Genomic DNA, 69,828 nt, shown 5'->3' on the forward strand with positions numbered 1-69,828 from the left:
CAGGAGTTGAATAGACACAAGACTCAGGAGTTCTAAGTTTCTATTTCCAAAGAAGTGCTTCCTTGTTGCTATGGAAATATACTCTCCATGAGCAGTGTGAAACTGAATCAGAGGGGCTCCCCCAACCCAAGCCAGCACCCCTCATAACCGCAAGGTTCCACCCTCTCCAATGCAATATGTACCACGGCCCTACAACAACTGTGATCCAACAAAGCACAAACAAGAGTTTATGGGTCATTTTTCATTTTATTACACTATTAATTAGCTTGATCAGACGTCTGTTTCTCAGATTGCTTGCACATAGTACAGTAATTACACAACAACTCGAGACAATTAGTCAAATGAGTCAAGATCTGAATGAAACTGATCAGCTCTCTCAAAGATGCTACCAAAACCATCCGATCAGCATAGTCACACTAATGGTCGTTTAAATCAGTTTTCTTTTAATCATTTTTGTTCCATTTGGTTGTAGTTGTGCTTGGTGCTACGTTAGGGATCAATTCGTACAGTATAGGTCGATTCCTTTTGACTATCACTGAACTCATCACTGGATTCTATGTGTGGACAAGCTAGAATTCCTAAATTTTCATACAGTAAATAAGCAAGACCCTCTCTATCCAATCAATTATTACTTATAAAAAAAAATACATATAATTACATCCAAAACACAGCATTGTAAAAGGCAATAATGCAGCAATTAAAATCTCCATGATCATCGTTTACATTATCATTGGGAGAGAAGGGAAGGGAGGCCAACATAGACGTTTTCTTTCCCGAGAGAAGACATACAAATGTGAGGTGGGTAACTACAGTACACACTAGTCTAATTCTGCTAAATGCTGGTAGGACACCTTGAGAGGTTGGGGAAACATAGGCAAGCTTAATCTCGTCTATGACCTCGGTATCAATACAAGGTCAACAGATTTCAACTGTGAATATACCACGTTTTCATTTACTAACAGAGCTGTACAAATTATACAAGGACTCACTCTTTACCTATCGTGATGCAACCGCAATCTAGGATTCCTACAGTCAAAAGCAACACAGGAAATGGAATATGAACTTCCCCCTTGTACTCAACGAAGTGTTCAGGATATAACGTGGTTATGGATTTGAGTGGTGCGCTTCATCCCTTTCCTGATGTTATCACTGCAGATTTTCTACAGCATGTAGAAAGCAGCAGAAATCCAGCCATTGGTCTAAATAAAAGGTGAAGATTCCAGGATTCGTTAGTATTTATATATCTTTTTAAAAAGAGCTATTTCCAGGATTCCAGGATCCATTGAGAGAGAATGGGGAGGGGGGGGGGGGTTTGGTATGTGTCGTTGGTACAGCAGATTCACAGCGCTCGTAGTGAGGAGAGGGACAATAAGGGAAGGCTCCTCTTGGCCGCACTGTATGACGTGAACATTAGCCTCTCAGTTAGCTCAGCTGCTAGCATGGGGGTTGACTCAAACCCACCCAACAGGTCAACAATCTAGAAGAAGGCGATCCCTCCCGTCTGCAATGTAAATATACACAGTGAACAATATTGATCGTAGTCTGACTAATGTGATTGCGGCGGTGAGATGCGATCTATCAGTGACGAAGAGTTGAACTGAAAACGCCATCATCAGAAGGTTAACATTCAACATTGTTGGGGCTAAGATGTCAGGCTGGCATGAACACAGACGTGTCATATGCCGGAGAAACGCAAAGAGGGCGTTCACCTTTGAACTCAAACCGACATTGTACATGTCCCCGCTCAAAGGAAAACTACGACCAATTATCTGAACGTCACCATCAACGCCTAATTGGTTCCTGTTAACGCTCTGAAACGATGAAGTCAACTATGAACCCACGACAACACCTAAACTCAGCCTGCAGGATGGGAAGGAGAGTAGGACCAGACAGCTACATGGACCTGATGAGAGGAACAGGCGAGAAGCTCGTCTACAACACATGGGTGGACTTCCTCAGGGTCCCACTAGGGTGGCAGATGCACTACCAAGAGTAAAGATGGAGCTTCAGCTTCTACCTAAAATACATTCAGTCAGAAGTTACTGTGTCGTTGACTTGTGCTGGTTTTTACAACAGTCCGTTTTCAATCAGCCATGTTAGGAAAATGTTCTCTCTCTGAACAGCACTAAGTTCTCTATTTTATATAACTCCATGACACCAATGCAAATTAATCTTGGAAATGTCGGTTTTTAAGTAAGGTTCTTTTCTCCTAGACTTAGAGTATGTACACTGACTCCATTGCGACATTTCCATCTTATCAAAAGCAAAACAGTAACACAAATACAGTAGCATCATACACCAAATTTGCATGCTTTCAATAAAGTAATGGACTTCTGATTACGTTGTTACAATTCTTTAGGTAGCAGTACAAGAAAAAATTAAAATCTATCATTCACTTTACTCATTAAATAAAATCAATGGCACATTTGATACACTGATCAAATGAGTAGCTTCCGTCACATGAAGTAGGCTCTTAGGGTCGATTGTGTACAATTCTTCAGATTGAAGGGGGATGGATTTGAGTTGAGAAAGCAGACCATCTCTCCACAAGGGTTTAGGATGGACAGATTTATGTTTTTGTTTTGGGTGTGAAGTAACTACGGTCAATCAAGCTAAAAATACATCACATGCTTACCAAGCCTCCACAACAGCCCTGACAGACAGATTTGTGATGATGATGATGGTGATGATTACTGGGTCTTAGTGATGGTAAGTCCACCATTGGCTTGTGGAGGTGTGGTTAGTGAGGGAGGTCATCTTTTCTACACAGGAAGTGTCCACAAAAACATGGATTGGACTGGTAGTTGCCGAAGCATGACTGAAAAGGTTCCTCATAAAGAGTTTTTACTTTAATGTCCTTATGTTAATCAATTGCAATGACACTACAATTAGCTTAAATGAACTCATATTATACTGATCCAAACTTGTTACAATCACAACACTGGCGAAGAATGGGGCTGGCTCTGACAGATGACCACTTCTGCAAGAATAAGGGGGCCAAACTCAGACCAGTGGAAAGCTGTGGGTCTCTTGAATGAAGGTGGAAATACTGTGGCCAGAACACCTTTTAACCCTGAACCAAACAACTAGGAGGATGGGTGAGTTGGTAATGTGTCTTTGATACTGGGTCTCAACATGGAATTGTTCTCCTCCTAGAAGGATGCAGGGACATGGTTGGTCATATACAGTATGAAAGGGGCGTATCTCCTGCTATCTTGTCAATTACTTTTAGGTTGTAATACATCTTAATTACGTCATTGGAGGAGTGAGTGGGACCGCCCCTAGAGGGAAACAAAGAATGTGATTGGACATGACCGGCAGGCCACACCCACCGCCTCAGTTCATTTGCTCGAAGAATTTGTAGGTGGGGTTTTCATAGCCGTGGTTCTGCATCTTGTTGAGCTGTCTCTCCTCGGGGGTCAGCATGGGGTCAACCTGCTGCAGACAGGCACAGTTCAAACCACGCTGTTCACTAAACTACCCTTCACATTTTCCTCTCAGAGTGGGTTTTTTGTTGTTGTAAATAGTCAAAAAGTTGCATTTAATTTGTTTTACTCGACCGAGGCTGAATACAAGGACGTGTGTCCGTGGGCTGGCTCTCACCTCTACGATGCCATGGCTGATGGTCCCATACGGTCTCCTGCGCACCAGCAACAGGCTGATCACCATCACCATGGCGATCGCCACGGCCACCACCAGCAACCCCACCATGGCCCCGCGGTTGAATGTCTCCAGGGCGTCAGGTTGCTAAGGAGGGAGTAAGGAAAATGCAAAGAAGAGAGAGAGGAGAAGCAGAGGCATTGTTAGACATAAAACTCTACTGGGCCACGGCCCTTATTCATATCCCATTTTTTTTTTCTTTCATGCTTGATTGGGATACTGCGTTTATTTTTTTCCGGGATTATCAATCTAAATGAATGCACTGACTAATAAAGTATTAAGTATTAATTGTTCAGACTCAAACCTTTGAGATTTTTCTAGATTTTACTGGGGCACAGCAGATTTATACTGGGGCACGTGCCCCAGTAAAAAGGGTCTAACGACGCCCATGGAAAGGAGGAGAATGTTAACTTTGAAGAAAAAGACTTACGAACGGAGAAAAAAGAAAAAGAGGGCCGGTGCAGAAAGCTGTGTGATGTGTGGAAACATCCTTACCAACTCATCTCGCTCAATCCCCGGGGACTTGTAGACCACCTGCTTGAGCTCCACAGAGGTGTTTATCTAGAGAAAGCATGATGGAGAGAGAGAGGGTGAAGAGAGCAAGGGAGAGAGAAAGACAATTTAATAGGCCATTACAGAAGAGTGTCTTTGCCTCCAGCTGAGTGGAAATTGCAGCACACAAGGGAGCAAACCCACCTCAATTCATCAGACCCTAAACATGCTCCAGAGTGGAGAGAATCCCTCACCTTCTCCTCGTATTCATCCGCAGGGCCTTTCTCGGACGTGCCATAGTCGTACTCGTCCGCCGTAGGGGCTGGGAGCACAGACAGACACGCCACATTAAAATACAGTGCGGAACACTCTGGAACATTTGAACTGTGAATCATAGATATTTATGCCCCCGCCCCCAGGCTCTCATTCACCTTTCTTACTGCTGGGCTGAGGATCTGGGGACAAAAGACAAACAGGAGAGGGTTAACACGTCGGCCATCTTGTGTTCTGAGGGTAAACGTGTTCAATCGGTCTGTGATTAAATGGTTTTCCTCAAAGGATCTGTACGTGAGTGAGTTGTGTGTTATTTAGTAAAAAAACATGCATCCGTTAAGTGGTTGTGTATTTCTGTGCAAGTATATTTCGAGGACGAAATGTTCAAACGTTTTTTCTGTGGTGGCAAACATCTCCAGTACCGATGTGGGGTGGGTAGGGCCTGTTCTGGAAGTTTCTCTCCTCCTCCTCCTCATCGTCCTTCTCTTCCTGGCTCTCTGCCGGCAGGAGCTCCTCGGTGGTGCGCGTCTCGGAGAAGGAAGTGGTCATCAGCTCGCTGATGTCACCGCGTTCCGCCTTCACCAGCTCCTCTGCACGGACACGGAGGGAAGAAGCGGGAAATGTAAAACGCAAAGAGGGACAGTTTCAAGTTTGTTTGCCATTTTGTACCAAGTACTAAGTCATGTAGGTCATTGGTACATTGAAATTCTTGGTACTGCTTCTCTTAACTGTTTTGACTGCAACACTCATGGCGCATAAATCACACATCGTCCACAAAGGCTGATTCTAGATTTAGACATTCAAGCGTGATAAAAGAAGCTGTTTGTTTTTATAAACACTTTTTTTTTTCTTCACAATGTCAATGTTTGGCCCTGAAACCTAACAGCTCTGAGAGGAGAGACTAGCTTACGGATATCATCGTGCAGCTCCTCGGCTAAGACTGGGATTTTGTAGAGAAGAGCCAAGCTCTGATTCATCCTCTCCTCAATGACATGGAGGTGGGTGTACACCTGGGAAGCAAAACATCACTCTGCTTTAGGCTTCTCCTCTGATTGTCAGGCACAGCCTCACCAAGACGGAATTGTAAAAAGAAAAGACAAACATATAATTGAAGAGGCATTAAAGACTAACACATCTGCCTCCCACTCCTCCACACACACGCACACACGTATTTGCCTACACTGGTGAGGAACTACAGCAACAACCTTATGTCGTTTCGAAATCGTGTTAAGCCTAACACTAACGTTAAAGTCATTTTAATCCTAATACTCTAAACACAAATAATAATAATAATATTCTAAGCATAACACCCCAAACACCCTCTAGCAATAACACTTGCAGTTGTCAGGACCAGAAATATTTATTCACAACTTCAATTTTCCCTTTGTTTACTTGGGGAGACTTCTGGTTGTCACAAGAGTAATAAAACCTGTAGACACACACACACACCTGGAATTTCATCTGCTCAGCCTTCTGTGGGTCGACTGCCTCAATGTGCTGGTAGTGTCTGAGGGTGTGTCTGCGGTCCTTCTGCTCTGCTGCCATGTAGCGCTTCAGCGCCTGCAGCACCCGCTCAGGCTGCGAGGGGAGGAGGGGAGAGGAGCAGAGAGGAGAGAGGAGCAGGGGGGAGAGGAGAGGAAGAGGGGAGGAGCAGGGGGGAGAGGAGCAGGGGGGAGAGAGGAGAGGGGAGAGGAAGAGGGGAGGAGAGGAGCAGGGGGGAGAAGACGAGGGGAGGAGAGGAGCAGGGGGGAGAGAGGAGAGGAAGGGGGGAGGAGAGGAGCAGGGGGAGAGAGGAGAGGAAGAGGGGAGGAGAGGAGCAGGGGGGAGAGGAGGAGAGGAAGGCAGGGGAGAAAGAGGAAGAAAGGGAGTCGGGCAACGATCCTTTCCGAACGAACATCCCAACAAAGCACGGCAAGCGGACGAGGTCCTCATCATGTCGTACGATTGAACCCTCTCTCGCCATAACCCCCACAGAGGGGTCTCTCCCTCACACGTGCCCTTTGAGACCTCCGGCCTCCGGCCTCACCCCAAACCCACACCCCCTCACCTGTGGGGGCTCGCTCTGCACGGCTGTCAGGTAGCTCTCCAGGGCCAGCCGGCGGTTGTTGTTGAGGGTGGCCACCACCCGGGCCAGGTGGGTCTCCACCAGCCTCTGCCTGGCCTCGGTCACCTGCTCCTCCAGAGTCTGCAGCACTGTCTGGAAGTGCTGCCAGGAGAGAGGAGAGGACCATGGGTCAGGGGGTCAGAAGAGACACCTCGGCGGCCTCCGGGGGATCTGTCGCTAGACTGGACTTTGGATATCTGTGCTTCTCTTTGGGATCGATCAGACTTTGGATATCTGTGCTTCTCTTTGGGATCGATCAGACTTTGGATATCTGTGCTTCTCTTTGGGATCGATCAGACTTTGGATATCTTTTGGGGCCGACTGCACTTTCTTTGTACTGTGTTTGGATTGGCTGGATATGTTTGGGACTGCTTCCTCTGGCGTTTACCTCGTTGAGGGCCTGGCGGTCAGACTTGGGCAGGTTCTTGGACTGGTTGTCTGCCTCCGCCCATTCCTTCATGATCTGAGAGAGAGAGGTGGTCAGCTTAGACACACACACACACACACACGGTACCCTGCACACACAGGAATCCATAGAGGCTGAGGTTGTAATTATCCGTCTCACTTCAGCAACCTCTGTGAAACGCTGTCTGATAACAGGAGCGTTGGCGGTGTCTGATTGTTGGCTCATTAAGACATGACTTTGCGATCCCAGAGCAATCTACCCCAATCTGCCCGCAGAGTGGGCGGCGGTGCGCCGGGATAGCTTCATCCGATTGGCTGCCACCTCCAAATCTCATCACAAGCCAACCCCAATTCCGATTTCCCAGGTCTCCGCCCCTCCATTTACCCCGTTGATGCGTTTCATCCTCTGCTCCTCCAGGTCCATCTTGGCTCGCAGGAAGTTGGCGTGCTCGCTGTCATCCCCCGGCATCTCAAAGTAAACGTCCACTCCGTCTGTGGGACGTGGTGTGGGCACTGGAGGGGGGGGGGCAGGAAGAGACGAGAGAGGGAGGCAGCGGAGGGCAATGGACAGAAGGAGAAGGACAAGAGAGGGAAAGAGAGAAAAGAGAGAGAGAGAATGAGAAAATGAGAGAAAAAAAGAAAGAGAGAGAGCGAGACAGAGAGAGAGATGGAGAGAGAGAGAGCGATAGAGAGCGAGAGAGAAAGGGAGAGAAAGCGCAAGGCAGAAAAAGGAAGAGGTGGGTGGTTTAGTCAGACAGAAAGAGATAACAATCATTACCCAGTCCGAGGCCGAGAGTGCCAGAGAGACATTGATCCACATAGTGGGAGAGCGGTCAGCATTATTGAGTCGGAGTGCAGCAAATACATCAGCTATAGACATGCCGATCTACGTCCTACATCCAGCCACAAAGACAGACGTGTGTGGATGTATGCGCGCATGTGTGTGTTTGTGTGTATGTGCCTGTGAAAGGTAGACCCATTAATGTACAGAGAGATAGAGTGTATGGCGGTGGTGGAGGAGATGCTAACTGGGCAGTGCACTTCATTCCCCAGTAAAAGAAGAGTAAGTGACAACTACGGGTTTAGTGGTGTTGTCAGCATTTACCCAGCCTTCTTACTGCACTGTTAACCACTGCACAGAATCAACCAAAAGCTGAGAAAGCTCTCTGTCGACGGCGAGCAGTGGAGGGTGACTGAGATGGAGGGCCAGGGGGAAGGCGGGAGGGAGAGGGTACTCACAGCTGTCTCCCCTGGTCTGCGGTGGGGCCGGCGTGGGCTTGCGAGCCCCCTGGCCTCCTTTATCGTAGTAGAACGAGTCCAGGTAGTCTGGGGCCTGGTAGGGACCCGTGTCGATAGAGTACTCGTACACCTCCGGCTCTTTGACCGCCGCCGCCGCCTTCACCTCGTCCTCCTCGTCCTCCTCCTCCCCCTCGTCCACCTCCTCTTCCTCCTCCTCCTCCACCTCCTCCTCCTCCTCTTCCTCCACCACCTCGTCGTCCTCCTCCTCCATGTCGGCCTCGTCGACGTCCGTGTCAGGGGAGGGGCTCGGGGTGGGGGGGGCCACTTTGGTGCTGCACGGGGGGGGGGGAAGGAAATCATCATCATCATTTTCTTCATCATGACACCTAACACTCGTTTGCCTCCATAGAGTGACAGCACAGGCGTGGAGTCGAAATAAATCACACGTGTCTGCCAAGTGACCCCAATGGAACGCTACGGCGCGCGAGCGCCTCTCTCTACGCGCTAGCATTGTCCTCCACAGGATGCGGATGACATCTGACTTGATACGCGAGCCAGCGCGGCGACAAGCGAGCGAGACAACGGCTCCCTCGGAAGAACAACACTGGGGATGTGATCTGCCTCCGGTTCTGCGAGACACGTACACTGTGTTGACTTTGCCCGTGGCCTGAGGGCCGAGGTTGGGGGCGAGGGTGTCCACCGCCTCGGACTCCGTCCTGCCGCCCGCGCCCCTCCCCGGGCAGCACACGTACTCCACCCCCCGGAAACGGGTGCCGCACGGCAACAGCATCCCGTAGCTATGGAGCTCCAGACTGTCGGCCGTGCAGGCCTGAAATGGAGAGGGGGGGGGGGGGGGGGGGGAGAAGGAGGGGGGGGAAGAGATATGGGTTTGTCAGGAAATTAAGAATCTAAAGATAACCGATTGTCCCAATCGTGTTCAAATGAAGGATCTTGAAAACGGCAAAGGAGAGAGAGGGAGAGGTAGTGAGAGAGGAAACAGAGCGAGAGCGACAGAAGAGAGATAAAGAGGAAACAGGAGAACATGGAAGCTTGCAGGCAGGAGGACATATCAGGCTAACGGATGCCATGCTGTTCACGACAAAATCCAATCCAAACCAGATTTCACTTCACAGTGTCTCATTCCGGTGATCACAACCTCTGCAGGAATCCATGAAAGCCACAGTCATACAATAACATAAATAGGAGGCCAATGTTGATGTGTTTGCTTATGTACTGCTATCAATCACTAGAGACACACTATGGAAGTGTGTTCATCTTGTGTGTGCTTCAACACTGACCCACTATTACCTTCCATCCTTCTCTCTTCGCTGTCAGTGCCTGTCGTCAGCCAGTCATGAATGTAATCTGACAGCGCCATCTACAGACCTTCCCTTGCATTCAAATTTGAATTAAAAAAAAAAATGACCACCACCCTCTACTAGGTCATATTTCCCTTCGACAGCAGATCTTGTCTGCAGCTGTATCTAAAACACCACTCAAAAATTTGTGTCGAGTCTCTAAAAAGGACGTTTGCCAACGGCCAGCAGCTCACCGGTTAATTGAGAGTACCCTGCAGGCTAAAGCCTTGGCTGCAAGTCCCTCCCTCCCTCCCTCCCTCCCTCCCTCCCTCCCTCCCTCCCTCCCTCCCTCCCTCCCTCCCTCCCTCCCTCCCTCCCTCCCTCCCTCCCTCCCTCCCTCCCTCCCTCCCTCCCTCCCTCCCTCCCTCCCTCCCACTGTCCAATGAAGCACAATGAATACCCCCCCAAAAAGATGACTTTACAGGAGGAGCCGCTCACCTCCTTGGCAACGTTGTGCCAGTAGACGTAGCTCTCGCAGGCGTCCATCTGCTCCTGGTGCAGGAAACGGCAGCGATCAGGCACCAGCAGGGCCTCGCTCACATACTCCCCCACTGGCGCCAGGAAGGGAGGGAGGGAGAGAGGGAGAGAGAGAGAGAGAGAGAGAGAGGGAGGGAGGGAGGGAGGGAGGGAGGGAGGGAGGGAGGGAGGGAGGGAGGGAGGGAGGGAGAGAGGGAGAGAGAGAGAGAGGGAGAAAGAGAGAGAGGGAGAGAGAGGGAGGGAGATAGAGAGAGAGGGAGAGACAGAGAGAGTGAGAGAGGGAGAGAGAGAGAGACAGGCAGGATCGTAGACAGGGATACCGTGAGGGACGGAAGAGAGGGGAGAGGGAGAGAGGAAAGGGGGGAGGGAGACATGGAGACGGGCGGATTGTAGATGGGGGAGGGAAAGAGAAAGATAGACAGGAGGAAGGGAGGGAATGAGGGAGACAGGAAGGGAGGGAATGAACAAGGGAGATAGCAAGGGGTTGGTCGGTGGGAAGAACTGATTACAGAGTACATTACTACATTAGTGCAGCGCGCCATCCAAGCGAATGAGCCCTGTTGGAGAGGCAGTCTTAACCCTGAGCTCCACGCTAATGACAGAAAACTGCATGGTAATGAGCAGGAGTTGTTGGCGCTGACTGTGGCACTGAGGGGAGGTGGGGCCGGGAGGAGTGTCTCTCTGTGCTGCTGCAGCACTACAAGCACACCGGCTGGGGCAGCAGCCCATGTATGAAAGACACAGCAAAGTTAAAAAGGTGCTTCGTCGAGCATTCCCATCCAATATTCATCCCGTCAGGAATGTGGCTGCACATTCACTGAATTGGCTTCCCATATCAAAGGACGGGCAAACACAGGCTGGTTTCGAGTGACAAACTGACAGTTCCCAACGATAGCGAAGGGGAGGATTTCTATAGGTGGCGACAATAACGATGACTCTTCCCGTACCTAGGCAACGGTAGGGCAGCACGATGAAGGGGCGTGTCTTGCAGTGGTCCCAGCCCTTCTTGCACCAGGCTGGGATGGTGGCCGGGTTGGAGGACTCCTCCACGTGGGAAATCTGCAGGTCTGGGTACATCTGGACGCACGCGCGCGCGCACACACACACACACACACACACACACACACACAGAGAAGACAGACACACGGATAGACACCGCGTGGGACAAAGAGAGACAGAGAGACCGGGAGAGAACAAGATACAAGAGGATGACAGGGTGGAAGAGGAGGGTGGAGATGAACAGGGGAACGTGGAAAAAAGGGAAAGGAAGGGATGAGGAAGATCACAGTCAGTTGGGATAGAGGGGTAACAAAGGACAGATTCATGCAACACATCTTTGAGGCCTGAGGGCAGAGACTGCACGCAAGGCTCTCAACTGGGTCCCATTACAGCCCTGTCTGCTCAAATTCAACTGACGGTTCTCCTTTTCTCAGTAATCCTAATTTTATTACTGACTACTTTCAATTAAAAGAATGCGGCGATAAGTAACCGGCATCCTAGAATGAGGTTTAATAGGTCAGCAGACATATTTGGCACGGCTCTAAAAGCTCGCTCCACAAACGTCGAAGGGAAAAAAAGGAGGGCTTTTGTGGGAAAGCAATCACAGATGCATAATGCGCCGTCTTAATCACATTACGGCCGCTCGGGCAGTGTGACTGTGCTCTTTCAGGAGGGATGCCGCATTCTGCCTCCAGGTGGCGCACGTTCCCACCCGATCACCTTCGTCTGAGTGTCGTCAAGGCCCTCGTGAGATTCTACGCGAGCTACAGTATATGTGTCACGTATTCCTTTCGCAGACGCTTTTAACCAAAGTGACGTACAGGGCGGGATTTGAACCCGCGACCTCTCTACCTAGCTTAGCCCATTTATTTCTCATCCATTTAGACGATCGTCCAGGATCGTCTGAGAGAGAACGGGACACGCAAGGGACCAGGAGGGGGAGAGATGCACGGCACCATGAACATTTAAGAAATATTCCCAAATATTTCCCCACCATCGCTCCACTATATATGCATAAATATATAGATCAGAGAGGACAAGACAAACCCAGTTGGAGAGACAGAATGAAACATTTTCAGACTGATCTTACTGCATCCATAGTTGCCTTACATAGAGTACAGATCTACATAGCACACAGTGAATAGTACTAGTAAAATGATGTATTTCTCCAGGAGGGTGCGTTGGGTTCGGCAGAGGTGGTGTGCCCGTGTCCTACCTCCTGGCAGTAGGACAGGATCTGGCTGGGCTCGGTGAAGCAGCCCTGGCGTCCCTGGGGGTCTGGCTCCCACTGGCCCGTCTGGGGGTTCATATGCAGGAGCTGGCGGCCGCAGTACATGGCAATCTGAGGCTCTGCCCCTAGGGGGCCTGGTCCATCCACCTCTGCCATGGGCAGGGCCTGGTGGGAGAGAGAGACAGAGACAGAGAGAGAGAGGGGAGATATGGAGGAGAGAGAGAGATAGAGGGGGGGAGAGAGGGAGAAGAGAGAGAGAGAGAGAGAGAGAGAGAGGGGGGGGGAGATATGGAGGAGAGAGAGATCGAGGGGGGGAGAGAGGGAGAAAGAGAGAGAGAGAGAGAGAGAGAGAGGGGGGGAGAGAGAGGGAGGAAGGGAGAGAGATATGGAGGGAGGGAGCGAAGGATGTAGGGAAGAAGGGGAAAGAGAGAGCATGGGAAGAGATAAAAAGAGAGAGAATATTTAGTTGTTGTTGACCTGAGAGAGGTGAGGACAAGCAGTCGATGCAAACACAGTGGTGGACGTTATTGAGTTTGAGAGAGAGTGTGTGTGTGGGTGCGGCGGAGCGGAGACAAGAGATATCAGGAGACGTGTGCCTAGAAAATGAAGGGCTTTCAAGCTAATGCATGGAGCGATTGAGCTCTCTCTGTCCATTGAGAGAGAATATCGGCATACAGGAAGTTCAGGAGAGGAGAGATGCACATCTGAGCCCAGGTCGTCACGGTAACCCTGAGGTGAGTGACAGCCAGAGCGGATAAAAAGTCAGAGTTATTGACTGGCTGCCTCCGCCCCCAGGTTTGTTCGCACCGACGAGAAAAGAAATAAAAGGGGCCAAGGAGAGGAGGTGTAGTGCAAAGATATGCAACGGTACATCAAGTAGGTAGAAGCCTGCGCGCTCTCTCTCTTTCTCTCTCGCTCTCTCGCTCTCTCGCTCTCTCGCTCTCTCTCTCTCGCTCTCTCGCTCTCTCGCTCTACCCATCCCCCTCCCTCTCTCTCCTTCTCCTCGCATTCCCTTCCCCCGCAGCCTTCTAGGATGTTGTTATTGATGTTGGGATCGGTTCCCTGTGCGGGGGGGGGGGGGGGCCCTGGGGGCCCCCCATGAAGGAACAAACAGTAGCCAGGCCTCGGGAGTCAGGTGTTAATACAAGCTCATTGACCACTGGGCCACTTCACTACATTAACACTGCACAGAGAAGTGGAGGACGGAGGAAGGAAGGGAGGAGAAATGAGAGAAGGGGGTGGAGGGAGGGAGGGAGGGAGGGAGGGAGGGAGGGAGGGAGGGAGGGAGGGAGGGAGGGAGGGAGGGAGGGAGGGAGGGAGGGAGGGAGGGAGGGAGGGAGGGAGGGAGGGAGGGAGGGAAACACTGCAAACAGCTAAGATATTATCTATGCTTCACTAGCATAGATCAAACATTGTATTTATGCTGCATTTTTTAAACAACCCCAAATGAACATTAATTGTATTATGTTATGCAATTGCGTAAAGGCCTCTTCATCTTCAGAAGGATCACAGAACTGGCGCCAGGAGTTCGCAGATCCAGGCGGTATCTTTGACAGAACGGGGACTCATCTTTGATCATAAATAACAACAAGATAGAAGATAGCACACACAGCCAAGGGATATTATCATGGCTTGCCTGCACCGCCAAGTGAAATCCAGCTCCCAATCTCAGCCCATCCCCTCCAAAAAAGCCACTTGCGGAAAAGAGATAAACATTTGACGGGCCACCGTTGACAGCATCTGGGAAGATTCATGGAGTTGACAGTGAGCGCCCTCCCTCAGACCAGACACTGACAACAGACCCACAGACAGACCCACAGACAGGCCCACAGACAGGCCTACAGACAGGCCCACAGTCAGACAGGCCCACAGTCAGACAGACCCACAGACAGGCCTACAGACAGGCCTACAGACAGACAGACCCACAGACAGGCCCACAGACAGACCCACAGACAGACCCACAGACAGACAGACCCACAGACAGACCCACCCACAGACAGACCCACAGACAGGCCTACAGACAGACAGACCCACAGACAGACCCACAGACAGACCCACAGACAGACAGGCCCACAGACAGACAGACCCACAGACAGACCCACAGACAGACCCACAGACAGGCCCACAGTCAGACAGACCCACAGACAGACAGGCCCACAGACAGACAGACCCACAGCCAGACAGGCCCACAGACAGACAGGCCCACAGACAGACCCACAGACAGACAGACCCACAGACAGGCCCACAGACAGACAGACCCACAGACAGGTCCACAGACAGACAGACCCACAGACAGACCCACAGACAGGCCCACAGACAGACCCACAGACAGACAGACCTACAGACAGGCCCACAGACCGACAGACCCACAGACAGACCCACAGACCGACCCACATACAGACTGCCCCGCTGACAGACAGACAGCTGAGACGAGGCATCGCTGAGCCAATTAGAACGAAGATGCCCGGGGGGGAAGAGGGAGAGGAGGAGGGTGAGCGGAGTGACGCGCGATCAAAGGGAAGCCCTGCCTTAGCCGACCGCAGCTAAAGTGTTTGAAGTTCTAATTAAAATTTGGAACACAAAATAAATATATATAAAAAGCCATGTAAATATACAATAACTGGAATGGGGCCCGAGGAGTGTGCAGGGTTAGACTTTGACTCAGATGATACGAGTGAAAGCTGCTATGGTTATTAACACGGGATTATAAATAAACGTCTGTATGTAGACCAGGCCCTGACGAATGAGCGTGCTGCTCCAGAATAGTGCCAGTTAGTTAAAGGATCACTAGAGACCGCAAGCTGTAACCCCGGCTCTTTGCGTTATTAATTCTAGAAGCCTGCACGGAGAACAGTCCCCCCCCCCCCCCCACACACACACACACACACAATCCAAGACAGGAGATGTTTGATATATGAGATGATACATAATTAAATCAAATACTTAGATGTTGATTTATCTGAATTCAAGCTTTCCCGAGCCCCACCCCCACACCCCCCCAGATTGTGTGTGGAAACTTGAGTGTGTGTGTGTGTGTGCGCAGATGAGCAAAGGAAAATGCTTGCTTAGGCTGAACACCACAAAAGCAACACCAATATGTCTGCTGAGGTCATGGCTACACACATGCCTCTTCAACTTGGGGAAGGTCAACAGCACAAAAAAGACTTCCGGATATTCGAGAAGATAACCTGGCAGGCAACGTCCCCCCCACCCCCACCCCCACCACGTCCCCCCCCCCCCCCCCCACCTCCTGCCCCTGTCTGCTCGCCACTCCTGCACTAGCAGAAAATCAATGGCGTGCGCCTGCAACTGTATCGCTCCGTTCCCCCAATCAATAGGAGCCCATCAGGAATCCGGGGCCCTGACCTCCGGCGTGGCTCTCCAGACCCTCCGATCGCAGCTCAGATCTGGGCCCCCCGATTGGATCTGCCCCGCCGCGATAACAGCTAATCACACACTCTGCTTCGGGACGGGCCCTGGCTCTGTTTAGCCCTCCTCCTCCTCCTCTTCCTCCTCCTCCTCCTCCTCTCAAAGTGACCTCGTCCCGGCTGCAGAGGAACTCCTGTCGTCTCGGACCCCGTTTGGGAATCGATCGCTCCATCTTCACGAGCACCAGCGGCCGTTGCCACCATGACAACCAGCAGGCGCAGTGGGGTGTCGAGGCTCACCCCCTCTCTCCGCGGTGGTGCCAACGCCAGGCAGTGTCTCAGCAGCCGTTTGTCATGGGACCACGTCCTCGCTGACGCCACGAACGACGGGGGAAAAGATCAAACCAGATCTTACTTCAGATCACCCCCCCGCGGGGGAAAACAGCGTAGTGTGAGAACGCGTGACTGAAGAAGACTCTGCTCGAACTCTTCGTCTTGAAATGGGAGTCAAATCGGATTGCGTTTCGTGTTGAATCTTGGTCGGCGCTTCATTTGAATGATTTCCCCGTCGATAAAACAAACAAAGCTTCTAATACGCACTTGTTGGGTTCCACAAGCCTGGATCTTTCCACTGAAACAGGACTTAATGTGAACATAAAAATTGTGTCATCGTAACTCTGTCATCAGCTCCCTGCTCTGGGACTCTGTTCTGTCCTGCCTGTCACCTTCCTCCCGGAGACGTCTCAATTAACACATCAGCTTTTCCAGTTCTACTGAAAATAATACATTCTCTTTCACACAACATTGCTCCATGCCCTAAGCCAATACAATAATGTAATTTCCCCCCTCGCAGTTCTTCATTAGCAGACAATTATATGCAAAGTCTATGTCAGGAGAGTGCAGTTCAAACAGAGTCAAGGAACGGTCTCTGTTTACTGGGCACAACTCAAAGCCAGCTTCCAGGCACGATGAACGATATAAATATCAGAACAACAATAACAAACCTGGCTCTGTTTGGTTGCTCGGTTGTTTGGGTCAGGTAAAAGACAAACACCAGATGCTACTGTACGTGGTACTGTAATTGATCTAAACGGGTTTATAGGACTAGGATAAGAGTGATTGAAGCATCCTGGTTGGGGTTTGTTATTCGCCCTAGAACAGGTCACATGACTGAGGAACCTGCCAAGAGGCTAATCCTGTTTAAATGATAAATCATTCCATCAGCCAAGTGAGATAAAGCGTCGGAGGTTGAGGACAGCGAGAGACAAACAAACATGACTTTGTTTGGCCCATTCTAATGCTTCATAAGTACATTTGTCGATAGCTACATGTATTTGAGTTCTGGAGTTGTATCACTTTACACTTGTATTTAGCCAACAGGCATTGCCATAAGATGCCTATATTATTGACCTCTTCCGGTGTCTTTTGACCAATCAGATTCACAGCCCTAATGGTCTCTTTCTGTCGAAAAGCTGTTTCCATGTCTGGTGCAGTATTTTCTTCTATTTTGGGGTCTGGAGAACAGTAAGACTCCTGTTGGTTTGGCCACAGTATGACTCACTCCAGACCTTCCTCCTCCTCCTCCTCCCCCTCCCCCCAACCCTCCTCCTCTTCATCAGGGCGTTGGGATCCAGCCGCTTTCGCAATAACACTCTACAACCTGTCACTGGTGCCCCGGCTCCCCCAGACCTGGGCTTGGGAGGGCCAATCCCCTGCTGCTCTCTACCCCCCCCAGGGCTGCCTTAATTGGACAGCCAAGTCTGGGAGTCTCAGTGAGCCATGCAGAGGGAGGAGGGGAGGCATACAGCAGCAGCCCCAGAGCAGAGCCGAGCAGGAGAGTCAATGGTGGAGCACCCTGACAGCTCTCTACTGCAGAGGCTGACGCATCATTAATAACGGCCTGTTGACACAAGCCCTGAGACATCGATTGGCTCTTTGCCCCTCTCTCTCTCTCTCTCTCTCTCTCTCTCTCTCTCTCTCTCTCTCTCTCTCTGTCTCTCTCTCTCTCTCTCTCTCTCTCTCTCTCTCTCTCTCTTCCTACCTTCCCCCGCTCTCTCTTTTTCTTTCTTTTACTTTTGCCTTCCCTCTCTCCCCCTTCTCTCTCTCTCTACCTTATTTCTTTCTCTTCCTTTCTCTTCACCCCCCCCCCGCTCCCTCCCTCTACATTTTATTTCTCTCTCCCCAACCCCCCCCCCCCCCCCCCCCCTCGCTGGTTTACAATCCCTTGACATTTTCCTTTCCTAACCTCTCACCATCTACTCTGTACAGCTTTCACGCGTCGTGAAACCCCCAGTGTTTTTTGGTTGCAGTAGCAGAAAAACACGGAGGGCACGCACTCCGCCTACGCATCGCTAACAGTAAACGTGAAGGGAGGACATAGTGTGCTCGTTGTAGGGTGGTAGGAAGAGTCATCGTGTTTCTTTAGATCCTAAATGAATGGAGGGCGTTAGGCTGTAGCGCAGGTCACACACAGACGCACATACACACACAGATAAGGAGTACAGGGGAGGAAAGAGAGAAGAGGAGCCAATTCTGAACACATATCCTGGCCATAAATCTGCCTGTCAGTACAAGTGGATCCCTCTCCAGGCAGGGACCAATCTCTTCCATATTCCTCTCGGCCCGCCTATTTAAATATTCAGCACCTGTCCCCCCCTCAGCCTCCCCCCATCCCCCTTCCCAGCCCCCGCCCCCGCCCCCGCCCCCCACCTCTCTCTTTGTTGCAGGATGACTTCATCTCATCTGATGATGCAATCTCCCGGCACGGCCAGGCAAGGCAGCGCGGCGGTCTGGGAGGGTTTGAAGCCCCCGCCCCCCCTTCCCTCCCGCTCTCCATCATCTGTCACCTTTTACAAGTCCCCCCCCCCCAGCCCCTCCTCCTAGGCCGTACATCAGATGGCCGTGCTGTACGTGTTCATGTGGGGAGAGCTGTTCTTTGGAGCCTGGCTCCGGCAGCATCCGGTCCTGTTCCGTCCTGTCTCGGACACGGCCAAGCTGCCGTGCGCTTGGCAGAGCGGGCCACGTCTCTGGTCGGACGGCGCGTTAACGACAGGGTGAGGAGGCTGGCGGGCGAACTGCTGACATCAGAGCTTCCTGAGGGTTTAATCCCCACCTGGCCCAGGGGGGATGTGGGTTATTTATAGACCTGGATGCTGGCTGGGCACCAATGCGGGGGTGAGGCACAGGATTCCAGGAACACTCACCTGCATGCACTGTGTAAATGTATGCAACACAGATGAGCACTCGGATTTGTGAGAACACGCACGTATACATGCATTTACACACACACACACACACACACACACACACACACGCACACACACGCACACAGGCAGTGTTTTCTGCGTCTGTGTCTTTGTGGTCCAGATGGCTGAATAGCAGGGTGGCTGCCAGTTCTAGTGCCCCTCCCTCCTCTCCTTTCTCTCATCTCCCTCTGTGCCACCTCCCTCCTCTCATCTCCCTCCCTCCCATCTCCCTCCCTCCCATCTCCCTCCCTTACTCCCCACATAAAGACCCTCCATTGGTTCTGCCCCTCCCCAGACTGGTGCTAAACGGTCAGAGAGATTTGGGGGCATTCATCACTGTAATCAGGGTCTTTAATTATTCATCTAATCTATCAGGACTGTTCTTAATGTGTGTGAGCTGAGCCAGGCTGGGCTGGGCAGGGCTGTGGCTGACAGAATGTGAAATTGGTCAGCTTTCAACTAACCTCTTGTCAACACACTTGCCTAGTAAATGAAACAGAAATGTAGTTGAGTGTTATGTACTATGCTATACGGCTGTCCGGCAGATTTGTTTCAAAGCTCACTGTCTTGTATTATTCCAGACTACTACAGCTCTCCATGTGTGATGGTCATTATACATTTAGTCATTTAGCAGACGCTCTTATCCAGATTACAGTAAGTACAGGGACATTCCCCCGAGGCAAGTAGGGTGAAGTGCCCTTGCCCAAGGACACAACGTCAGGCACGGCGGGGAATCGATCCAGCAACCTTCTGATTACTAGCCCGACTCCCTCACCGCTCAGCCATCTGACTCCCAATTTCAGATCCACAATAGGAGAAAAAGCTTCCCAAGACACAGAGCTTTCCAAACTAAGAGGGAGGACGAACATAGAAAACTGAAGTCGCACATGGACCCCAACGCATGTCCCTAACCGGCAGTGAAAGTGGACTGTGGGGCTGCAACATCGACACCTCTGTCTACTAGTCAGCTTTAAACCCAGAAAACCTGTGGATGGCAGTTGACAATGAACAGCCAGGAACTTCACGGAGCCATAACAGCAGAAGTTATGTCATAAGGAGTCTGGTGACAAACCTGGCCTTCTTGTGGCCCCAGCTTCATCAATCCAGATTACTGCGGCCCCCAGATCCCAGCCGGTCACACGGGGAGCAGATGGCTGATTGTCGTCCCAGCCCCTAGGGATCATTTAGGGCCGCGGCACAAACACACAAAGGCCAACTCGTGACATCTGATTTCATTTCAGATGTGGGGTTACACTGGAGTCAGATGCCACTTTGGTCAGAGACTTTATTATGTCACAAGATACAATGTGATAAGATAGTATTCACCAAGTACCTGGTATGATTATCTATTGTGACTGCCGTTTGGACTTGGCTGCTACAAAGCCAGCTACTCACAGACAGATTCGTTCCCTGTTTATCTTGATGAGGAGTCGCCCTACAGACTGGGCCTGGCAGGCAAACAGTCAGCAGAGCAGGTCGTGACGGAGCTCTCTTCCCACAGCGAAGAGGCCGGTCTCCTCCAGGAGTCATTGTTAGCAGGTCCCCCACACACCAGCAGACCGCATGAGGGTCCTCGCCCACAAGAATGGAGTCTACTTGCGAAGGCTACTAGCGAAGGCCGCTCGCGAGCGACGCTCCGTCCCACGTCTCCCACTAACAGATGGCTACAGGCTGACTCACCCACAAAAACGCAAACATGGTTACACACACACCCACACTAGACGCAGATAAACAATAGGACACGCCAGCAGGAATGCCTGTACGGGCACGCTAGCATTGGTAGCTACATCCCCTATGCACCATTCCCAAGCTTTGCGTTATTGAATCATATTCTTTACTTTGTAAAGGACAAAACAATCCAGCAAGACATGCGTCAGCATGAACAAATCCAAACTAAAACCCTGTTCTGTACGCAGGTTTCTCCCTGACTCTTGGTTGTTAGGGGTAACAGGCTGTACTGTTATTGAGGATGTCTTGTTATGGTGCTAACCACCCTCTCTTTCTCCCACGTCCTGACAGACGTCTCCTTCTGAGTCACGGCGCGTCATCACCACCGATAACAAACAGGGCACAAAGTGGGCACGATTAATGCGTGCGTTCTGTCCGGAGCTCCGACACAAAAACATAGAAGCACACTAAGTTCAGCATGCCCTTTCCACATTCTTCTCGCGCTATCCGATGAATTCCCACTGAAAAAGCCTGAGCTGACTAACAAGTGTTTGGAGAAAACGGCACGCCAAATCTCCGTGAAATCGGTTTTAAAAAGGGGGAAATGAAGACGAAATCACTGCTGTGGTTTGACAGGAGTCGAGAAAACACATGAAAAGCTGATCACATTTGCCGAAATAAAGCCTTAAGCTCTTCCAAATACATTTTCAAAGAAAGGCCCCTTATGTTCACCATGCAGACAGTGACGATCACGAAATGGGTATGTCGCCATTTAATGTAGGCTAGTGAATTGTGTAACGATTACATCTGTGATTCCAAGCTCAAGTGCTACCTCAAAGGATTTAAGGAATCAAAAGCTTAACTCCGATTTGAGCACTGCCATCCTTCTGAAACAGTCTAGTGTCAACATTAATGTCACTGAATCAGATCTCCACATGATACACACTCCTTTCACAACTGTGCAAACAGATAGCCTACTTGCTGCGTGAGATATAAAGACTCTAATTCGAATTTACGGGTGAAACAGCACGCACAATTTTTTTCCTAAGTAAGCATCGGTATATGCCTAAGTAGGTACTAAATTGAAAGACATTATCTTCATTAAACATCCTCGCGTGATACACACGACGACGATGCCTAGGAGGAAAATACCAGCCATGGTGTTCGGTAGCAGCCGTGTATTATAGATACCACAGCTGTATACAAAGCAGACCACAGCTGGCCTCCACATCTGTCAGCAGTACGGGATCCATCTACAGTAGGCTACAGGATCCCTCAGGCGAATTGAGCGTCAGCTCTCGAATTCTCCTCCATCTGAGCGTTACGAATCAGTGGCCCTCCCGTCTCACCGCCCGACAGACAACCGGCCTTTCAACCGGCGCTGTTACCACTGTGAAATCGGTAATCCTCCCTTTGGAAACGTCCGCTTTTCTTTGCAGGTTACCGAAGATTAGGGAATTGCATGAGACTGGATTTGGGAAAGATGAATACGAAACTAAGCCCTTTCTCTTTTTTCTTTTACAAACAGGTGCTATTGTGGTGGTTCCATGTAGCCTACAGTGGGAACTTGGGATATTCATACCACGTTATACTCTTTTAAACCATCTGTTTAATTGATTTTACGGGACAGGAAGCTTCTAAATGAGGTCCCATTTAGGCTAAACGAACCAGGTATTCAGTTACAGTATATTAGACACAGGCTTCTTTCCACAATCTAGGCACACCCCTTCACCAAGTGTCTTTTGTGTCACCCCCGCCCCTCGATCTTTCCTGTGCCTCCTCCCTCCCTCCGTCATCTGTCATCTGTCATCCATCACGTCAAGCCTTGGCTGCTGCTCATCTACTCTGCTCTCTCCGGCTCAGATGCGACTGCCACCAGTGTTGTGGTCCTCTCTCCTCTCTGTGCGAGTAACACGTTTTCTGCCCTCTCTTCAAAAAACACATCTTCGTGTCACGTCTCTTCCCCCCACGACTCCACTCGCTTTCCTCTCGGTGATATTGCTTTCTGAACGCCGCCCATCTCCCCCAACCCCACTCTCTAACCGGCATCCCACGGGGATGGGGGGAGGGGGGGGGGAGGGGCGGGGGCAGTGCATATTTAATATCGGGATGTGGCACTGCAATGTGCTTCTGCTTGATCTCCCAGGCCCGTCGGAGGAAAGGCTGCCACTAACGCGGGGGACGGCCACCCCGGGCCTTCATCTGTCCATCCCTCCCTCCCCCCCCCCTCCTCCCCCCCCCTCTACCCATCTCCCTTTTCATTTGATCGACTCACACGGACGCCCGCTAAAGTACACGGAGATTTGGACCGTGTGGCAGCTGTATTTTGGAGGGCGTATGCTTTCACAGGCGGGGTGTCTGTGACGGCGCCGGCTTCGAGGTGGGGCATACAGGATAAAAATAAGACCACCCCTCTCACCTCGCGCCCCCCCCCGCCAACCCACTCACCCACCGCCACCAGAGTCCCACTTGAAACGCCATCTGCTGCCCTGTCGCCGTGCGTTCCATGTGGACGCGGGGCGCCGTTTCCATGATCGCACATGGTCCTCTCTGGGGGAGATGGCCTCGGCGAGGCTGGAGAACGCCCGAGGACCGCAGCTCCGACTGGGGAGGACATGGCAGGGGCATCCCCTCTGACTGTCCCTCACCGTCCCTCATGCTGCGACTGCCACGGCAACGTGCATGGCACATTGTTCATGGTAATGAAGGAGCTGCTAATGGGCTTTTAATGAACAGCATGTTGAGGAGAAGGGGCTGGGCGAGGGGGGGGGGGGGGGCGAGGCTGGGGATGGTGGAGCCAGGGTTGAAAGGGAGGCTGAGGCTGGGGCCTTGTGCTAATGCCTGGAGAGGGGATTGTGTCTGTTGAGCGAGCCCCAGTTTGGAGGCCAGGGAGAGGCCAGGGAGAGGCCAGGGGAACCCAGACGTAAGCCTTTTGTCAGGCAGGAAGGAAATTTCCATGCAGAGCAGAGGCTCTGATGGAAGACTAACTAATGAAACAGTGCATCACGGCATGCAGTGACACACACACACACGTTTTTCATCAGATTCCTCTCATCCGTCATCTCCCCCCCCTCGTTCCTTCGTATCATACACTTACGCATACATTTTCTACCCCTCCCTCCCTCCCTCCCTCCCTCCCTCCCTCCCTCCCTCCCTCCCTCCCTCCCTCCCTCCCTCCCTCCCTCCCTCCCTCCCTCCCTCCCTCCCTCCCTCCCTCCCTCCCTCCCTCCCTCCCTCCCTCCCTCCTTCCCTCCTTCCCTCCCTCCCTCCTTCCCTCCCTCCCTCGCCTTCTTCTTTTTCCCTCTCAGCAGCATCACTTGGCCACTGAGGCCGGTTGCCGTGGAAACACCTCCCACCGGAGCCGGCTACCTTCCCTGTTACCGTAGCAACTGGCTCCCTGCAGAATTTCAAACATGCCACTTGGCCTCTCTCTCTTTCTCTCTTCCTCTCTACCTCCCTTCCTCCCCCCCTCCTCACTCTCTCTTTCGGAGTGTCTCTCTTTCCCCCAGTCTGTGATTATTGAGTCTTCACATGTGCTGTTCAGTGATATAGCCTCAGACATGGAGGGTGCATTAATGGTTAGTTAGGTTTGGGGATTACCGTCAGCTTGCTTGTTTACACGCCAACTCAAGTGGTCATGCCGAACTGTACATTTTCATTTTGTAAATGGAACAAACAGGGACATGTAATCCTGGTCTTATTCTTTTTTGATAAGTAAAGAACAGAGATCGAGTTTGTAAATATCAATCTCAAGCTTCTAATAAGTTCCCTTTGACAGAGGGAAGAAAATCATTTGAAAAAGAACCACTTTTCGTTGAGGACTAATGAGAGTGAGCCGTGTGCAGATCACATCAAAGCCTCTAGGATCTACAGCCGTCATGAAGCAACAATCTCAATCTGCTGAGAAAGGGATGAAATCTGGAGGTCAGATCTCATGCTGTAATCCCTCGCCTGCACCCAGCTGGCCAGGGGCAAAGCTAGTCACAGTGAATCAGTACATCACCAGTCCTAATCATGTGTCACATCCCTTCTGTTCCCTGGCCTCAGGACCAAACATTCGCCATTAACCCTTGTGTTCTCCTCGGGTCATTCTGACCCATCAGTCATTGTGACCCACCTTTGTTTGCGACCACTTTACCGCATACAAAAACAAAGTGAAGCGTTTTCTTTTAACCGTTGGGCTGTCTCAGACCCCCCACATTGCGAAGGTTAAAAGAAAATTATTTGTATTTGCTTTTGTATTGGGTAAAATTGGGTAAACACAACGATGGTTTGTTATGAACCTTTTGGTCATGTGACCCGAAGGCAGCACAAGGGTCAAAACAGCCTGGCTCCTCCCTTCATGCACATCACTCTTTACTTTCTCTCCATCCTCTTAATCTGTTCACTGAATCAAATGAACACACAGAGACCTGCACAGGCTCTCCCTCCCTCTCTCTCTCCCTCACACACACACACACACACGGTATCACGCTACGGTACATTATGAAAGAGTAGCATATCCCTGTGATATGGTTTCTAGACACAACCTCAATACCACAAACTGCACAATAAATGGTTTCGCTTAGAGAACACTTCATCCTAAGTGCTCGAAGAATGAATCCAACACATCGATAGAAATCGCAAACCGTGTCAATTTAACATCCGATCTAATCTGACGTTTCGGACTCAAGTCACTCAAATAACCCAGAGTTCCGTATCGCTTGATGAAGCATATTCCTCTCTCTACATATCGATTTTGCCGAACTGGATTGTCAGACTGGCATCTTCCAGCCACACAGAAGACACTGAGGAGAACGGGGAGTGGTGTGTTGGAGACAATACCAGTATGACTGTGTCTAATACAGTATTCCTTCTGACCAGGCCACTCTGGTGAGATAATGTGTTCAGCTCAGTCTGCAGCTCCCAGCTCCAGAATCACTCAGTAGATTAAATATTTGTGTTATCTCATTTCCTCAGGCCCTAATGTCCCTACTGACTGTCAGATTGGGGGAAAGAATGGTTTAATCATTCAGACAATCTGTAAAAGGACCCTCACTGGGCCTGGAAGCTCCATTTAGGCTTGGTCCTTTATTCTCATTTTTCTTTTTTGGGGGCCAGAAAGTAGAATCAAGTGGAATATCTAATTTGTCAGCGTTGCAGGTCTGAATACCTTCTGATTGCAAGCGATGTCCGGTGGCCTTCAAGGACTGTGGCCCTGGGTGGAGAGACAGAGACAGGGCTCAGTGCCCTCCCTCCCTCCCTCCCTCCCTCCCTCCCTCCACTCTTTTTCTCAGTTCAAATCCCGTCAGTTATTAAACACAGCCTCGGCTGCACCTGAGTCCTTTCATCAGGCGTTTGTCCTCGGGAGTTGAAAACCCCCGGCTTGTATCTGTAGCCTTGGAACCAGTGTGGGGAGGAGGGGGAAGGGGGATAGAGGGAGTGGGGAGGGGGGGGGTCTGTGAGCACACTCCCGTGTTGGATGGGAGGGTCGGCCCTGTCGCCGGTGAAAGGCAGACAATGGGAGATGCGCGGGGAGAAATCCCCAGACCTGTCCCTGTGGACAGCGTGTTCATGTTCCCCGTACGTACCGCACCACTGTTTCCCGCCTTCGGAGCACAGACCGAGAGAGAGAGAGAGGCTGTTCGATCACGTCGTTATCGCCGAAGACGGAAGGCAGGCCACCAGACATGGACACGAGAGCGACCGCGTGTCTTTCAGGGAGGGGAAAAGAGAGAGGGACGGGGGGGGGGGGAGCAGCTCGAGGGAGAGAACGGAGGGCGGGCGGGCGGGGGAGGATGAATATTTCACGAGCAAACAAAGTGTACGTGAGAAAGGGAGGCGTTCCCGGTCTGACAGGGCCCACGGAGAGATACCGTGGAGGAGGGGGACGACAAGGGGGAGGTAGGGGAAGGAGGACCGGGGGTGAGAGGAGGACCGGGGGTGAGAGGAGGACCGGGGGTGAGAGGAGGACCGGGGGTGAGAGGAGGACCGGGGGTGAGAGGAGGACCGGGGGTGAGAGGAGGACCGGGGGTGAGAGGAGGAGGAGAGGCCTGAAGAGGGTATAGGGGAGCGATACATAAAAGGATACAATGTCACAACGATCAAAAGGATCATAAGTTGGGAGGTGAGCTGTGGCTGGTAAGGAGAGGAAATGGGATATACTGGGCTGCAGAGGTGGGGGAGGGGAGGGGGGGCATGACAGGGTGGCAGAGCGCAGCTGACAAGCGAGAGCCCGGACCTTTCCAGGGCCTTCAATAATTGATGCCGCTACCGCAGTGTGCCATCTTTCTAAAGCAGTGTGTGTGAGTCTGTTACCGGGAGTGTGCATGGAGGTGTTACAGGGCGCGTGTTAGCTCTTGGGGAGACTTTATGAGCGTGTGTTCCTTGGCGTGTGTAAATATGCACCTGGGTGTCAGCGTGTGCTTGTGGCTTCCATGTGTGTGGAGACGTGTACTTGGGAGAGAGTGTGGGTGTGTGTGTGTTCCTTGGCTTGACTGGAAGCATGTGTGTGTGTGTGTGTGTATGTGTGTGTGTCTAGGCACAGTGCTTGAATCAGCCCTGGCTCTGGCTCACAATTATTTTCTGTCTTTCTACACAACGTTCCGTGCGTGTGCATCTTTGCCGAAGCATATTAACTTGTCACAGCCTCTATTGCCATAGCACATCAGTATTCTTGTGTGTGCGCGTGCGTGTGTGTGTGTGAGCGTGTATCTGGGAGATGAAATGAACCAGTGGTATGCCCGCTGCTTGTGCCGGGGCTGCTGTTAGCTGGCTGCTGTGTCCACTGAGCGTGGCTGCTTCCCTCCGGACAGGAGCTGGAACGAGAGGACAACCGCTCTGGAGAAGAGCGTCTGCTAAATGACTAAGTGTAATATTGGCCTCATCAGCCTCAGACCCCGCCCCCTTCCCATTTGCTGGAAGCTTCCATCGTAGCCTCCAGGTGATAGCTGCAGGCTCCCAGCCTTTAGCCTCCAGCTTCAAGTCTCTAGCCCGCTGTGTCCAGTCTCAAGTTCCATCCCCCCAGCCTCCGCTCCTCATCCCCCCCCCCCAGCCTCCAACCCCCTGCGGCCAGGCGGAGGCCCAACATGGAAATGAGCAGAAGCAGCCGTCTACCGTCGTGGGTCCCTTTTTGAGGACAGGCTGGGTTGGAGTCGAGTGCTGTGGCATGCAGCAGGTTCATTGTGTTGTGTGTCGTCCCCCCCCCCATCCTCCCACTCCGGGGCCACCTGTGAATACATCTCGGTGACAGAGATGAATCACCAGGCCTTGCCGGACGCTTGGAGCCCCAGGGTTTACGGTCTCCCATAACACCCTGACATGCAAGCCTCTCTCCCCCCTATACCGCCACCGCCACCTCCCCTCATCTCCATGCCCTGTACTCTCTCTCCCTCCTGCCTCTCCTCTGGTCTCATTAGTCTCCCTTTCTCTCTCCTCCCCCCCCCCCCCTCCCCCTCTCTCTCCCCTCCCCTCAAACACGGAGGACAAATGTTATCGCCGCGCTGCAGATGTTCAGCGTGGGCGTCTGTTCAGAGGCCTCCCACTGCTCCTTGCAGGGACGAACGGATCCTTTTCTCCCCGGCTGCAGACTCATCGCAGAGATTCAGCCCATTAGGCTTAGCAAGCCAGCGGTGTGGGACGCAGGGGCCTGGGGGCCGGCCCGCTATCTCGGCCCTGCCAGACTGGCACAGGGCTGGACGTGATCCGGGTGGCTATGAGGGTGTACGCGGCCCCCACTCATTCCCCCGTGACCGTCCCAGACACACTTAAACTCGCGCGCGCGCACACAAACACTTCGGTTCCTCCCTTTGAACCCTCTCAACTCTTGCTGTGAGCGTTAGGTATGAGACTCTGGCCGGATTCCTGGAACCACACGATAGAGCTGTGCTTCCATGTGTGCCGTTGTCTGCACGCATAGCCCACAGCTCTCGTTAGAACCCCCCCCCCCCCCCCCCCCCCCCCCCGAAATGTCTTTCATTCAGCTGTCACCTCTGGTAACGGCTTGATTGCCGAGGCACGTTCGCGGACGTCCTTTCATCGCGTGCCTCTTTGAATGAGCGCGGCTTTCGTTTCACAGTGACTGTGCAGGATTTTATCCAGGCGTCGCTCCACTACTTCAAACACTTGGGAGAGGATGCGAGAACCGGAGGAGGGAGAAGAATGCAGTACAATAAAACGGTCTTACATGCCCGCTGGCACATAAGCATGGTAGAGCACAGCAAGCACACGGGAAACCATTAGTGAAACCCGATTATCTCCTGGCTCTGAAATTAATTAAATGAGAGAGAGAGACAAACACACACAAGGAGAACGACTGGCTATCTGTTTTTACAAAACTCCCCTGAGCTGCAGTCACAAGCCGACGAGGAAGGGAGGGAGTTCCTGTGTTTGTGTTCCAATAAAAGGGCTTGCCACCCCTGCGGTGGAACAAGGCCGCTAACGCATTCACTTAGCAAGTCACCCCTTCATGTTTGTCTGCATCCTTGCCCTTTAAAATGCCTCCTATACCCTCCTCAGTATCCCATCTACACCTCCCTCCCTCCCTCCCTCCCTCCCTCCCTCCCTCCCTCCCTCCCTCCCTCCCTCCCTCCCTCCCTCCCTCCCTCCCTCCCTCCCTCCCTCCCTCCCTCCCTCCCTCCCTCCCTCCCTCCCGTGATTTGCTGGAGTGGGTTTATGAGGGCTGGGTAGCTTTGTTTCTGCGTCTCCCAGCGCCTGGTGCCTCTGCCGCTGAGCTGGATTGGAGTGCTTCTCACTGCAGTCATTTATCTTGATAGATAAATGCAGAGCTGGGCCACCAAAGCCTTCCCTTTGCCTCCCCTCAAACCCTTTAACTGCTGGATATGGTTTGCAGAACCAGCAACCTGGCTGTGCAATATGACAGAGAGTAAAAATCTTTTATATTGGGAAAACACACACGGAACCAGTAGAGCTATTTTACACCAAGATGTCATTGTCAAGGCTCATTACTGTCACCTTTTGATGACCTTTTCCTGTATGAGTCAGGAGTATACAATGGGGTGACTCTCTAAAAGCTGACCTGCTGCCACAGTATGTCAAGGTGTCGATTAGCTCAACACAGAAGCCTCAACATCCTCAACGCCAAAGCAAGTACTGGGAACCCAACTCATAAAGACTGTGGATGACCAACATATGGGTCATATTAACATCACAGCACGTTAGCGAAGCTCCACGATGACACAGGGCATTGAGGTAAACAATTCAGGTCTGTAGCCCTTACAATACGGTAACACGGTATTGAGTCACAGAGCCCATTTGCTCTATTCAAGCGTCAAAACAAATTAATTCACGCCAGCATTCAGTTTTATGAGGCCTAATACCATGGTGTAATCCTGAGCCTTGGCTTTCAGAGTTTAATCTGAGATGTAAACCTTCAGACTGGATGTGCAGGTCTCCTTGAGAGGAGTGAAAGCCAGTTCCTCAGCAGAAATATAATCCTCCTAAGGCTGTTACAGCACACAAATTATTACCTGAGGGGAAGAAAAAAAAAAGAGCTTCAAAGCTAATAAATACCGACGAGCAACAGCAAATGTACTGTAGCTAATAAATAAACATCTAGCTAATCCTCTTTACGTCTGGAGGAAAACCACACACACACACACACACACACACACACACCTGGGTATCTTCGAGGACCTCTCTCAAGGGCATGCACAGACTGGAGCAGTGGTTCGACACAGAGCAGGTGAAACCCCCGATGGGAACAGCTGAGCAAACAAGGTGCCCGCATTCGAGAGTAACAGGTGATGCCGGGGAGTGGGTCCCCAGTTATGCTGCAACCTTATGTTCAGACACCCGGAATGACAGGCCTATTCTTGTTTTCGGTGGGGTACATGTGGGGTTAAGCCGTTTCGGAGCACTGGTCTAAACTGCCGTGACTCAGTCACTCAGTCACTCACCCCTTCTCCCTCCAGCATGTCTAGGGGCCGAGGGCTCAGGGTAGCAAACTGGAAGCGTGCCCGGTACCTGGATGCCTCCTCTGACGCACCGACACAGCCGGCGGGGGCTGTCTGATGGAGGCCAGGCTCAATGGGGCCACCGCTCAACCGTCACAACTTACTGGAGTCCCAAAAGCCTTCATCCATTATCAGCTGCCGTTCCATTAACCCGGTGCTACATTTATAGAAGGATCTCAGCATTGCAATAATGGCACTACAGGGACATAACAATTAACCTGTCACACATGCGAGTTTTAGTAGCGGCCGTGCGATTGCGCCTGTCGGCATATTGATCCGTCCCCAGAACAACCCGGTGTCACAGAGAGAGACTCCGGTGGGCCACATGTCCTATCCTGACCTCAGGAAACCCACATGGATGACTTTCACCTACTTTACTAGGGAGTCAGATGGCTGAGCGGTGAGGGAGTCAGGCTAGTAATCAGAAGGTCGCCGGATCGATTCCCCACCATGCCAAAATGATGTTGTGGGCAGGGAATGTCCCTGTACTTGCTGTAAGTCGCTCTGGATAAGAGCGTCTGCTAAATGTAAATGTACTTTGGGGCACAACTGGAAATCAGGCAGTAAATGCCTGATAAATGCCTAATAAATATCCACCTCCTACTTCCTCAAACAATCTCCCTTTCTGCACCAGGCAAGGCAATACATCAATATTCGATTTGACCAAGAGTATTATGAAGAAGAACGGCAATATTTCCTTCAGTCGTGAGCTCAATGTGTCCGTGGAGGATCTGCATAAGAGGCTTTAGAAGACCACGGCAACAACATAACCAACAGTCCTGATACTTGAAAATGCTTAGTTAAGTGTTAAAAAAAAGCTGGTAAATGAGGTGCACCGGCAGCTTTAAGATATGCCCGGCATCCATCGCAGGCTGTTCTCTACTCCTCTTTAGTCCCAGCTGTAGAACAGGCTGTGGATGCCATATCTCTGACGTGCCACAGGCACGATGGCCCGCTGTGTGTCTCATTTGGGATTCCTATCCCAGACAGACACCCTGATGCAGCCAGGATAAGCTACACTAGTGTTTCTCAAACCCAGATTCATGGACCGGTTCCGACAGAAAAATGCCTCTTGGCCCACAGTATATTTTTTGAATGTTTCAAAGATTGAAAATAAACTGCTGGTTTAATAGTGAAGGTCAAAATGTTGGTGTTGTATAAGGTTTTATGTCAGCTCACAGGGAAAGTGGAACCTATTGATCTTACAAACAAAGCACAGGTGCCTCAAACGTCTATGTCAAAAAACAATATTCTTTTTTTAACCAGCCAAGTGATCATCAGATGATTAAGGCCATGTCTTGCCTGACCCAGGTACTAACATTTTCCAACCCAATTGCTCTCCAAATGACAATGAATCTACACGTAACCTGTGGTGGTACACGACCATCCGAAACCTCATAATCATAGTACGCAATACAGTAGGTTGCACACATTGCTGCAGGCTACAAAAGGCCTCATAGCATATAGGTAGGCCTACACAGTAGGCTACATGATGAGAAATATTAAACAAAAATTAAGATCATGGTTTTTCCTTTATCACAAGCAGGACTCTCGAACATATACAGTGTGCCCCACACCCCAAGGCAGTATATTTGTCAAGGCAAGATCCCAGGTGGGACTCAAATACTCAATTACTCCCCTCGCTTTCGCTCCCTCTCTCTCTCAGAACTGGGAGAGGCTGATAGAAAATGTCATGGTAGTTAGGCCTAAGCATTATTAAACAGCTGAGTGGGGCCTATTTACATCTTAAATTTCAACTGGCAGTGCTCCATGAGACAAAACATTTAGTCGATTTAATGCGCCATCCCTCTTGTTGACATGCAATTTATCAGGTGACAGTGCTCGCGCATACATTTGCAAATTAAATCTGTCCAAGATAACGGTGCGCGTCAGCAAAAAAGACACGAATAATTGTTATTCATGACGTGGTGATATCGATATGAACATTTACAAACATCACTGTCAGCAAAATCATAGACATTCCCCGGAGAACTATAACGTCAACGTTCAAAATAATTATCAAATATATCAGTTAGATATCTGTCAGATCCTACCTCGACGTTTTCCCAAACGCAATGGGACAATATAGCCATCATTATGGGTAACACCGTATGTCCCATTTTCACGCCTTCTTCTTCCTTGTCTTGATTTAGCAATAATCTTCTTATGATCTGAAATGTTTTCCAAATGCACTGTACATGAGATATGATCAGGACGCTGCTGTCGTCGGTGCCTGTCCCGGATATCTCCCGTCCTCACAGGCTCTGCTGTTCTTTCACAATCGCAGCTCGTGCTATTATGCAGCTTCACCCAAAAAAAAACAAGCCCCTTTTTTCCCCTGAACGCCCATCTATGGGCGTTTATTATGGCCTTTCCTGAACGAAGCTAGTCTTGGTCAAGAGAGACACCTGCTGGATGTTTTAAGGACATGCAGGGATTATTTTAGAGAGCGTGTTCACTACATGCGTCACTAATGTGGAGACATTTCAGAAGGGATTCTTGCCAATTTGGACCATCAGTGGTTCAGCATATGTGGCTTTTGGCACCGAAGACGGTGGTCTTCTACAGTTAGATAAGACTTGGATTATAGGCCCATGAAATAAATATCAAAAACTTTTCATTTCTCCGAAATGCTTCATCCTATAAATCTTTACAATATGTCTTTCCTATACTTGCATATAAATGACAGCAATATCATAGTTCTATTCAAAAGGGTACCTTACAAAATTATTCAGTTCCGATGCTGTCCTTTATCAACGGATGACGAAGACGAGTTATCCGTTACTGGAAGGCAGAGGGCGCACGAGGAATGGAATTCAGACTGGGAAAGGGAATCAGCAAAACCCTTTGATCTCCTATAAGTAACTGATTTAATCTCATGGCAAATTTCAGGAGAAATAACAATGTCATTGGCATTGTCATTTGAGCTATTTCGACAGATCGGGTTGCAACACATGGGCCTGTCTTGAATTTAATTCCAACCGCTGCGCCAGGTGTAGTAGGCGTGGCAGTGTAGTCATGGGTGTGGAGATGAAATGACAAGTTTCTGTATGCAGTGACAATTTGTAACCAGGTTTGAACTCTGTGGAGTTACCACGGCTTGAAACCGCAGTTGAACATATTAACCTGATACTGACGGGATTCGAAAAGGATATAGTCAAATTGTTGTCGTTTCTATTTTAAAGCTCGGGCAAACTGTAGAATTATACTTAGTAACTTGGTGAACTAATTTCACTCTTGGAGGAAGGGGGGAAGCATTTCCGTATGTAGATGGAAACAATACTAATGGTGTTTGAGGTTAACTATTGAGATTTCCATTCAGTTTAAACCAAAGAATCAAGCAGAGATGTATTCGGCCAGGTTTGATGGCGAGGTAAGTTTTTATGAAACATTTTTGTGTGCGTACAGGTATGTGTTTACGCGCGTCCAGATGTTTTACGCGCACCAATTACAGGCCATTTCAGTGACGGACATGGCTGATATTATTAAACTAAAAATAAGTGCGGTCGACATGAACTGCGGCTGCATGAAACGACCGGCAAGAGTAGCAGCTTGCAGTCGGGGACGAGTTGAAAACGGCTCTGTGAAGTCGGACATTTCAGCTTCTTGTGGTTTGCTGCGTTGACGTCAATCACGGCCGATTAAGCGCTGTTTGCTTACTTTACTTTATTTATAATTAAGCATAGTTTTTCTGTTAGTGAAGAGGCGGAGTAAAACCCTTTCTTCAGTACTTTAAATTCAATTAAACTGTTTGGTCCGGATTTGAGCTTTGGCGAAACTGAAGGTGTCATAATTATTACAAAACACGCGTCAAAGTTGTTGTGTGTGAGTCTGGCCAATCATGAAATAGCTATGTATTGCGTCACTGGAACCCGTACAGTTGCTCTTGAGAAAATGCGCTCGGCTAAACAGCCGGGAGTTCTGGAATCGATCTCACGGTACTTTGATGGCGACGTCACAGTGACCTATCCTCGGCACCGTCTCAAGTCGGACAAACTCTAACCACAATTCACTGTTTCAAGTCAGCCGCCTGAAGCCGGCTGCAGCGCTGCATGAAGTCAGTCCATGTCGAACGCACCTAATGTTACGATGCCAAGGCCTATCAACACGCAATACGTTAAGCCCCTACCCTCAGTTAGTCTACTTGCAGGGGCGAATCTAGGTTCCTACTTTTGGGGGGCTAAGCCCCTAGATAAAACCTATTATTTTTCCTGTGACCCAGCAAAATTAGGGGGGTCTGGGGGCATGTACCCCCAGAAAACATTTTTGAAAATATCCTTTTAAATAGTGTCCTCTAGTGAGTTTTAGGAAGAGAAATTAACACATTTAGATTTGAAATATGATTATTATTATTTTTATTAAAACGTTTTGGGTGGCCTAATGAAACTTTTGGGGGGCTCCAGCCTACTTGATAATATGTGAATATCTAATTGTCCAATTGTGTGGCAGCAACTTAAAGCATACAAGCAGGCATGGTCGAGATTCAGCTGTTCCGACCAAATATCATATTTGAGAAGAAATTATATGATTTACGTGACTTTGACAGTGAATGATTGTTGGTGCCAGATGGAGTGGTTTAAGTATCTCTGAAACTTCAGGAATTTTTTTTACGTACAACAATGTCTAGAATTGACAGAGAATGGAGCACAAAAAAACCCCACAAACCTTACAGTGAGGGGGCAGTTCTGTGGGCTAATTAGAGGTCAGAGGAGAATAATCAGACTCAGCAAAACTAAAACCACAAATGACAAGTAGTAACCGATACAAAATGGCACCCATGAACACATAAAACATGAACTAGGTTAGGCTAGTTGTACAATGAGCATCACCAGCATGTTTACTTAAAACAATACAATGGCTCCATGTTCATGTGGGAACAGTTATACAATGAAACGCTCTGTCCAAGCTCAGGCAATGTTTCCTTGCACAGACTGATGGTTGGATGTGCTGTTGGTGTATCTGACTCGAGCCAGGTATATTTAGGCCTGCCCTGACTTGATCCCCCCCATTCCACTGGCAACCCACAGATAAGCTCATCCGAGACAGTCAGTTGGTGCACACGGTACAATAAGGAACATCTGTCTAGCGACTGGAGATTAAACAGACCAAAAGGTAGGCGCTTCTTCAGGACACTACAAACCTGAGTATCAGTAGTTTTGAAGTGTCAAAGTTACACTTTAGGTGTATTGTACATACTCACTTCTAGGTGTATCGTGCAGGGCAGCGACAATTGTAAAACATCAGTGCAGAAAACCAAGGGTTTACTTTGGTTTTAAGTTTTTAAATGTTTCAGAGAAATGCAGTTTGTCAGGGAAATGAATACAACAGGAATGTGGTAGATTAGTGAGCAATTATCTTCCCCCAGAGTATTTAGGTTGAACATCATAATAAGGCACAGCCCACACACAGAAATGCTCACTATATCATGCCAAACACATGAGCTGGTAGTTTTTAACCTTTGAATCTGTATACAACGATACAGGTCTAACAAAGAAAATGAAGCTTATAGCTTTGTGCTTTACCTACATGCATACTGCCATTCACTCATTAATCTGTCTGTAGGATTGGATACATATTTACACTTAGGTGAACGCTGTTCATTTGGACTGCTTCTCTCTGTGGAAGAACCCTTTAAGTGAAAGTTAGACTATTTACAAGCGCACATAATTTTTTTAAATACGTTTTTTTATTATACGTGTGGCGAAGACTTGCATATAAAGATCGAGCTTGGTTCTCCACTGTCCGTGTTGGGGCTACACCTTAATTTCAGGGAGAGTCATGAGCTCTTGACGCAAGCCGTGACCAAACACCAACTTTTGGAGGGGAGGTAACTGCGGAAAACACAGACGACCGATCATGCTTTATATTTTATACAGCCGAGGCCTTCTGTTCTACTGTTACCGGGTTTCAGACTAATTTACTACAAATGTTACTATAACATTCTTACAGCCTAGTTTAGTAAATACTTGCAAATGGAGTGGTCAAGCTTCCGAGAGCTTTAATTATTGTAGAACACATAGCACCATTCCAATTAAGCAATTTGATTGAAGTTTGCGGTTTGTAGAGTAACGACTATGCATGGTGACTTTAATAACGACAAAGGGCAAAAGCATATGTCAAATTAGAAAATAATCATAGAACCCTCACACCGTCTAGTCAATGCGGGGAAAATGCTTGGACCAACTAGAGCACGCCTTGGGAAAATAAAAATACACCGCGTGATTACTCTATAGTCCGTGCATGACCAGTTTTGTCATAGCATTATGAATATGAAGGGAGATAAGGGCACACCGGTCTGTTTGTGTTCATGTGTCTTGTCGGAAGTTTGGTTAGTCCCGACTCCCGACCACTGCCTAATAGCCGGATCCCTGGCTGGTTCATTTGAGGGAAAGGGTCACTGTGACCTGTTCTTCTGTGGAGATGGACAGACAGGGTGAGCTGCGCCCACCTTCCACCTTCGTGTTTAAAGAGGAATGTGTCTCCATTGATTCAGAGGACTCGGTCTTTCCTGAAGGGAGTGTCGAGCTTACCGTGGCTACATCCCGAGCCCCATACTTTCACGTTGCTAAAACTACGGCTAAATGTTGCCTTCTGCAAGTGTGCACACGCTGTTGCAGGAAGAATAGGGCCTGTTTTAAGACTCACTAGCCTACTTCTTCATGTCATATCATAGATGTATTTCCATGGTCTTATTGGTGTTCTGTATCAGAAGGGCTGGATAGAATCCCTTACAAAAAAGAAGTATACTTCAAGTTTATTTTGTAAGTATACTTAGTATAAAAAGTATACTATTATCATGTTACTTAAAGTATACAAGCAGTGTACTTATTTATATACTTTTTTTGTACTAAGTAAACTGAATTGGCCCACTTTTTAGGTCATTTAGTACACTTTAAAGTACACTTGTAGTGTATTTCAAGGTTTACTTTTGAATACTGCAAAGTAGCCTGTGTAGTGCACTTTCAGTTCATCAAGTATACTTCCTCAAGTACTTAAAAGTATACTTTGGAATGCTCTAAAGTAGCCTGTGTAGTGCACTTTCAGTTCATCAAGTATAATTCCTAAAGAACCTCAAAGTATACTTTACAATACTTTCAAGTGCAGTTTCATTTAATCTAAGTACATCAACAAGTAAACTTTTAAATGTAATTTTACTATAATATACTAATGTATTTAAATGTTTATGAGCCCCTCAAATGCCTCAGATTTTGAGTCACTAAGTGAGAACAGGCCCTAGTAGTTTTCATAAGATTTGTAGCTTTTCTCTACGTACTCAATGATTCCAAAATCCAGCTGTTCTTATCAAATGTAACAGTCATTTAACTCATGGTTACAATGGTAAACCAGCACAACAATGACAATTACCACACAACAAAACTCTACATTCTAAGCAGACACATTTAAAAAACGAAATTCATGAAGTTACATTTGTATTTCGAACAAACAGGCAAACTTATCAGCAAATTTTAACACTATTTACCGCCTTGCATCATGGGAAGTGACTAGCCAATGAGCCACACTATCTCCATTATTTCACGTCGTTATTTCATTCTTCAGTCAGTTTGACAGTATAACCTTCAAATTCTCAAGTAGCTTTTTAGTTTTTTTCCATTAATACTCCAATTGTTAATTATTTGTGTAAGAGTATAGGGTGTTAGAGTATAGAATGTTTTAGCAGTAATTAAGGTTACAGCTTCAGTAACAAAAAAAGATTCAATGTGCAATGCATTAGATTTTCATGAATAATTAGAATGAGATGGATCTAAAAAATGTAACCTGTAATGTACTTTGAAATTATTTTGACTGTTTTTGCTGTATAATAATAGAAAACATACAACCTACTCCAGAAAAAAATGTATACCATTTTCTGTTTCTAAGCATACTTCTTAAAAGTACGTTATTGAGTGTGTAGTGAAGAGCTACGAATCTGCAGTAAACTATGAGGGCCCCGTTCTCGCCAAGTGACTCAACTTCTGAGGCGTTTGAGGGGCCCATAAACATTTTAATACATTAGTAAATAATAGTAAAATTACATTTAGAAGTTTACTTGTTGACGTACTTACATTAAATGAAAGTGCACTTGAAAGTATTGCAAAGTATACTTTGAGGTTCTTTAGGAAGTATACTTGATGAACTCAAAGTGCACTACACAGGCTACTTTAGAGTATTCCAAAGTATACTTTGAAGTACTTGAGGAAGTATACTTGATGAACTCAAAGTGCACTACACAGGCTACTTTAGAGTATTCCAAAGTATACTTTGAAGTACTTGAGGAAGTATACTTGATGAACTGAAAGTGCACTACACAGGCTACTTTAGAGTATTCCAAAGTATACTTTGAAGTACTTGAGGACATATACTTGATGAACTGAAAGTGCACTTCACAGGCTACTTTGCAGTATACAAAAGTGAACTATTTTCAAAGCATACTTAAAAGTATATTAAAAGTAAACTATGTTCTAAGTATACTTCTTAAAAGTATATTAAAAGTGAACTATTTTCTAAGCATACTTCTTAAAAGTATATCAAAAGTGAACTAAAAGTGTACTATCCATATTTTAGTATACTTATAGTATACTTTAATATACTTCTTTTTTGTAAGGGTTGGCACAGTAGTCTACTATTCTAGATAGGCTACAGGGCTTGTCTCCCTTTGGCCTTGTGTAGTGTTGGAGGACTGTCGAGTCCAGGTCACATAATTGTGACCAAAGTGCAATCTTAATTCCAATATTGCCGTTCTGTAAATGAGACGATGCAGATATTTGATCATACACAGCCAGGCCCGTGGTTATATCCATTCTGACTCACAATATCGACTAAGGATGACTAAGGAAAAAAGCTTTTCACACAATATAGGCCCTTATCACCGAAAGCTGTACCAGATTCTGCCATATCCTTTTCAGCTGATGCAATCAGCATTCATGTCTGATTTACTGCAAGTTTTACCCGTTTGTTTATTTCTGGGTGTGTTTAATCCTTCATATCTGATGAGTCTTTGTGAAACTGTCCGTTAGAATGGGTTAGGATTAACAGTCCTACAGTTACTCCTACTTACATACATGAGTATTCAAGGACATATTATTTTTGACTCAATTTGTGATGGTCACCAATTAAAGGAGGGTGACTGGGTCACATTTAGCTGATGAGATCTATTTTAGCGCTGATTTAACAAATCCTTTACAGTTGAAGAGTTGCTTTTCTTTGAGATGTGAGGAAAGGTGCTCTCCCTGGCGCTCCTTGAACTATTTACCTATCTTTAAACATGATATCTCTTTTGCTGTCTGTCGCGACGTGCTTTGGCTCAGAAACTAAACAAATGACTCCCAATGACAGAGTTATGGCCTTTGGTCTTTCAGTGAAATTGTGTTCCGAGTATTCCTCAACAGTCAGAAAGGGGATATCCTGCTTGGGGTGTGTAGTTGACACACTGGCAGTGTGACTTGCCAGACTCTGCAGTGCTAGTTTGACATTGAACACACCTTTCAGCTTAGCTAGTAACCAAGGCTCCCTAAACATGGTTGAGGGTCAACCTGGGTTTTCTGTTGGTGTCACATGACCAACTCTTGAATTCTCAACAGAAGTCAAATCCATTTGCACTCACACATGCACACGTATACATTATATGTGTGTACATGTGCATAGCTCTATATACACACATATATAGAGCATAGATGCCTGTTGGGTACTTCAAGTATAGAATGTGTAAAAAAAAAAAAGAAGGTGGTAGCTATTTCTTGGAGGCACACCTTGCAGTGGTGACCTACCTGTCAGACTGGTTTAGCTAACTTAGCAGCACAGCTGCTAACGCCACAGTGCTACGCAAATTCGAACTACAGGATAAGCTGTGTGTCAGACTCCGACTATCACACTTGCATGATCTGATTTGTCTACGTTGACAAACGTTCACAACATGGACGACATTACGCAACAGATTTCAGTTATTCAGTGGTTTTGTGTTAGGTATTCTCGTCACACACTAGTACTGGTAACCTTGACGATTTTACCTTCAATGCCATGTAGTACAATTATCAGGAAAGCTAATTCATCAGCCTCTTTATAGCAAACCTGCTGCCCAAGAGAGAGAACAACCAGCTGGAAAGTGCAATAATAGTAAAAATATATCAATATTAATTCAACAGACTTTTATTCAAAGCAACATTCGGGGGGGGTTAAACCACCAACCAACCCCTTGTTCTGCAGTTAAGAGGTCCACCACTAAGCTAAACCTATAATCCTTCTCACCCCAGGCAATTCACTCTGGGAACTCTCTCCCCTCTTGTTCTGGAGCATTGATACCAAACATCTGGTCTAGACCACAGGCATTTTAGTCAAGGGGGGAGAACTGTCACTGTACAAGCTCTTTCACCTCAATTTATATACTAGACATTCTCAAATGATATGGCGAATGTTGTAGTATGGATAGGGTTCTTAACAATTGGTTTCGTGTTTTTATTCTTGTTCTACTGTTTTACTGTGCTTTTGTGTTTCTTGTTCAACTGTATTCCCTCACTGTAGGTTAGTCAAATGTTATCAGTAAAACCATATTTATTTTTTGTAAAGGACTTTTTACCAGCAGTGTCATAAAGGCACACCAACAGCACCTATAACCAACCTAGTTGCCTAACTACCAAACTAGTTCAGAGGTGAGGAGGGGTGGTTCTCCACCTCTGTGAATGCAGAGGAGTGATATGACGAAGAGCGTGTCACGGTCTTATGAGGCTATGATCAGAGTGACTGATAGACAGAGACCCCTGAGCTCTCGCTGACCTCATCCCTAATGATTCCCTTCATTCCGTAACATGATTGCTGTTAGAGATTCCAATTAGGAGCATGTGTGGAAGGCAGAGCCCAGTAAGAATGGGCCTTAATTGCAATGAGTTATCATCCGGACTGGTGTAATTGAGCCCCCCCATCTTAAGGGGCTGCACGTCTGACAAATTGATTTAATACCAAAGTGATTCTCCGTCCCTAATGGCGCTCGGGCGGGCTCACCTCACAGGCCACAGGCACACAGGAGATTGTGTGCAGTGATTACTAACTGTCCTGGAATCGCTCTCTCGGTGTGCCTGGTTGGGCTAGGGTGCTGGGCGTCCAAACGTCCCCGGCACCAGGGGCATCTGCCTGGCCACCAGAGGGGTTGTGGGACTGTGGGAGCGACTGTGTTCTCCAAAGAGCACCTTCAGGTCACCAAACGGGTTCAGCAAGTTTTACCCGGCGCGCTGTGTATAGTGCTTGCCTGTCTCAACTTGTTTTTTTTTTTTTTTTATTGCCTGCTTTATTCTTGATTCTTTTCATGAATCTAACATGAATATGGAGGATCCGGGTTTATATGGATTTATTTTAAGCACTCTCTCTTGACAAATTCATGGGTTGGGCTACTTGACTATTGGTTGAGCTATTGGAACAAGACGCTGTATAATATCAGGTGTAATCAGGTTAACTCTCCATGGCAACCTTGTGGATTTGTCCTTTCCTCTCTCCCTTCTCCACTTTCTCTGGCCTCTGCTTCCTTACAATCCAACAGCTGGAGATGGAATACATATAGCTCTATAGCCCCAACATTTCTGTTTCGGTCCATTTTGCTTGTCATAATAACAGTGCTGGTTAGCAGTTGCCTGTGGGGTCTCAGGTCCAAATATGTCACAGGCTTTACAGTCTTTTTACAAGGCTGCTCACTTCAGTTTATGGTGTCTGTAAGACTGGATGATGACTAAGGTGTTTTGTCTTGACATTATACAGACTTGTCCATAACTTCCACCCCCACTCTCCCTCTCTGTCTCATCTTTCGCTCTTGATCCATCTCTCTCTTCTCTTTCTTTCCTTATCTCTCCTTCCATCTCTCGCTTCTATTTCCTTCCATATCTTCTCTTTCATCTCTCTCTTCTCTCTCCCTTCTCCACCTCTCCCTTTGTTTCTCTCTGTTCCCTTCTGTCTCCCTCTTTTCATGTGTCTGTGCCTCTCTCCCTCTCTCTTCCCCCCCCCCCCCAGGGACAGAACGGCCAACATGAGCAGGTCACCTTCCTGAACAACAAAGGCAAGATGGCGTCTAAAAGGCGGACCGGTGTGCTACTGGGTGTTCTGTTGGCCCTGCTGGTTGTGATGGCTGTAGTTGGCGTTCTCCTCTGGCTGTTCATCTGTGAGTAATACAAAAACAACTACCGGGCCGCCCCTCCTCTTCAGAACCCCGCTCCGAGATGCTTCAATGCTATCAATAGAGCATAGTCTTCTCTCGTTGCCAAGAATCCCATTTGATGTTCTTATATTGTTGAGTGCTTGTGTGGAACTGAGGAGGAATGAGGGATGAGACACTCTTCAGATAATTGAATTAAAAGTTGAAAAATGACAGGAATTTACTGTGATATTGGTTTGTGTTTTTTTGCTGTCTGTATTCATCCTACTCAAAAGTAATACAAAACACTCCTGAGAGCCAAGCTGTTTCTGACACCCTTAAATAAACCATCAACTGGTTGCTTTGAAAGACGCTAGTTTATAAAACCACTAAAAGTTTGAGTACATTTTGGTTCTCCAGTGATGACGACCTGTGTGGAGGGTTTTGATTCCTCATCCTTAATTCATGGGAGGAAAGTGCACGAGTATCAACTACTCAAATTCTACATATCTGATCAAAGACTATTCTCAGCCTCACTTCACTGCCCTCTGCCAACTCCAACCACACCCAGACTCTCGCATCATCGCGCCGTCGCAGTTATTGTTCAACGCAAACGGAGAACTGTCTGTTGCGTCTCGGTGGCTGCCTGCGTCCAGTGAGGCCGTGTACGGACAGGACGGTCAGAGGGGTCGCTCACCATTCCTCCCTTTCTTCTCCCTCTCTCTCTTCCTGCAGTCAAGGAGTCGTCGCCGACCGCCCTCAGTCAGAGGCGTGTCCCGGCTCAGCTTGTGTTCAGCGGACACATGAAGCTGGAAGGCATGCAGTATAACCAGCTCCTGGAGGACCCCACTAGCACCATGTTCAGCGAGCAGGCAGATAACCTGGAGGAGATGGTGAGTGGTTTACCCCCCTCCCCCCCCCACAACGCAAACACGCACCGGTAAACCTAACCCTAGCTCTGACACCCTAAACGTAAAACTATCCCCTAACTCTTAACACCAAGCTCACATGTCATTCTAACCCTAAATTGTGGGTACTCTTTTCCAATCAGTTTACAGTCTTGGTGTGGATTTTTGGTCCCCACAACAGTAAATAAACAAAGCCACGCACCTTTCATAGAGAAGCCAAGTGTTGGAACTTAAGGATTTGTTTGGTCCTGTGAGTCAGATGGCTGAGCGGTTAGGGAATCGGGCTTCTAATCCGAAGGTCACCGGTTCAATTTCCGGCAGTGCCAAATGACGTTGTGTCCTTGGGCAAGGCACCTCACCCTACTTGCCTCGGGGGGGAATGTCCCTGTACTTACTGTAAGTCGCTCTGGATAAGAGCGTCTGCTAAATGACTACATGTAAATGTAACCTGATTTGACGTTCAACACAGAAGTATAGCATAACTGCTAGCACACCTGCAAGACTCCACACAGTCCATGCTCAATGAGTAGGTTATGAAACGCGGTCTCCACACTCTGGAGACGTATAGACGCTGTACAAGACGGCGGAGCAGAAAGGCTTTTTAAACAGGTTTCTCCCAGCGCGCGGAGATGGCTGAAGGCACATATTGTGTGGGCGGAATAGAAAGGAGAACATCATTTCTGTCATTTTCCCCCTAACAACATCTAGTTTCATCGAAGCTGACGGAGATGTTTGTAGAATCAGTCAGGGAACCTGGGAACGGCGGCCTGCTACTGGCCAACAGCCGTCTCTTTGTGAGTGGATGGGGTGTAGGAGGACAGGAGTTGGGTATGGATGAGAGATGAGAAGACTCCTGACTGGAATACAAAATGACTACCGAGGCAAGAAACGTTCATCCAGGAACACGCGCGCACGCAAGAACTGGCCCGTTTAATTATGCTTTCTGGCTTTTCGAGAGTGGTTTGAGGATCCCGTTTCTGATGGTTATCCTTTCTAATGAAATCGTATGTATTTGAGATTTATAAAGATTTCAAAGTGTCTAACCGTGGCTGTTCTGTAATTACACCGCGGTTTGATGGAAATGAGATGAGTTAATTGCTGCTCTAGAGATTCCAGCTTAGGGGTTACCGTCTCCTGTCAGTGCAGGGATAGCACAGAGACGTTTCCTCAGAAGCTCAAGGTTTGACGACGCCAGGATATCATTATAGCGCACTGTCCTCATTTTGAAGGATGGTTTCATCCTAGCCGAGAGTTGAGTTAACAGAAATGGACTCTCCTGATCTATCTTAGTGGGGCTGTTCTTAATAAAGAATCTTCTTTTCACTTTTCAGCTTGAGGGCGCTTTCGCCCTGCATCTGTTTCAAAAATCCTTTTGTTCATGAAAAGATGTCACTGAACCTGGATTCGAGTTTATTCATTTCATTATTCAGTCGGAGGGCTCTGTTCATGACCGTGGGCCTTCTGACTAGTACAGGCCGTCGTTAGCAAGGATGGTGTTAGATACAGTCTGTTGACCCAGTATAGCTGACGGCGTTGTCAGTAATTAGAGCTGTCACTTCATGTATGCATTGTGAATAATACTTGGTGTGAACATCTCATTCACCCAGAAGGCTGCATGAAGACACGCATGTTGAACTTAACTATCCAAGTGGTTCGTAACCATGGTCAAATTCTGAATGGGTGGTTTCAGCACTAACGTATTGTTGTTCATGAGGTCATTTCCTGCCTGTGGTAATTGGACGAACACATTATCAAAAAAAAATGTATGGTTATATTTGTGTTTTTCAGCTGAAAGTTAACTACAAGAGCGATCCTTTCCTGTCCAAGTACTACACCAAATCTATAGTGACCGCTTTCAGGTAGGAGGAGTGTGTCCTTACATTCTCATTGGCTGAGTGGAGGGGGCAAAATTAGCAATGTGACCTGTGATTGGCCCTCCCACTAATGAGCCCACGTGAGCGAGGTGTCAGCTGGCACTGACACTAACGAGCTGTGGTTCTGCTGCGTCGCCGGTCACCAGCGAGGGCGTGGTGGCCTACCACTGGACCAGCTTCGACATCCCCGCCAGTGAGCTGGAGGTTGTGCCCGAGTTCTCCGAGGAGAGGGTTCTGCAGGTGCTGTGGAACAACATCAGAGACCAGGGCGCCCGCGCCCTGCAGAACGTACGCATCACCGAAGTGACCGCCTCGCGTGAGTCCTGCTGGGGGCGGGGCGGAGAGGGAAGGAGGGAGGGAGGGAGGGGGGCAGAGAGAGAGAGGGGGAGAGAGGGGCGGAGAGGGAAGGAGGGAGGGAGGGGGGGGGGGAGTGGGGGAAACAGAGAGAGGGGAGGAGAGGGGGGAGAGGGGGGAGAGAGGGGTCAGATGGGGGTCAGAGAGAGGTGAGAGGGATTGGACAGGCTCTTGGACCAGACAGGAGTCCTGAGTGTGCAAAGACCCCGGTTGGAGCCTGATTCACATTGCCGTCTGTCACATGCCCGCATCTCATAGGATTACTCATTGTGTTACTGCATGCCCTTCGGTGCCGTGACATTATTATATTCGGCTCCACGACGAACATGTGCTAATAAGACGACGGCATATCAGGAGGGCTATTCGGCCCGCTCTGGCTGCCATTGGTCCGTTTATGCCGTTAGGTCTCTCTAATGATATGACCTGCCCCCCTCCACGGCTCTGGGGGACCGGCGCCCAGGCCATCCTTCTTGGCTCTGTCCTCTCCACCCTCACATTGCATCCGTCCATGTCCTGGCCCCCAGCCAGGCGCTGGCTGTGTGGTTTTTGGACTCTTTCACATGATTTCTATTTGTACGATTTGATGTGGCTGTCCCAGATATTTCGACAGAGATGGATGGGGCTGCCCTGGGTGGATGGTGGGGGTGGTGTGTGTGGGGAGGGGAGTGTGGGGGGGGGGGGGGGCGGGTCACAGGCCATGAAGCAGCAGGGAAATGAAACAGAAAAAGTGCAACCCAAATATTTTAGGTCCCTGCGTAACATTTCATCAGGATTGTGACACTCTTTTCCTCTGCCCTCCTCCCTTCCCCTCTGCTCCCCAATGCTGGTTTGGGTTCTCTCCTACATTCCTCCCTCCCTCTCTTCCTCCTCCCTACTCCCCTTTGTTCTCCCTCTCTCCCCCTTCCCTCTCTGCCTTCCTGTCTACCCATGCATTTCTCTCTCCTCCTACCTCCTGTCCTCATCCTCCCTCCCTCCCTCCCTCCCTCCCTCCCTCCCTCCCTCCCTCCCTCCCTCCCTCCCTCCCTCCCTCCCTCCCTCCCTCCCTCCCTCCCTCCCTCCCTCCCTCCCTCCCTCTACCCTTCCATTCCTCTCCCCCTCCACTCCTCTCCCCTACCCCCCCCCCTCCCTTGTCCTCCCTCTCTCCCCCTCCTCCCCACAGTCACGGACCCCCGGATGGCGATGAACCCCAGAGGCGGTGAGTAGACCGTGTCTCCTTTCAATCACTCGCCGCTGTAATGTTCCAGCTGGGTGGATGCCTAGCCCCCCTGTCAGCCGGTAACGAATGGCGATCCCGCCCGAGTCATGTGACGGCGCCGGCCGCGGTGAGATTGAGAGCCGTACATCTGGCCGGCACACGGCTGAACCCGTCTCACTTATCTCCGCGGCCCCCGCGCTGGCGCCGAGTCCCCGAGTGATGGCACGCAGGTTGCATTTCATTGAGGTGACAGTGGGTATTGCATCAACACACGACAAGTGCATGATGGAGGGTTGTAGAACGAGACCGACCAGATGGCCGTCCTTGAAGCGGGGGATGTCTGATGGATGTCGTCGAACACACTCGTGTCTAGAAGGCCGCGTCGAGAATGCCGGGATGTTATCGGTTTACATGTGCAGTGCGTGCGTATTGTATGTACAGTGTGTGTGTGTGTGTGTGTGTGTGTACAGTGGACGTCCATTGTGTGTCCAGTGTGCGTTGTGAAAGAAAATTCTTCAGCTGGACTGTGTAGATTTGAACATAGTCAAAATGGCGGTTTCAATTGAATTTATTTAGCTTGTACAAACTTAAGGTTAAGCAAAGCACTTTGTGATCAATCATTACGAAGGGTGTGCTAATCACAAATCGTTCGCAAGAGTGATACCGAGCATCCAAAAACACTACCTTATATAAACTGTAGATCAAATTGCATTCTATAAGGTCAATCAATCATGTAGCAAACTCTGCGATTGGCTCACTCAAGTCAGTGACAGTATGAAACAATACATCTCCATACCAAAGTTCTTTGATGTCACAGCTCTCTCCAGAGCAGTAGATAATAAAGCCACAGGGGTCGGCCAGCCAAATGGTCAACTGTCCTTTGTGTGGTCATCTTCAAACAATACCTTTAATTAACAAACAATGAAACAGGACACAGTCCTTCTAGCCAACGTTCCGAGCAACTGCCTCATTGACCCCTTCAACTACTTCTCCCCCAGGTCATGAATACTTACAACAATACAAGATGCTTCACCCATCCTCCAGAGTAAAAAGTCTCGGAGCCTTTTAGCTACTCAAAACCTTACCTAAACGAGTCCCTGGCTGTCTTTTATCAATGTTCGAGGGGGAGATGATGGATTTCATACACATGCCTCTACGCATATGACCAGGGTTTCTCCCACAGCGTCCCTAACGTGAGCGTGTTCTGTCTCCAGAGGACTGCTTCTTCAAGCTGGAGGCGGCGGAGGCTGCCCACAGCTTCCAGTCTCCAGGCTTCCCAGACAAGTACCCACCCAGGCTGCGCTGCCAGTGGCAGATCAGGGCGTCGGAGAACAAGGCCATTTCCGTCAGCTTCACCCACTTCCACATCGAGGACGACTGCTCCAACGACTTCCTGTCCATCTACGACTCGCTGAGTCCGGATGAGTCCCAGGCCATTACCGAGTGAGTCCCGGAGTCCACAGTAACAACAGCTAAAAACGGGGATTGTTTCCTCAAATTCCTCGAAAATCGAAAGATGTAAATAGACTCATTCCTTAGGGTAACTGTGTACAGTGTTTTCCTACAGTAAGACACCCTGGAGGGTGTACGTTTGTAAGTCCAACCAACAAACGATACAGTTTGCTTTTAACTTCCTGTTCCTGGGAGAATGCTCTCACAGCACTTTCTAGAATCCCAGAATGACTTTGTATTTTACTGGAATGCCGCGAGGGGACGCAGGAAGGGGGGCGGCGGGGGGGGGGGGGGGGTAGTTATTTTGACGTGTGTGGAAAACGCTGTGCTTCATTCGTCTCCCAGCGAAGGTGATTTGGGTCCTCGTTTCACACCAGCCCCGGCACCCTCGGCACAGCGCCTTCCACTTTCTAGTTGACTCACGGGGCCTTGAGGGAGATGGAGTTGGCTCAGAAGGACCCCTCTTTTCAAACTTATCAGGGGTGTCAAGCCCCCGCCCCCGCCACCCCCTGGCTGATGTGTGTGTGTGGGGGGGAGCTGATGTGTGTGTGTGTGTGTGTGGGAGGAAGGGGGGGCGGTGGGAGGGCTGGTCCACGTGTGTGTTCAAACTATGGACTCCCGAGTCAAAATCAACAATGGCTAAAGGCAATTCCATGGTCGATCCCTTGGTCCAACACGCGCAGGTTTCCCAGGCTTTGAAGCCCGTTTTGACATAGCCGCCGTGCCGTCATCTTTATCCAAGGTGACATGGGGTCTGTGAGACCCATTATGCTCTCCTTTATAATGACAGAATCCCTGTGCAGCTTGATGTCCTGCCGCCCTCCTGTCGACCGCTGTGGCTTTGAAACGTCATTTACCTGTGTGACTTTGAAACTCCCGTCCAAGTCGTTTGTGTCAAGGGAATAGCGGGCGTGCGCAATCCTGGGTGCGTGTGTCCACGCGTTCGTGTCGGAGCGCGCGTGTGGGGCGCGCGCGTCTAATGTGTCTCTGGATGTGTGTGTCCCTGAGTGCGTGTGCGTGTGTGTGGGAGCGTATGTGCGTCTCCACTCACATACCATGCTCTTCCCTGTATTAGATGTGTTGATATCCGGGTCTCAGGATGAGGAGGGATTGTGTCCCATCATCATCATCATCATCAACAACTGCATTGTCTGACCAGCCCCCCTTTCCTGTGGCCCCTCCCACAGGAAGTGCGGTCAGAGGCCTCCGTCTAACCGTCTGGAGGTGGTGTCCTCCAGCAACATCATGCTGCTCAACATGATCACAGACAGCGGCATCCAGAGACCAGGCTTCAGGGCCGAGTTCAAAGCCATCCCTCCCACCACAGGTACCGCCAGACCACAGGCCAAGCACATTCACCCCATGTAACCCCCCCTCCCCCCCGAGTTGACCCCGCGACCCTGTACCCACTTCCTGTTTTCCAGCAGCCAGCTGCGGAGGAGTGCTCAAGGATGGCAGCGGGACCTTCACGTCGCCCCACTACCCCAGCTTCTACCCCCCCGCCGTGGACTGCAACTGGAGCGTGGAGGTACGCTCCCCTGCCCCCCCCCCCTCCCCTCCCCCCCCCCCCCCTCCCCTCCCCCCCCGTCCCCCTTCCCCCCCGTCCCCCTCCCGTCCCCCTCCCTCCCTCCCTCTCCCCCGCCCCTCCCTCTCCCTCGCCCCAGTCCTGACACGGTATGAGATGTGTGCTGAGGCTGCACACTGGCAGCCAAGCTGTTCAGTGCTCTCTCCATCTTCATCTGTCAGCCCGCCCCCGCTACTGCAGTGTGTGTGTGTGTGTGTGTGTACGTCTGAGAGTAGGTGGGTGTGTAGGTGTGTGTCTGCATGCCAGTGGGTGTGTGTGTGTGCGTGTGTCTATCCGCGCGCGCACGTGTCTGTTTGAGCGTGCACCTGTGTGTGTGTGTGTGTTGGATCAGCACGTGGACTCAGGGTAAACGGTCCCCTGCCTCTCCTCTCTGCTCCCCAGGTGCCGGCGGGCCAGAAGGTTCGCGTGAAGTTCACCATGTTCCGGATGAAGGAACCGGGCGTAGACACCCGCGTCTGCCACAAGGACTACGTCCAGGTGATGGACATCAAGTAAGCGAGGAGAACTCTGCTGCACCGTCTTCACTCCCACGACTCATGAGCAGGCTATTCGTGGCCTTCGATGGCAGGTGCCAAATAAAGAACAATCCTTTAGATGTGCGGTTTAGACTGTACTCGCACACTCTCTCTCTGAGACGCGCGCAAAAAGATGCACAGTTCAACTTCCACTGAATATCCCGGTGACTTCGTTTTTTTTTTTTACGAACGATTCGACAGTGACGCAGGTCACATGTTCAGTCTCGGCTCAAGCAACGGCGTTGTGTTCTCAGGTACTGCGGGGAACTGGCCACTCTCACCCTCACCAGCAACACCAACAGCATGGCCATCAGCTTCCACTCGGACGAGTCCTTCACCGACAAAGGCTTTGCGGCGGAATACAGCGCCTACGACCCGGCCAACCGTGAGTAGAGGCCCCGTTTGCGGGGAGAGGTAGCGGATGTATGTCCTGGGGGCGTCGGGGTGGGGGTTGACACGGAGAAGACGGGTCTCTAACTTTGCTCCGGACTGACTGCCAGTCAGAGATGGGGCTTCTGCTGACTGTGCGCGATCCGCCACAGGTGGACTAATAACCGGCTAGCTTGTTTATTGGCTGCTTTTTATTTGCCGCTGTCACTCAGCCGCCCCCCCCCTGTCTCTGAGCGTGGCCCAAATGGATTTATAATTGCTCTGATCAATGGGGGGACGGTTGACGGATGAGGAGAATACACGCCGTCATTCCCTCATGCTCGCTGGGTCTCTATCCGCAGCCTGTCCGGACATGTTCGCCTGTGCTTCCGGGATGTGCATCTCCAAGCTCCTTCACTGCGACGGCTGGAACGACTGTGGAGACATGAGCGATGAGAGGAAGTGCAGTGAGTTTTCCCGGAAACGCACGCACTCGCACGCACGCACGCACGCACGCCTCTTACCCCCTAGACACACCCCAACTCCTCACCTCCGACACACACACACACACCTCTCACATCACAGACGACTTTCTCAACTCGTTCCTATTATCTCTCTCAACCCCGCCACACCCTCCCCCCCACCCCCCCCCCCACCGCAGACCTTAAAACGTCCTGCTTGAACGTCCAACGTTTTTGTAGTATCTGTAGAAAGGGGACGTTTCTGTCTGTTTGTGTTTGGCTGAGGTGTGCATGACCCGTTGTGTCGTGTCCCTCATCTCAGGGTGTGACAAGGACCAGTTTGCCTGTGACAATGGCATGTGCAAGCCCAAGTACTGGGTGTGCGACCGCGTCAACGACTGCGGTGACGAAAGCGACGAGAAGCAGTGCAGTGAGTACCTCCGTCCCCCTCTTTATTGTCTGCAGGCTCACAGCCCGCTAATGCTATGCTAACTCTATGTTAATGCTATGCTAATGCTATGCTAACACCATAATAACGCTTAGCTAACACCATGCTAACTGTATGCTAACTGTATGCTAATGCCGTGCTAACGCCATGCTAATGCCGTGCCAATGCCGTGCTAACATCGATGGCACATTGGCACTAACTCCCCAGCCGCTGGCTCCTTCCACTGTGTGTGTGTGGTCATTACTTCTGTAATGGGCGGCATTTGAAGCCCAGCCTAATATACCCAGGTCTGGTCTAGTAGACTCACTCATGTTTAATGCATGCCGCTTTTTAAAAGCGAAAAGTGGAGGCAGGAGAGGAACAATCACTCTGGCCTCTCAAAGACCCTTCCATCTGTTCGCTCATTCCTCCTCCTGTTTTCTACTCCCTCCCTCCCTCCCCCTCCTCCCCCCCCCCCAGGTTGCGAAGCGACCGAGTGGCGTTGCGGCGACGGGACTTGCGTGTCTCGGGGCGTGGTGTGTGACAAGAGGAAGGACTGCGAGGACGGCAGCGACGAGCTCTCCTGCGAAGTCTGTGAGTTTGCCATGGCAACGCTCCAGACCGCCGCGCCGGTCACCTGTGGAGCTCAATCATTGGCCCATTTGTCCCTTGGAATTTTTTTTCTCCCCCCAACAAAGAAGGCTTTTATCCCTCAGCCCTCAATCGATAAACCCTGTCAGTCTAACTGGGCTACTCATTCGACAGGCCTTCCCTGGGTTTGAGTGGTGCTTGTGTCTTTGATTACAGTTTCTCTCTCGCTCTAGTTGAACTTAGCAAACTGCTTGGATGATCGTGGTGTGTCTTTCCCCATGACCCGTGATGGTGATATCCTGTTCTTTCCCCAACCCCTGCCTAGCCCCAAGTGTGTGCTCCGACTACAGCTTCATCTGCAAAGACAAAGTGTGTGTGAACAAGGTGAACGCCGAGTGCGACCGGATCGACGACTGCGCCGATCGCTCCGATGAAAAAGACTGCGCCGGTGAGATTCGCCGGGACTCTCTCTCTCTGTCTCTCTGTCTCTGTCTCTGTCTCTCTCTCTCTTTCTCTCTCTCTCTCTCTCTCTCTCTCCCCTCTCAACACAATTGGCCTATGCTCTGTATGGTGTCGAAAGTGACTCACTTTCCTCCTGAAGGCGTGTTCCTTTTCCGTCCACGTTTTCCTCGAATGCTGAAGCTCGCCTGGCAGGCAGAACCAGCGGCGAGCCGCCGCGCGGCGTTCCGAGCATTTGTATGCGAGCTCCGGGTCGGGCTGGCTGCTGGATACCAGCAACAAGCCTGGGGCTCACGAGAGCTTTATTTATTTTGATCGGTCTTTGAAAGCAACTCTCTGACATCTCCAGTTTTTAGTTTTTTGCCCTCCCTCAAAGCCTGAGGGTTTGGCAGTTTGATTTTGATCAGCTGCGTGTCTCATTAGAATTCCAAAGAGCCTTCCAGTTCACAGGCAAGGCCGCCATGTTGTCGGAATCAAGTTGTCTTCCTCTCGTCTTCCTGGTTCCGGCTGTTTATTAACCCCGATCTGCTGTCTACCTCTGCCCCCTCGTCTTCCTCCCGCTCTCCTTCCCTCCGTCCCCGCACAGATTGTGGCACCCGGCCTTACAAGCTCAACCGCATCGTGGGCGGGCAGAACGCCCAGTTGGGGGAGTGGCCATGGCAGGTGAGCCTCCACTTCACGACCAATGGGCACGCGTGTGGCGCGTCAATCATCTCCAACACCTGGCTCCTGTCGGCGGCCCACTGCTTCAAAACCACCAGTCCCGAGTGAGTACTCAGTCAGCCCTCCTTCGGCTCCTCCTGCGCCTCCTTCGTCCTCTGGCCCTTCCTCCTTCTCTGCTCCTCCTCCTCCTCCTCCTCCACCCCTCGACATCCTTCTGCTCTTCCTCCTTTGCTTCTCGACCTCCTATTCCTCCTCCTCTACTCTTCCTCCTCTGCTCCCCCCTCCTCTACTTCTCTTCCTATCCTCCGCTTCTCCTTCCCCTCTCCTCCTCTCCCTCTCTTCTGTGTGCTCTTGGGCATCGCTCTCCACCGCGTTCCTCTTGTGCTCAGTCTTTGTTATCTGGCTCTCCCAGACCTGACGAGCTCACGCTTTTCCTCTTCTCCTTTGTTAAATATCTACGTTAATGTCGATATTTGTTCCCTAATTCTGTTATTACCATTCAGGGGCTGGTTTTAGAATGTGTAATTTCCGCTCGTTTCAAAAGCGAGGGTGCACAGTCTGGTGGGGAAACAGCATTTTTAAACACAGGTTCTTTTTTACACAAATTACAGAAGCTGGAAATTAGCCCCAGATGATACACTTAATTCAAAACACCTCGAGGGGCAAGCTACATTTACATCACTGAAGGCTTTGTACTGGGAAAGGTGCATTTCTGTCTCTCCTCAGTAGGTGGAGCACTAGCCACACAGCTTCCAAACTCCATTAAGTATAAATAGAGAATTACATGGAGTCATTGTGAGGGGAAGGTGTTCTTAGGGCACTGCAGCTTTTCCACTAACAACCATTACCAGTGCTCTAGTTCCGTGATTGGGTGTCTCTACCTCTCCTAGGAATGTAGTTATGTTGAAGAAGTTTGGTCGAAGCTTTGAAGCCTTGGAGAATACCGGAATGTTCCGTACCAGGGAGGACAGGGCCACTGGCTGTTCACTTCGCACAGTTCCACAACCCTCTTTGTGTTTGGTTTCAATGATAACATTGGAAAAAAAGGAAATGGCGACAGGCTGAGTCAATAATCTTCCCTGTTCAGTAACCACGTGGCGGGCAACTGGCAGACGTACAGCGGCATGCAGGACCAGTTCAAGCAGGAGGGCGTGGAGCTCCGCTCACTGAAGACCATCATCACTCATCCGGACTACAACCCCATGACGTTCGACTACGACGTGGCCCTGCTGGAGCTGAGCCGGCCGCTGGAGTTCACCAACACCATCCAGCCCGTGTGTCTGCCCGCCCCGTCCCACGTCTTCCCTGCAGGCCTGGGCTGCTGGGTGACGGGCTGGGGCACCCTCAGGGAAGGAGGTAGGACCGCTGGCTGAGCCCTGACCCTCGTAGCTTTTGTTCTAGAACCTTCTCCCCAAAGGACCCTGTTCTATAACCTCGCCCTAAAGAGCAGGGTCCTAGATCCTAACCCTGAACGCTTCTGTTCCAGACCCTAATCCTAAAGAGCAGGGTTCTAGATCCTAACCCTGAACGCTTCTGTTCCAGACCCTAATCCTAAAGAGCAGGGTTCTAGATCCTAACCCTGAACGCTTCTGTTATAGACCCTAATCCTAAAGAGCATGGTTCTAGATCCTAACCCTGAACGCTTCTGTTCCAGACCCTAATCCTAAAGAGCACGGTCCTAGATCCTAACCCTGAACGCTTCTGTTCTAGACCCTAATCCTAAAGAGCACGGTCCTAGATCCTAACCCTGAATGCTTCTGTTCTAGACCCTAATCCTAAAGAGCATGGTCCTAGATCCTAACCCTGAACGCTTCTGTTCTAGACCCTAATCCTAAAGAGCATGGTCCTAGATCCTAACCCTGAACGCTTCTGTTCTAGACCCTAATCCTAAAGAGCATGGTCCTAGATCCTAACCCTGAACGCTTCTGTTCTAGACCCTAATCCTAAAGAGCATGGTCCTAGATCCTAACCCTGAACGCTTCTGTTCTAGACCCTAATGCTGAAGGGCTCTTTCCTGAAGCCCCGGGGTGTTGGGTTGGATTGGGGCCCCTCTGGGGTATAAGTGTTTACAAGTGGGATGTGTTGCCGAGTGATGTTATGGGTGATCCCGATGTCTTTGACACCATAGGTGATCCTCTGTTCTAAGCTTCTTATCTCCCGAAATTCCCCCTCCCTGGCTGTTGCTTCCACCTCTTGGATGCTCCTCCCTCATCTCTCTCTTTTATGATGACATATCCCTCTCATCCCTCGCTCCGCATGACCTCCCCCCCCCACTCTCTCCTCCTCCATCACGTCTTCCTTCTCCTCCCCCTTCCACCTTCTCCTCCCTTCATCCCACCGTCAGCGAGACATCCTTCTTTCCCCCCCTCGTCTTCCACCTCTCTCCCTCCCGTCATTTTCTCCTAATCACCAGTAAGATCACTTCCAGTAAGATCCTTTTCCACGTCCGTATTCCCTAGCAGGTAGGCCCGATCTCTGGGGAGCCATGTTAAAGAACCATTAGCCTACAGCAACACATTAGGACGGCTTGTGATGGCGGTGAACAGGAAGGTCATCTCACCCCATGGTAACCCAGCTCCTCTTCCTCCTCCCCTACTCTTCTCCCCCTCCTTCTCTCCCCCTTTCCCTACTGCTTTTCCTCCCTCCCTCCCTCCCTCCCTCCCTCCCTCCCTCCCTCCCTCCCTCCCTCCCTCCCTCCCTCCCTCCCTCCCTCCCTCCCTCCCTCCCTCCCTCCCTCCCTCCCTCCCTCCCTCCCTCCCTCCCTCCCTCCCTCCCTCCCTCCCTCCCTCCCTCCCTCCCTCCCTCCCTCCCTCCCTCCCTCCCTCCCTCGTCCTCTCCCTCCTCAGGCAGTGTTTCTCGGCTGCTGCAGAAGGCCGAGGTGAAGATCATCAACGACTCGGTGTGTAACGTGGTGACTGAGGGACAGGTCACTTCCAGGATGCTCTGCAGCGGCTTCCTGGCCGGAGGAGTGGACGCCTGCCAGGTACTGGAAACCTCTCACACACACACACACACACACACAATGCAAATGAGCATATCGATAGTGTATGTGCATGTGCACTCATTCATAAGAACGATAAACACACTCACTCATGCTCAGATTCACACATACGCACGCATACACGACGACACAGACGCGCATTCACGCGCACACATTCACGCTGACACACACCACATGCACACAAACACAGACGCGTGCACGCACGCACACGCTCATTCACCCGTGTAGGTTACACACCCACACTGCATCACACGCCCATAACTTGACTCGCATACATCATCACGCACTTGCACACGGGCAATCTAATCTGGACCCCCCCCCCCCCCCCCCCCCTCGTCCAGGGTGACTCTGGGGGCCCCCTGGTGTGCTTTGAGGAGAGGAGCGGCCGCTGGTTCCAGTCAGGCATCGTGAGCTGGGGCGAGGGCTGCGCTCGTCGCAACAAGCCCGGCGTCTACACGCGCGTCACCAAGCTCAGGGAATGGATCCAGAAGATGACGGGGGTTTGATGATGAAGGGACAGGAGGGATCCAGCGGAGCCCAAGGAGAAGAGGGACGCTTTGTGGAGTGCGATTGGGGACAAGTCACACCACGACCACGAAAGCAGTCGTCCGCCCAGACTCCCTCCGAGTCGAGCATCACCACTGGGCGGGCTTTAGTCGGCCACCCTCTCACATCACTGACTCCAAATGCTTTGAGATTAGTCTCTCTTTCTCTCTCTCTCTCTCTCGCTCACTCTCTGTCTGTCTGTCTGTCTCTCTCTCTCTGTCCTTCTTTCTCACTCTCTCTCTTTCGCTTTCTCTCCCTCTGTTCCTTTGCGAGCGCTCTCATTTTCTCTCTCTTGCGCTCTCATTTTCTCTGGCACACTTTCTTTTATTTTTCCCTCCCTATTTTTTCCCCTGTTTCTGTGTTCCTGTTTTATTTTGTAGTTTTTCTTCGATGCACAGCAGAGTTTTTACACCATTTTTTTTTTTTTTTTTTACAGGTTCACAGACTCTTGCAACCCTATCAATCATGTAATGTTCCTCTGGTTCCACAAATATTCATGAACATGTAAATAATGAAATATGTGCATTTTACAGACACTCCACTTCCATGGCATTTGCCCAGTTTTATCCATGCCGTCGTAAGACTAAACATTTTCAAAGTGCAGACCAGCACCAAACGAACCGAGGAAGCAGGACTGAAGAAGGTCGTTTTCGATTTTGGTTTGATTTTCCATCCCATTTCTTTTCTGTGTTGATCCTGTCCTCTGACAATTTGCCTCTATAGTGTAGCTTGACGCGTATTGGGATATTTTGACTTATTTATATGAGACAGATTTTTTTTTTGTGTGTCCTTGTTGCCTTTTACTGTTGGTAGCGGTGAGTGTATCTGTGCATGTTGGTTTCCCCTGCAGTAGGACTTGGTGGGCCTCCAGAACCAGGGACAAATCAGATGGAGGATAAGACCCAGGGAAACTGGTCGCTCTCTCTTAACCGTCTCTGTTTGACGGAGCCTGATGGGGTTGTCAGGCCCGTGTGTGTGTGTGTGCGTGTGAGCTCAAGCCAATCAGTGGCAGGGGATTCTCCGGTTGCCAGAGCAACAAAATGGGCTCTCACCTCTACCGTGGAGGTCTCTACTCATTGGTCAATTCTGGTTCCGCTTTTAACTGTCAAATTCTTCATCAGGTTTCTTCCCCTCACTACCTACAGAATACAGATTCTCTCTAATGTTACAACTAAAAGCCAAAGATAGTGAACATGGTAATGGGAAAACAGAGTGAAATATAATCTAAAATAAATGAGATGAGCAATATAATATGTGGAAATGGTATACTGTCAGTTTTTTTCATATTGACACATTTGGAATGGCTACTGTATTCCTCAAACAGCAATCAGGGAGTTATATTTTACATAGATGTGTGTATTTTAATGAATTATGTGCACTGCAGTTGCTCCTGTCGTTTGGAGCCTGTGGATCTGTGCCTCGTCCCTTCAAATAGTTTTGTTTGTATTTGAATGTGCCGTGTTTTTATATGACAGATTTATGATTCATTAAACATCCTTTATCTGACGCCTTGCAGTCTCCGTCTTCAGCAGTCATTTGTCAATGACTCGTCCCCGTTACGTACTGTGCAGAGTGTTAATGTGTGTGTATTGCATGCCGTTCCCTTCCTTCAGCAGCATTGTAATGAGTGTGGATCTCTCCTCCCCGCCGTGACCAGCATGTCTACCTGGGGCTCCGTCGGAGACGGAGGCAGACGCTGAGGTGACGAGGCAGTCGCATCATGCCCCGCTTTGTCACAGCAGCGTCCCGTTACCATGAGAGCTGGCTCTGGCAGGGTGAGGAGCTGGGTCTGGAGACAGCAGGAGTTCCACCATCTCATCTGTCTTCATTAAAAGCTGGCCTCCGCTGGGAGCTGGGGAGAGTCAACACAGGGCGGCTAATTTATGTATTCATCAATGTGGGCAGCTTTGTTTGTCTCCATTCTCTCCCGGTGCATGGACTCTCGCGGCTTACAGGAAACAAAAACAACATGGCCTTTTTTTTGTTTTTTATCTGAAATGGTTTTATTTAAATATAAATATGTGTACAAAGTTACAAGCAACGATAGCTCATTTTTAGCAAATAAAATTCTTAATACATTATTTTTAAAAAAGAAAAGGAAAATGGCAATTAATTGTTTCAAAAAAGCATAGTTAATCTTTCTGCATTCAGTGATTGATGGACAACTTTAAAAGAAAGACATTTGTGGACCCAAATAAAATCAATCAAGTTAGAGCTTCATAATGTATATATAATATAAAGATACTTTACAATAGAGCAGCTTACACGCTGTACATTAAGGCTTATATAAAATATAAAAATAAAGACGAGCAATGATCTCCATGGTTCACTTTGTGACATTTGTTCTCAAATTGGGCTGACTGGTAATACTTGAGAGACCAATGGCAGTACAGGATTCCAGACAGAAACTTCCTGGTATTCAGGAAGGTAACAGGAAGTGGAATGCAACTGGGCCAGGTGCAGTAAGCAATCTCTCAAACAAGGAATGGACATGAAAAAAAAGGCTGAAGAGTTTCACTAGACATCATCTGCATGCAACAGAGAAAGATTGGGCTCACCCATTTGTACAGCTAATGAGTCAGTATGTCTGGGTAGTACTGTGTATTTTTTGTAAACATAGTGAAGCTACTTGATTGTGTCGTGAAACCGTGTCCAGTCCAATGACTTCACATCTTATGAACCCATCTCAGGCTGCTTAAGATGAGACTGCATGTCAAGCTTATCTCAAAGAGTTCAAGATAACCACCCATTTGAGGTCCATCCTTTGATTGTTCTGGAGATAGCCTGCTCCCCATTTTGCAGTCCGGAGACACGGTAGGAAATATAGTACCCAGATAAAGAGGAGGCTTTTCCTTTGTCCTCGAGAACCTTGTTGCTCCCCATCTTTGGGTTGTCATGGACTTGTCCAACGTGTCGGAACAATGACACATCTCTCGTTAGCATGAAAAGCTACAATACCCATTCACTTCATAATTCCCTCTACCCTAACTCCCCAGCAATCGCCACTGGCTGATCCATCACTCCGAACTCCTTATCAGAAAAAAAAGACGTCGTTTAAAGCCAAGGGAATGTAGCTCAGGCCAAAAGAATTCTGCCACTGATTAGAACAATCCGCGGCATGCCAGCGTGTCCTCACCAGAGCCAGCCTGTGGTGAAGGGTAGTTAAGGGCCATCTGTGTATCGCTCAGTCTGTTGTTGAATAAAGACACAAACATGTGCTTGGGATTCCTTCTTGCATGCCGGCAAACACTTTATGACAACAACGTGTTAGCTGTCATTTTTTGTGTTCTTTGTTTCGTGTTTTTTTTTCTCCCTCTTCCGTCTGTGATCTTATGTTGTCTTCTTGTGTCAGCATTTTGTCCGGGTTCTGTTCTGTAGTTCAGTGCAGACTGGAATCCTTTGGGATCGATATACCCGGATTGTTTTGGGCCCTACTCAAAGTGAAAAGGTGCGTTTTTGGGATGGAGTTCCAGTTAGACCCTGCCACGAAACCCAGTCCCTGGGTGGGCTCACGCTGTCACCGTGGTTCCAGTAACCTGGTAACCCTGTGAGACATCCCACTGTGGCGTGTGAGATGACTGAGTGGCGAGTCACCATCAGCGGACTCCGCGCGGACTCCGTAGGAACCCACGGCACCCGCCCGCCCGCGTTCGTTCACAACACAAGAATAAACGAGGGACGGTCATCTTCCCACGACCGAGATCACACTGTCTCCCTCCAAAAGCATCCTGGGGGGGGGGGGGGGAAGGACCAATCAAAAGAGTCTCTTCCCGCCTTTACGACACTCCCCTCGCCCCACCTCCACCACCCCCCCCACGCTTCCCTCGCAGAGGCGATCCCGAGTCCCCCCCCCCCCCCCCCTTCTTGTCCGCCCCCGTGCGTCTCGCCCCTGATCAGACGTGCGTCTGCATGCGCTGCGCCGGCCGCCCGTAGTCGGACTGCTGCGAGGACACCTGCGACGAGGCGTAGGAGAAGCGGGAGGAGCCGGACACCTTGCTGGCCTGGTCCGACTGGTCGTAGGCGTCCACCTTCTCGTAGGACGCCGGCTTGACGTAGCTGGTAAAGGCGCGGCCGTAGGTGGCGGTGGCGGAGGCGGAGGTGGGCAGGTAGGCGGAGCCGCTGTAGACGGGGTCGGCCGGGTAGATGCTGGCGGGCTGGGCCGCCTGTTGCTGCTGCTGCTGGGCCTGTTGCTGCTCGTAGGTGGAGCGGGCGCCCGTGGTGGTGGCGTAGCGGTGGGAGAAGTCGTAGATGCGCGGCTGGGCGGCGTGCTGGCCGTACAGCGGGCTGGGCGAGGGCAGCTGGGAGGGCGTGTAGACGGGGCGGGGGTTGGGCACGTACTCGGAGAAGCCGCTGCTGCGGACGTTGCGGTCGTCGTGGGCGCGGACGTTGTAGTAGCCGTTGGTGGGGTCCTGAGGGGGGGGGACGCCAAAACAGAAAACAGGTTATTGTTGCGTTAGGGTCTCGTCCCTGCTTTCCTACACAACGCTTTTAGCACAAGAGTTGTCTTGTGTTGTGTTTTTGTGGGGGGGGGGGGGAGGGGTAGAACGTTGAATGTTTTCAGGGGGTTTTGTTTTACCTTGGTGTCCGAGCGCTCGTCGTCCTCCTCCTCCAGAAGGTCGCTGTGTTCCGTGCGAGACGTCCCCGGGGACTCGCTGCTGTTGGGAGCCTGAGGGCGAGGCAAGCGAGTTCAGGAATGACAAGGTTGAACGGTGCCGGCGAATGAGAACAAGAACCCCCCCCCACCCCCACGCTCCCCCCCCCCCCCCAAATCAAGGATCGGTGCATCCCCATTCCACTGTAAAACATGCGCTCCCTCCTCCCCCAAACATGAATATAGATTACTGTTCTGTGCAGAGCGGAGGGGGGGATGAGTACCATGGGCTCCTTGACGTCCTCCTCGTCGTCGTTGCCACGGGTGCCGTTGTGATCGCTGTGGACGATCTGGACTCTGATGTCGCTCTTGGAGAGACGAGTGCACTTTTTACCTGTGGGGGGGGCGGGGGGGGAGAAGGAGGGGGGGGGGGTTCAACACACCGCAGGATTAACAAACCGTTACAAAGACAGTCGAAAAAGTCGGCATTCAAATTCTTGAGGCCCTTTTTTTCTTCTTCCCCTAACCAATTAAATTCAAAAATGTGAATTTAATCAAGTCCATTCCGTAACCGGAATTAAATAAAGTGTAAATGGACGGGTGGGATTGTAATGTAATGAACTGATGTGAGACAATGCAGTGCAGCCCAGCCCTGGCTCCTTGTTCCCATACTGACCGTTGAGCTCACCTTTGCCAGTGTGTCTGCAGCACAAAGACACAAGGGTGACGACACAGATGAGCAGGACACACCCGCCGCCCACAGACGCCCCCACGATGATCAGCATGGGCAGAGCCTCTGTGAGAGAGAACGACATAGAGAGACAGAGAGAGACAGAGAGAGAGAGAGAGAGACAGAGAGAGAGAGACAGAGAGAGAGAGAGAGAGAGAGAGATAGAGAGAGAGAGAGAGAGAGAGGGAGGGAGAGAGAGAGAGAGAGAGAGAGAGAGAGAGAGAGAGGGAGAAAGAGAGAGAGAGAGAGAGAGAAGGGGGGGAAGAAGCGAGACAGCGTCAGTGTCAAGACCCGGCGGATCAGAGAGCGAAGCGAGAGAAGAGACGGGGAGCGAGATGGAAACAGATCCATCCATCCCCCCCTCTAATCCTGCCCACGCCGGAGCCCATACCAATACTGCCGTGAGCTCGCTCTGGCTCGGCCAGCACACACTTCCTCTGCGTCCCGCGGCCTGCCTCGTGTCTCTAATCTCTCTGGAGGAAGGGTAACAAGGCCTGACACGCAATGAAGCAATAGACAGTAATCTAATTAGAGATTCCAGGAGATAGCGGCTCCCCAGCCCTCCAGAGACCCAGCCCTGGCCGCGTTGATGTAGATTGCCGGCGAGGCCCTTCTTTTTGGGTGTCTTAGTGCAACAAAGGCTTCCGCCGGTGCCAGTGCGGAGTCGAGGAAGCTCAGCCTTATTTAAGCTTGTTTAAGGGGGCTGGTGTAGCGGTGGCTGGGGGTGGGGGGGAGTATAGGGGTTGGGGAGGGGTGGGGGTCGGTGAGGGAGGAACTGGGGGTGGGGGTTGAGCAAAAACTCCAGATCCACACCTGTGACTCCACCTAATTGACTTCGGGGCCCCCCCTCGATCGATGGCGATGTTACAGGAGCGAACGTTTTCATTAAGGGGAGACCATCTCTCTGATTAAATAATATCGATTCCAAGCGTATAATTAAGATAAGCGCCAGATTGAAGTTTGGTTTTGACCCCCGTCGGCGCCTCGCTCTTCACAAACACCCGGCTGAGCCGAGGCGTCACGGATGCCGCTCGGCGCCCGAGCGGTCCAGAGGATCGGCTTGGATGACGGGAAACAGGAAACAGGATGGGGTTGGTGCGCACCTTGCTCCTTGAGGGTGACCAGGGCGGTGTCGGTGCCGAAGCGGTTCCAGGCGGTGCAGTTGAACCGCAGCTGGAAGTCCTGGGCCAGCGTCTCGGACAGGACGAGGGAGGAGAGCACGCCGTGGTCGCTGCTGGCCACCGTCTGGACGGAGAAACGTCCGGAAGACCCGGAGGAGAGGCTCACGTCCCCAAAGCTCCACACCTGAGAAGGAGAGAACAGCAAGAGGGGGTCAGTGGCGTTCGGCCGACTGGGCCGCTGTAAGAGAACAAGTCGACCACGGCTGAGCCTCGTTAGATCTCGGCTACCCTCTCTGACTGTGGGCCCGGGCAGACTGTCCGCCCCCCTTCCCCCCCCCCCCCCCCCCCGCACCTCTCTCTCTCCGTCCGCCGACCTTCAAAGCAGTCCCTGGCTGGCAGTGCTCGCAGCCTTGTGTTTAAACTGCCTCCCACGTCTGCACTTGGGGGGGGGGAGAGAGAGAGCAGGTGAAGGGGGGGGGGCGGGGCAGGCGAGGAGGCAGGAGGGAGAGGCTGCGAGGAGGCAGGAGGCAGAGGCTGCGAGGCTCCTGTGTTGCGAGGCCGGGGGGGGGGGGGCACCCGGCCCTTACATCTCCTCAGACCCTAATTATCCTCTCTCTGCTGGGCCCACGCTCGCCAGTTCAACAGGGTCACCGCAGTCGAGGCTGATGGGCTGCTAATTGAGCGCGGTTTGGCTGGAGACTGCAGGAAGCCAGTCTCCACACAGCCCCCCCCGCCGCCACCACCGACTCACTCATCTCTTTGTGCGTGTGAGAGAAGGTGTGTGTGTGTGTGTGTGGAGGGTTGCCGTGCGAGGGATTGCGTGTGACCGTTCCCGTCTGTGTGCGTGGGTATGGCGCGACATAAAGGGCAACGGCGGAGCGCACGCCGAGCGGCGGCTCTCTCAAGTGTGTGCGCGCGGCAGAAGGTGGATAGCGAGAGTCCACTCGAGCAAAATGCAAACCAACAGCAGCCGACAAAGACAAGAGAGGCTCACTTACGATCTTTTCCGGAGGGGGGCTGCTTCCCACCAGGCACTCCAGCTTGCCCTTGGAGTGCTTGACCGCGTGCTGCGTGGCTTCTGCTGTGATGATAGGTGGGCCTGGAGAGACAGGGCGAGAGCAGGGCGAGAGCAGGGCGGGGGGGGGGGGAGGAGGGGAGGGGGAGAGTGGTGCAAGAGAAGAGTGTTTTTGAGACATGGACACAAAAGCGCGGGCTAAGATATGGAGTCTGGGAGAACCGAGGGGGATATTAAACCCATTCTTCAGCCTTGTGTGCGCAGCCACAGTGCGGGGAGGTTCACAGCGCGCCCGGAGGACTTGTGTGTGCGGTGGAGGGCGGGCGGGACAGGAAGTGACCCGTGGGAGGGGGGGGGGGAAGGAAACGCGTCTCACCGTTGACGGTCAGGGCGACGTCCCTCTCGGCCACGCCGATGCGGGGCACGATGGCCTTGCAGGTGTACGTCCCAGCATCCTCCTGGGTGACGGCCTTCAGCTGCAAGGTGTTCCCGTTACTGAGGACCTGCCGACAGGGAGAGAGATGGAGAGAGGGAGAGAGAGAGAAAGAGAGAGAGAGAGAGAGAGAGAGAGAGAGAGATGTGAGGAAGAGATGGAGAAAGAAAGAGATGGAGACAGGAAGAGAGATGGAGAGACAGAGAGATGAAGAGACAAAGAGACAAATGGAGAGAGAGAGAAAGAGAGAAACGGAGAGAGAGATGGAGAAAGAGAGAGATGGAGAGACAGAGAGAGAAATGGAGAAAGAGAGAGAGATGTAGAGACAGGGAAAGAGAGAGGTGGGCGAAAGAGAGAACAGAGAGACTGTTTTAACCAGCGGCTCATCAGCAGGACAACCGATGCATCGGCACGGAGGGGGGCTGACCGGACTCCGTTACTAACGCTGCCACTTTCAATTGAATTCCACAGCGGGCGTCTTTAATCACAGCATTAAGCTCTCCAGACGGCCCTCTGAGGTGACCACGGCGCCGGGCAGAGTGTCCTAATTGAACGGCGGGGACAGACGCGAGGGGCTTCGCGGTGTGAGCAGGGCCTTCGCCTCCCGGGGCGACTCCGCCCCTCTCGCTCGTTAGCTCATTGATCCTGCCATTCCATCAAGCTGTGATTAATCCATTTACTCCCTCTCCCACTCCTCCACCCCCCCCCCCCACCCAACCCCCCCTCCCTCCTCCTCCAGCCACACACGCAAACACGCCACACACTCACGCGTCCCCCGCACCCTGGCTCCCTTTCCCTCGCTCTCTCGCTCCGAAAAAAATAATATTTTATTCCAACGCACTTATAGAGTAACCCAATTAATCCATTACTGGTGGCTATGTGAGATGCAGTGACAGAGGGAGGGGGGGAGTGGGCGTGGGTGGAAAGGGGGTGTGGATTAGAAGAGTGGCCGTGCGTTTCCCCTCGAAGCCTGAAAGCGTTCACTCTCCGAGATGACAGCATCGCTCGCGCCGTTGTCTCGGGGCGCCTCGTACCGGCGCTTCTCTCCAGAGCTGCCTCTGGAATCGGATTAGGGGCGAGGAAAGAGCCTCTCCTGAGGAAGGGGGGGGGGGGGATACCCAAGTGGAGGACTCGCTCCACCGGGAAGTTAAAAGGAAAGGTGGAGATGTCACGTTTTACTCCCCCGAATGGGGGCGGGGGGCGGGGGAAGGAGGGGGGCTGTCTTGGGTTGGACTTCTGAGAAATGGCTTTGGCGGAAGGCTTTCTTCGAATCATTGGGTTTAGAGCCACGGCTCCGGTGATTGGATGATTGATTGATCCAGTGGCCACTTTGTTATGACAGCGTGTCAGCTCTCTCGGTGAGGCGGTGCGCCGTTGACAGTGGGCACACAGACGGACGGACAGACAGACATTCAGGCTTGAAGACAGATGGAGAGGCGGACGGGCAGACAGGCAGACAGGCAGACAGGCAGACAGGCAGACAGGCAGACAGACAGACAGACAGACAGGCAGGCAGACAGACGGACAGAAAGAAACAACCTCTTCCAGGGACTGAGAGGAGGCCAGGACGGTTTCCCCCCCAGAGAGGACATCTTGACGGGGAAGTGTGAACGTGTGCCCTGGGAAAGAGTCTCAGCCACGTGAAGTCACGCTGACAGGAGGGGGAGGAAGGAGCGTTTCGAGGCAGGGGGAGGAAGGAGGGGGAGGAGGAGGGGGAGGAAGGAGGGGGAGGAAGGAGGGGGAGGAGGAGGGGGAGGAGGAGGGGGAGGAGGAGGGGGAGGAAGGAGGGGGAGGAGGAGGGGGCAAACAGGGGCTGGGCGGGTGTCGGCGAGCTTCCTCACCACGTTGGAGCCTTGCTTGGTCCAGGCCAGAGTCAGGGGAGGGTTCCCCGTCCAGCCGCAGGTGAAGGCAGCGTCCATCCCCGTGTCCACCGTCAGGGGCTTGGGCTCGGACAGGAGTCGGGGCCCAACTGTGGAGGAACGACGCAGTCAAACCCACGCTCCTCGCGTTCACAACATTTTTCGACGCCTCGCGACACTTTCCAACAGCCTATGGGGCCCTCTGGCTGCACTTACACTGCACGTCCACCAGGGTGCTGACGTTCGTGCTGCCCACGGAGTTGGACACCTCACAGGACACGGGGTCTGTGAAGTAGGAGTGGTCCACAGTCACCTCCAGACTATCCCCATTGGCCTCCGAGATAGGCACACCTCCTTTGGCCCATCTGGAGAGAGAGAGAGAGAGAGAGAGACATGCTGTTGCTATCCTCGCTCACTTTCAATTAGACCGACGGGTGTTTACTTAAGCAATAAGCCCCAAGAGGCCGTGGTTTGCGCTGATTTTAGAACAGGTAAGGGGAGTTGTTAGGCACGACGCGAAGCGGAGTCTAAAACTTGCTTTTCTAAAACTGCTACTACAAATATTTGATATGGTTTCATAAATAAAAACTAGTAGAAACTAAATAGTTTAATAATAAACCGTCATTCTTCCGCCATTACAAAGTATAGTTCCTACATAAATCGTTGCCACGCAACAGCCAGATGGACACCCTTGCAGTGTTTTTTTATTTGAAATATTCGATGCGCAGTAATATGGAATGTTAAAGAATGTCACGAGGACAACCTCTGAGGTTATGCTGGATTTAACAACGGCATGGAACGCGATATAGCCAATCACAATCAAGGATGGGAACAATGTCTGACACTACAGACGCAGAGAACAGAGACATTAGATAGTGGATCAGAGAGGGGATGAGGTTAAGACTCTGCTACAGATGTATGTCTGTGCGGGTGCGTGGGAGTTTGTGTCTGTATGTGTGTAATGGATGTACTTGTTTGCGTGTGTGCAAATGGGCATCAGCGCGTGTGTGTGTGGTTCACCTGTATCCTGTGATCTCTGGGTTGGCGGAGGCAGAGCATATGAACAGAACCTTGGCCCCTTCCATCACCGTCTGGGGCTGCACCGACAGCGTCACCGTAGGGGGGTCTGCAGGGGGGGAAACGAACAGCCTTACTGACACGAGGCCAGGCGCGGTGGGCTGAGAGCGCGGCACTGTCGCGGGGAGGTGAACGGGGGCATGTGCAGGCAGGCAGAACAAACCGCCCCTCCGCTCAATCCTGGGAGCCACTGGAGGGAAGGTTATTTACAGCCGGAGCTGTAAATAAGCTCCGGCTTCGGGGGGAGGGGGGGTGACACTCACGCTGGACGCTGATGGTGACGGATGTCTGGCGCCCGGCGGGCGCCGCCGGGTTCAGGACCCGGCAGGTGTAGGTGCGTCCTGAGTCCCTGTCCTCGGGGACGATGGGGAGCATGCTGACAGCCAGCTCCCTCTTCCCATCCTCCATCCTCATCTGAGAGAGGGAGGGAGAGAGAGAGAGAGAGAGAGAGAGAGAGAGAGAGAGAGAGAGAGAGAGAGAGGAGAGGAGGGCGAGGAGAGGAGAGGAGAGAGAGGAGGGAAATACAGAGAGAGAGAGAGAGAGAGAGAGAGAGAGAGAGAGAGAGAGAGAGAGAGAGAGAGAGAGAGAGAGAGAGAGAGAGAAAGACAGATAGAAAGATAGAAAGAGAGAGAGAGAGAGTGACAGAGAAACAGCGGTAGAGACAGAGAGAGCGTGAAGACAGAGAGATTAGATTTTCCGAGAGGAGCTTCCAGACATGGGAACAGTAGTATGGTAGTTGTCCAGCATAGTGTTCTCTGGTGTGACAATGTGGTCTAGTTGTGGTCTACATAAGTATCACATGTGGTTGAGACGAGTATAAGATGTGGTCTAGGTAAGTAGGACATGTGGTCTAGGTAAGTAGCACATGTGGTCTAGATGTGGTCTGCATAAGTAGAACATGTGGTCTAGATGTGGTCTGCATAAGTAGAACATGTGGTCTAGATGTGGTCTGCATGACTAGAACATGTGGTCTAGATGTGGTCTGCATAAGTAGAACATGTGGTCTAGATGTGGTCTGCATAAGTAGAACATGTGGTCTAGATGTGGTCTGCATAAGTAGAACATGTGGTCTAGATGTGGTCTGCATAAGTAGAACATGTGGTCTAGATGTGGTCTGCATAAGTAGAACATGTGGTCTAGATGTGGTCTACATAAGTGGAACATGTGGTCTAGATGTGGTCTACATGACTAGAACATGTGGTCTAGATGTGGTCTGCATAAGTAGAACATGTGGTCTAGATGTGGTCATGTGCATGAAGCATTCCCCGCAGAACCAACCCTGCTGTTTCCCCTCATTTCCCCCCTCCAGGTGTCGATGACACCACAGGTCTTATTCTCACGACGTGTGAGCCATTAAACTTGCCATCCCGTCCATTGGCAGAGCAGTTAAATCATATAGTTTATGAGGCGGAGGGGGGATATTGTGCTGTTCCCACATTTCTGGGAGTGCCTCACGTCAGCAGCTCCTGTTTGTCATCATCTTTGAAATCTATTTATCGCTCGCTGGAATCAATAGGTCTAAGTGAGGAAAAGTGTCGAGTCGGAGGAGGGGGCTTCAGCGATGACACGCACCCACGCAGGGACGCGCACGGATGAGCAGACGCGCGCGCGCACACACACACTCTGACGAGTGACAGTGTGTAGCCACGGCTGCGGTGGCCGTGTGTCTATATTTCTACGGATGTGAGGGGAGAGGGGTCGGAGGGGGGGAGGAGGGGGGGGGGGAGGCGGCGGCGGGGAGGGGGGGGTGGCGGGGTCTCACACATTTCTGGAAAAGAGCGAGGGCATGCTGTGCCCATTCCCTGGACGGCCGAATCGATGGACCAGGCCGTCCACTTCCTCAGCCAGACACACGGAAAGCATTTTTACGCTAGATCGAATCGCATCACTCCCTGTCACCACCCTTCACTCTGCCCCGGCTCTCGCTCTCTTCCTCTCTCTCTCTCTCGCCCGCTTCCTGTGTCTCTCGTACTGAAAGTGTCCCTCGTCTTTTTTTTCAGCCTGCTGTCGTTTACCTCGCA

The 69,828-nt window shown here is 50.7% G+C and overlaps 3 protein-coding genes across 5 annotated transcripts in view; 1 reads left to right on the forward strand and 2 right to left on the reverse strand.

Annotated features, from left to right (window-relative positions):
* Nucleotides 1-226: 226 nt before the first annotated feature.
* aplp1 (amyloid beta (A4) precursor-like protein 1) lies at nt 227-32,736 on the reverse strand. 2 transcript variants are annotated; one of them, XM_084702645.1, is made up of 17 exons: nt 32,527-32,736; nt 12,224-12,403; nt 10,956-11,085; nt 9,970-10,082; nt 8,818-9,002; nt 8,174-8,505; nt 7,320-7,447; nt 6,918-6,992; nt 6,473-6,631; nt 5,875-6,003; nt 5,336-5,435; nt 4,848-5,015; nt 4,584-4,607; nt 4,407-4,474; nt 4,156-4,221; nt 3,604-3,747; nt 227-3,435 (listed from the first exon to the last, which is right to left on the reverse strand). In XM_084702645.1, exons 1-17 carry the CDS (start codon nt 32,590-32,592, stop codon nt 3,337-3,339), a joined length of 2,166 nt encoding a protein of 721 aa, XP_084558771.1. In that variant the 5' UTR covers nt 32,593-32,736; the 3' UTR covers nt 227-3,336. The 2 variants fall into 2 exon arrangements, with proteins under 2 accessions (XP_084558771.1, XP_084558762.1); XM_084702636.1 differs by having other exon boundaries at nt 227-3,438.
* Nucleotides 32,737-33,561: 825 nt separating this feature from the next.
* On the forward strand, nt 33,562-58,487 carry st14 (ST14 transmembrane serine protease matriptase). 2 transcript variants are annotated; one of them, XM_084702659.1, is made up of 19 exons: nt 33,562-33,845; nt 42,461-42,608; nt 43,317-43,474; nt 45,278-45,348; nt 45,510-45,679; nt 46,877-46,912; nt 48,127-48,355; nt 49,552-49,691; nt 49,789-49,892; nt 50,331-50,440; nt 50,719-50,849; nt 51,196-51,300; nt 51,617-51,724; nt 52,202-52,315; nt 52,638-52,760; nt 53,358-53,538; nt 54,522-54,790; nt 56,281-56,417; nt 56,777-58,487. In XM_084702659.1, the coding sequence occupies exons 1-19, from the start codon at nt 33,819-33,821 to the stop codon at nt 56,939-56,941; spliced, it is 2,526 nt and encodes an 841-aa protein (XP_084558785.1). In that variant the 5' UTR covers nt 33,562-33,818; the 3' UTR covers nt 56,942-58,487. The 2 variants fall into 2 exon arrangements, with proteins under 2 accessions (XP_084558785.1, XP_084558795.1); XM_084702669.1 differs by lacking the exon at nt 33,562-33,845 and adding an exon at nt 35,528-35,584.
* Nucleotides 58,488-60,858: 2,371 nt separating this feature from the next.
* The window catches only part of kirrel3l (kirre like nephrin family adhesion molecule 3, like), a 40,252-nt gene continuing 31,282 nt past the window's right edge, over nt 60,859-69,828 (reverse strand). The window contains exons 5-15 of the mRNA XM_084669199.1: nt 68,071-68,221; nt 67,751-67,856; nt 66,947-67,095; nt 66,713-66,840; nt 64,815-64,941; nt 64,422-64,522; nt 63,406-63,607; nt 62,249-62,368; nt 61,857-61,966; nt 61,558-61,647; nt 60,859-61,390 (exon numbers count right to left, since the gene is read on the reverse strand). Of these exons, the coding sequence (XP_084525325.1) occupies nt 60,875-61,390; nt 61,558-61,647; nt 61,857-61,966; nt 62,249-62,368; nt 63,406-63,607; nt 64,422-64,522; nt 64,815-64,941; nt 66,713-66,840; nt 66,947-67,095; nt 67,751-67,856; nt 68,071-68,221 (1,800 nt within the window). The 3' untranslated portion in view covers nt 60,859-60,874. The remainder of the gene's footprint in view (nt 61,391-61,557; nt 61,648-61,856; nt 61,967-62,248; nt 62,369-63,405; nt 63,608-64,421; nt 64,523-64,814; nt 64,942-66,712; nt 66,841-66,946; nt 67,096-67,750; nt 67,857-68,070; nt 68,222-69,828) is intronic.

The sequence above is a fragment of the Hypomesus nipponensis genome, chromosome 2 (assembly GCF_054491055.1).
Source record: "Hypomesus nipponensis isolate SF chromosome 2, ASM5449105v1, whole genome shotgun sequence".
NCBI classification, from domain to species: Eukaryota; Metazoa; Chordata; class Actinopteri; order Osmeriformes; family Osmeridae; genus Hypomesus; species Hypomesus nipponensis.

Excerpts from the sequence above, each read along its gene's own strand:
- st14 (XM_084702659.1), top strand. The coding sequence starts at position 33,819 with ATGTATTCGGCCAGGTTTGATGGCGAG. Across the intron at positions 43,475-45,277 it reads CAGATAACCTGGAGGAGATG|CTGAAAGTTAACTACAAGAG; the intron begins GTGAGTGGTTTA and ends TGTGTTTTTCAG. Across the intron at positions 50,850-51,195 it reads CGCCTACGACCCGGCCAACC|CCTGTCCGGACATGTTCGCC; the intron begins GTGAGTAGAGGC and ends CTCTATCCGCAG.
- aplp1 (XM_084702636.1), bottom strand. The coding sequence starts at position 32,592 with ATGGGACATACGGTGTTACCCATAATGATGGCTATATTGTCCCATTGC. Across the intron at positions 9,003-9,969 it reads GGCACAACGTTGCCAAGGAG|GCCTGCACGGCCGACAGTCT; the intron begins GTGAGCGGCTCC and ends TCTCCATTTCAG. Across the intron at positions 3,748-4,155 it reads GGATTGAGCGAGATGAGTTG|CAACCTGACGCCCTGGAGAC; the intron begins GTAAGGATGTTT and ends CTCCCTCCTTAG.